We start from the raw sequence: 62,554 nt of genomic DNA on the forward strand, positions 1-62,554 counted from the left end.
GTAAAAGACTGCGTGGGAAGATATTGTAAGAGATATTTAACGCAAAACTGTAATCATTTAACTTGTTCTGAAACCTGCAGAATTCTGATCTTTGTTTTTTTTTTTTTGCTTTATAAGTGAAATATATATAAATTTTTTTGCCATATCGAAGTATAAAAAATGTCAACATGTCGGTTATCATCTGGTGATTTGAACGTTCACGGTTTGTAGATTCTTTAAAGTGACATGTTGTTGATCTTTCTTTGGTTCACCCTTTCTTTTTACCTTGCATTTGAATAATTTCTATGGGTTCATTATTTTCGTAAGAAAAAGTAAATGTGGGTTTACAAATACTTCCTACAAGCCAATAGAAAATACATATGTTGTTGAACATTAAAATTCGTGTTGAACATTAAGTCCGATGTTCACGAAATTGGGTAATCGTATCCAAGGAATAATATAGAATCAATACTTTTTCAAAGCTTAAAGGTACTTTTCTTTCTCAAACGTGAAATACAAATTCCGAAATAAGAACATCTAGGCCTAATCTATGATATTATCTTATGTTAATAGGTATCATTTTCCTCCTCGTTTACCTTCTTCGAAAATAAAGTTTTTCTTAACCAGATATCTTAGAAAAACCACTAAAGCTTGATCGGTAATACGCACAAAGAGGGACGAAAGATACCAAAGGGACAGTCAAACTCATAAATCTAAAACAAACTGACAACGCCATGGCTAAAAATGAAAAAGACAAACAAACAACAGCACACACGACACAACCTAGAAAACTAAAGAATAAACAACACGAACTCCATCAAAAAACTAGGGGTGATCCGGAAGGGTAAGCAGATCCTGCTCCACATGCGGCACCCGTCGAGTTGCTTATGTGATAACAAATCCGGTAAATAGTCTAATTCGGTAGGTCACATTCATGAAAGGGAAGGGGATTGTAGTTACGATGTAAGGAACATATCCGATATCATTTGTGAAACGGTTATTCCATAACGGTCAACCAACTCGTGATGGCGTCCGTAAAATTTACGAAGGAATGATTTCAACTTCACCATTTGGAACTCTTGGTTTAATAGCTTCCTTGTGAGCAGCAACCCTCTATCAAGAAATTCATGATAGGAAATGCAAGCATGGGAATATCGTATCAATTGGGAGATATATACCCCGTATGTAGGTGCTGCTGGAATGTTGCTACTTAGAAATGGAAAGTTCACAATTGGAAAGCTGAAATCATCTCTTTTGTCGTAAAGTTTTGTTTTCAACCGACCCTCATTGTCAATTTCTAGATGTAAGTCAAGATATGAGGCCGACTTAACTGTATCTGTAGTATCCTTTATCTCTAGCTTGATTGGATAGATGCGTTCCACATAGTCACCAAATTTTGAATTATTTAGTGAAAGGACATCATCTATATAGCAAAAAGTAGAGTTTAAGGATATTGCTAACTTCTTATCTTTCTTCCTAAGAAGTTCCTTCATGAAGTCAGCCCCATAATAATAAAGAAACAAGTCGGCAAGTAGAGGGGCACAGTTTGTTCCCATTGGAATGCCGACAGTTTGTTGAAAAACACGTCCTCCGAACGTAACAAATATGTTGTCAATCAAGAAATCAAGCTTCTTGATAATATCAGTTTCAGAGAATTTTTTGTTCGAATCAGAGTGATCCTTTACAAAGTAGGATTTATCCCTCCCTAAGACAAGATACTTGTATCTACGTTGGCAATTCCTTTTTACGAAGCAAAGCAATACCAACTCTTTCAATTTGTCTGTTAGTTTGGAATGTGGAATACTAGTGTGCAGAGTAGAAAAGTCAAATGTTTTAATACTGTTACAAGATGAAAGAGAGTTAGATTGTATGTACTCTAAAAGATCTTTGGAATTTTTAAGTATCCACATCTGATTCACGCCCCCTCTAGAATAGGCAGTTTCACAATAACTTTGAAGCCCGTCTTTGATTGCTGATAAAAAAGATGTTAATAATTTAGAAAGAGGTTTCGTGGAGCACTTGGCAGACCCAGCAATATATCGTTGTTTGTAAGGACACTTATGTAGTTTAGGTATCCAATACAGTGATGGCAGATCCAGTTCTTAATCTTTGGTTGAAATTCCAAAGGAACACAGAACAGACCTATGATTATCCAGGATTTCCTCTTTGGTAAGTGTCGTGAGGGTATATGTTGAGTTTCCAAGTGAATTGTCAATACCTAATTCGTTTATCAAGCAGTTAATGTAATGAGTTTTAAATACAAAAACGATGTTGTTTGGGGCTTTATCTGCGGGGACAATAACATATTTGTCATGGAGGTAGGACAGGTGTTTTGCAACATTTGGGTCTTTAAAGATTGACGTAGCATGGGCATTGATAGACCCATTCAGTTTCTTAATTCTGATTTGTATCAACGACCTCACTGCCTTAATCCATTCGGAAAGAGTGTCTACGTCTTCCTTCTCGCGCTTAGCCCATTGCCTTGCATAATCCTCAACTGAATCAATCAAAATTCTAAAGTTGTATTTCCAATTGATGGATTTAGCTCACGATATTTCGGACCTTTCGATAACACATTTCGTAGAGAAGTGTTATTAACAATGTTGAGGTCACCGGTAATAACGTGGCCATCAGGATTATATGTGAATTGGGAACTAGCCAAGTGCAATCAGGAGGTTTAGACTTGAAGTCGTCAATATCGAGATCCTGCAAAACGTGTTTGTAATTGAAAATTTAGTTGCAATAGGTTTGGTATAGGTATAAGAAATGATTGGTACAGACTGGTCTTTGAAATAAGGAGGTTCTTTCGATTGAACTAATTTATGATGAAGGATATTGCCTAAGTTGACGCCATCGATACCTTAACTTTCTGTTTAGACCTCTAAACAATTTTGAATTAAAAGAATTTGATAAAGTTTTATCAAGAAATATTCAACTTCAATGAGAGCGCCCCTTTCAGTCATGGCAATTTTACAACAATGCACAGGAAAACGAACGAAAAGATTTGCTATATCTTGTAATTCATTGTTCAATTATAACAATGTAATTTTAAGTTCTGCGCTTTATCAATCTGCTTCGTTTTTGCAGCCGAATACAATATCAAAAAGAAGAATTCAGATCTTAAATTAAGCTCACATTTGTTATTGTCTATAATTCTACAAAGTATCAATGGTATTGTGGGAGTGTCACTTTATCTTTATTTCAATCGTATTCGCATTAATATAAAATTGACAGAATGTCCTAATAACTTTCTTGTTCATTTCGACTATCCCTTTGAAATAAACAGAATAAGACTGATATATATCTGTCATTTATTTTTCCTTGTAATTTTGAACTGTAACGTTTTCCTAATCGATTGCAAACACTGGTTTTGTCTATGAACGCTGATTAATTCCTAGCTTCCTTCCTAACAGTGTGTTGATGTATTTTGATTTGTATAAACCGGAAAGACAGCTATTGACCATCCTTTATTTTATAGAATGGTTGCTATTAAACCCACACATTAAACAATCAAGGTAATGCTCTCATACATTTCATGATTATGACAGAAGACACTTTGGAATAGAATAGCTTAGACTCAGAAATAATGAATTTATATCAGATAACTGAAAGCTAAAAAGAACACAGAGCGCACAACTTTTCGTATAAGGTTTCAAATGTTTTAAGTCAATTCTTCACTGTAAGTTGACCTTATTACATTCAACCACTTATACAATGTATACTGTAAGTTCGTTTAGCAAGATGATATTCTCAGTGCATATACACTTGTTTTTCAAATATAGCCGGAGTTGCTCCGTTTATATTTTTTATTTTTCAGATGTGTTTTTTTTTCTCTCAGTTGTATTCATGTAAAACATTTTACTTTTGACTGCTGTACCCCTATTTTGACAATTTTACCTAGTATGTCTGTTAGCTTTATTCACGCATCGTTGTCAATATAATAGAATTTGATGCTACTGTCGTACAAGTGAGAAGTATAGCGCTATATAACTAGGTTCAATCCACCATTTTTTTTCTACATTTGAAAATGCCTGTACCAAGTCAGGAATATAACAGCTGTTGTCTATTCGTTTGATGTGATTTATCATTTGATTTTGGCATTTGATTAGGGACTTTCCGTTTTGAATTCTCCTCGAATTCAGTATTTTTGTGATTTTACTTTTTCCCGTTCATTGTCCTATTTTCCAATTTCGGTCAAAATCGAAAAATGTTTAAACAAAGAGTTTACTATTTCCAAATCAATTAAAAATTTCAACTTATGATACCAGCTTAGTTTGAATGAAGCTTGAACATTGAGTTATCATAAAAAGCATGTTTTGTGCTTTTTTAAAAGAGCTTTGCTTTATATATTTTCTTATCGATTTTTTAGTGTTCATTGTAAAAATAAACCGGTCCAAAGAATATATTTTGAAACGCCAAGTGTATATACAGTGAAAAGATCATGTGCAAAGTGCTTGCGGTATTTACTTGATTTATTTCACTTGACTGGGCTGAGTTTAACCTGTTTGCTCATCATAGACCACTCTATCTTTAAACAGGTGTTTTGGGATAAGCTCATCAATGAAGTGTCCAGTTATGGTCATTGATCCGCTTAGAATATGTAAACACTATACGTGTATTAATGAGACACAGCCGTTGATCTTCTTGTAAAGCAAAGTTTAAAAACACATAAAATTTGTCCAACTTTGGAATCTGTGGATAAGAAATATACAATATTAGGTTAATGAAATAAAAATATAAACTTTTTTGTATGAGTCTGAGAAACTGGGGAAGAGCGAGGTTCTACCGAGCCCTTAACAAGTTTTGCGCCAAGTACAAAGAAGATTATATTCTTATAACATTGACCTAATATTTTTTTTTATATACAAAATTTAGTCCTGGTATCTATGATGAGTTTATTTAAACTAAATTGATAACTTTTTAAATCGAAATAAAATGTCAAACTTATTTTCATCTCTTAACGAACCCCAGTTTGTGGAAATAAAGACAACAGTAGTATACCGCTATTCGAAATTCATAAATAGATAGAGAAAAAACCAAAGGGTTGAACCTGGTTTTGTGAAAAAGTGTGCCATGATGAAATTGACATCATACAAAATATAGCTATGTTACTATATTTAGGAAATAAACACGACTAGTTGCAGCATAAAGTAAAACTACGCGATATCAGTTGCACAATATGCATATGTCGTTATTCAATTAAGTTTTGAAATATTTTTTACCCCTTATAATCCGAATGCTTTTTTTTTGTGGGGCAGGGGTATACAGGAAAAGTTGCAAATAGAATTGATCATATTCAAGGATGGAAATATAGGGTCCAAACATTTAATTGTTATTGTTTATTTTATTATAAATTACATTTAAAGTAAATTTCACAATCAGAAAAGTTTCAAGCAGAATAATACAATAGCAGATACTTTAAAATATTATACTTTAGCACATAAAAATGCTCTAAATCTTAAAGTGTTTTATTCGTCCTATATCGTACACTCAGTTCTTATGTATATCTGTTTGGTGACACTAATAGGTGATTGGAAATTAGTAATAATAATTATAACGACAATCATCCTTATCACACACATCTTCGAATAGACTGTCCATATGCAAATTGAAACGTAAGCTCCGCCCAATCAGTTGAAATAACATAAGTAATATAAGTGGTTGAATGGTCGTGTCAAAAGGTATAAAGAGAACCTCTTGTTTTTAACGTTCTTTTTTACACTATTTGATTTACGTTTTTAGAACTTGTTGTCTCATGAATTTTGTATAAGTTTGCTTGATTAATACTATATGTATTGGATAGGATTGCTTAAATGTATCAAATTTAACAGTATAATTCGATAAATTGTAGAGACAAATACTATGTAACATGAAAGCAAAACATCCAAAATATACATAAAATCCTCAGATGAAATCATTGAAAATTTAACAGGGTCTGTAACAGTTAGATTTAAAAGTCGGTAATTTAATAATCTTTATAATATGAATAATCGGACATTTTCGAGATGCTAATTTTACATAGGATTTGGTTTCATTGTGTCATGTAAAGATAAATGACTATTTCCAAAAACATTTATTTCGTTCTTTATAATGTTCCACAAAACTTAAATTTATGGAAAAATATATATGTTTTTTGTTTAAAAAAAACGAAAGATTTTTAAATATCAGATAAAGTTTGTGAAGCAAGATGATATTAATATCCAAGGACAAAAGTTTGAGTTATAAGATCATTTCAATATCCAGGCCAAAGTTTTATGAAGCTGAATGCTATTAATAATATAGCAAAGAAAGAAGCCAAATCATTTCAATATCCAGGACAAAGGTTTGAGAAGCAAGATGCAATCGTTGAGCAATAAGGTAAAAATACCTAGGCAAACAACAAAAAAAAAAAACATGCATGGAAGCATGATAATTGCAGTATCCAGTCAAATGATACAAAATAACATCATTATCTACCCAAAAGGTATAAGAAAAAATATATCAATATCTTTTTGTGTCGAGTTGAGAGTCTCAGTATGAATTTTTCTTCCAAGTACGCTTTTTTCTCCCGAAACTTGTACCATTAACCTTATATTCTTGGAACTATACTTCGCGTCTCTATCAATATCAAAGATTAAAGGGTTGGGAAGCATAATATTGTTAATATTTAAGGTCAAAAGTTTGAGAAGCAGTTTACATCAATATCCAGGTCAAAATTTTGAGTAGCAAGAGGATATCAATAACTAGGCTAAAATATATGGAAGCAAGATGATATCAAATTCCAGCCCATGCAAAGGTTTGGGGAGCAAGATAACAATAACATCCAAGGTCAAAGGTATCGGATGCAAATGAATTATTACATCAATTGGCAAAGGTCAAGGAAGCTAGACGATGTTAATATCCTAGGTCAAAAATTTGAAACGCAAGCCGATATCTCTATCTAGGCCAAGGTTCGGGAAACAAGAAGATAAAAATATCTAAGGGCAAATGTTTGGGGAGCAAGATGATGATTAAATCCAAGGTCAAGGGTTTAGGAAGCAAGATGATGATTACATGCAAGGTCACAGGTTTGGAAAGCAAGAAGATGATAATATCCAAGGTCAAAGGTTTACGAAGCAAGCAGATATCAATATCCAAAGTCAAAGGTTTAGGAAGCAAGAAGATGATTACCGGTATATTAAAGGATAAAAGTATGAGAAGCAAGATGATAATAATATCTAAGGTCAACGAGTTTAGAAATCAAGAGATTAATTATATCCAAGGTCAAGGGTTAATAAAGCAAGATGATGATACATATTCAAGGTCAAACATTTACGAACCAAGCCGATATCAATATCGTAGGGAAGAGACTTAGGAAGCTAGAATATGATTATATCGATCGGCATAGGTTTAGGAAGCACGATGATGATAATATCCAAGGTCAAATGTTTAGAAACAAAATGATGATTATATCAATGGGCACATTTTTAGGAAGCAAGAGAATGTTTAAGTCCAAAGCAAAAAATAAGGAAGCTAGATGATAATAACATCTAAGGTCAACGGTTTAGAAAGCATGAGGATGATTTATCATATTCAAGGGCAACTGTTTGGGAAGCAAGAAGATGATTGTATAGAATGTCAAAGGTTTCGAAAGCAAGTGGATGACTATATCCAAAGGTCAAATGTTTTGGAAGCAATATAATGATATTATCTAGGGGAAAAGGTTTTGAAAGTTAGAATATATTAATATCTATGCCAGTTATATAAGAACAGACAACCAACATGCACTGGTCTGTTTATTTTATAACTGGTCAATATTCGGTCAATATTCTTGAAATTACTCCCATATTTTGAATGTTCACTTATCATCTGTGAATAGATAAAGACAGTAATATGCAGCTGTTCAAAAGTCATAAATCTATTGAGAGAACACAAATCCATGTCTCAAACCCAAACCGAGGCAAACACATCAATTATAAGAAGAAAACAACGTAACAACAGAAACACACAAGTGTAACAATAACTTATGCAATATTCCAAATACGACATTTTATTGCAATGTTAGAAAAACGTACTGTTGTATTGAGTTTGATGTGAACCAATTGATTGAATTCCCAAGAGAATTATTAGAGCTAATTATTGGAAAATCCAAGAGTATGGAGTTTAACATGAGTAACTATATAGTTAAAAAAGAAACCGTTTAAAATAGTCAAAAGTAAAATCACGAAAATACTGAACTCTGAGGAAAATTCATAAAGGAAAGTACCTAATCAAATTTCAAAATCTAAAGCTCAAACAAATCAAACAAATGGATAACAACTGTCATATTCCTAGCTTGCTACAGGCATTTTCTTATGTAGAAAATTGTGGATAAAACCTGGTTTAATAGTTAGCTTAACCTCTCACTTTTATGACAGTCGCATAAAATTCCATGATATTGTCAATTATGTGTTAACAAATCAAACAGACATATAAATGTATAAATGTCAAAATAGGTCAGCACAGTAAACATTGTATCATTATATTAATAACTATAAAAACAAACCAATACACAAACAAACATTTACCATGACACAATAACAGAATGACATGTATAAGTACAGAGCCACGTCATATGAAACAATGAAACACAAAAAGGCATGCAGACAAAGCATATTAGCAAAAATTAAAGATAAGACTACAAAAATTATCATAGAACAATAACACAATGACGGGATGTATCAGTATATTAGATTATATCAAAGTCAAATGGATACCACCAAATCAGACTAAATAGTTAAAGTAATGTCTCTTAAAGACAAATGAAAGAATACTATAACACATTATTAAGATGATAAACAACGTAAATACCGAAAAAGTTTGGAATTGCATATCCCATATGCAGGTGAAGTTGGTATTTTGCTACTAATGTGGGGGAAATTGATAATTTCAAAAATTAAAATCGTCTCTTTTGTCATAAATTCTGGTACTGAGATGACTTGATAGCCAAATTTGTCTTCGTAAGCTACGTATACTCACCTCCAGTTTTATAATTTAATGTCATCGGATCTGGAATAAAATGGGAAATAAACCCGGACATTATTTGAATCAGTGAAAACAACTGATTACTCAATGACACAGAGATTTTAAGATTTAAAATGTCAAAATTGAAAAATCAATGCCAACTTCATTTTTACTACGTCCCTAATACGGTTTCATAGAAACGACCCTGACTTGTTTTTGAATATTTTTTTTCTCATAGCAAAAGATTTTTTTTTATAACTAATATCCTCAAACGTAGTAGTGATTACATTTACTTTCATGTGTTTTTGTCCATCGATAATTTGCCTTAAGGTGATGTGGAATTATTGCAGTATGATAGACTTAAGTGATATCATTTACATGCAACATAAATATTTTGTTCAATAATATCTTACATAATTTAAATAATGTTGTATCTTATCTTTTTACTTCATCCTGTCAACTCACCTTCACTATAAAGGTAATAACTTAGTGATTTTTTTTTGGAAATATTTGCGTTTAATTTTTTTTTCTAATTAGGGATGGCTTGTAAATGTGTGGTTATTTACATCATTATTTCTTTTTTTACACGATAGTTTCTTTTAATATCTGCTAATGGTTTCGTTGTATCCAAATTAATAATATTAATTATCAAATTAGTGAAAATAAATGCTAAATGTAAAGCTATGAGTGTTAACTATCGAATGTGTGAACTAATTGTTATAATAGATATAGTGTTAATTTTCGAATCATTAAACAAATTGCTCAACATAAATGCAAAACATTAATAAAACCTAGAAAGTTTCATTTTAACTCTTTTGAATAGTTCATGGTCTCATTGACATACCATTATTTTATATTGGCAACTACATATGTTGTCTTATTATATAATCATGTGATACCGATTTAGTACAAAGTAAAATCACAAAAATACTGCACTCCGAGGAAAATTCAAAACGGAAAGTCCCTAATCAAGTGATAAATCACATCAAACGAATGCACAACTGTCATATTCATGACTTGGTACAGGCATTTTCAAATGTAGAAAATGGCGAATTGAATCAAGTTTTATAGCGCTTAACCTCTCACTTGTACGACAGCCGCATCAAATACAATTTTATTGGCATAGATGCGTGAACAAAGTGTCCCAAATAGGGGTACAACAACAACACGAACCCCACAAACAACTGGAGTTTATTTCAGGTTCTCCGGAAGTGTAAGCAGATCCTGCTCCACATGTAGAACACGTACATGATTTGGTACTATGATTATGCGATAACAATAAAGCCCCTGTTTTCTGTAATATGATAATTTGTTTCCGATTGAGAACATGTTTTTGGTATAATGTAAGTATTTTTTTCCGATTAAGCACATGTTTTTAAGGTCATATAATAATGTGATACCGATTGAGTACATGTTTTGCTTATATGATTAAGTGATAACGGGTTGTACATGTTTTGGTAATATAATTATGTATTACCGATTAAGAACATGTTTTAGTAGCATAATTGTTGGATACCAATTTAGTTTATGTTTTGGTAACATTTTCTGTTTCGATTTAGTACATGTTTTGGTATAATTTTATCTGATATCGAGTTAGTAAATGTTTTGGTATTATGTTATGTGATATTAAGTTAGTACATGTTTTGGTAATATATTATGTGATATCGATTAAGTACATGTTTTGGTATTATCTATCATGATATATCGATTAAGTAAATGTTTTGGTATGTTATCATGTTATACCGATTTAGTACATGTTTTGGTAATATGTTATGTGATATCGATTGAGTACATGATTTAGTATTTTTTATCATGTTATATCGATTAAGTAAATGTTTGGTATGTTATCATGTTATACCGATTCAGTACATGTTTTGGTAATATATTATGTGATATCGATTTAGTACATGTTTTTGGTATTATTGATCAAGTTATATCGATTACGTAAATGTTTTGGTATGTTATCATGTTATACTGATTTAGTACATGTTTTGGTAATATAACTATGTGATACCGATTTAGTATATGTTTTGGTATTATAATTATTTGATACATATTTAGTACATATCTTGGTGATATACTTGCTTGATACTTATTTAGTATCTAATTTTATGGTAAGTCATTTATAATATTTACAGTATGGTATCAAATTAAAACAAAGCAAAGACCTTAGCATAGCATACATAAATATACGATCGACTGTGCCTTCAATAATTGTTACTTTAGTTTGAGTTAAGTTCTATTTTAGTTAAGAATTTTTTCTACTAAAATTAGCACTTTTGTGAATATAAATAAATTTCCAAATCTTCCAAATACAGAGGAAATATCGAAAGAAAAATAGAAGCATTGCACAATGCAATAAATATTCATAGTGATTTCGATGCGAAATTAAATTAATAATTGAGCAGATATAAATATGATTTAAAAACTAGATCACTTAGTAATACTAAACTGTTGTTACCGTATCCCACAGCAGACTCCTCAATAAACTATGGAGTAAAAAGGAAATAGCAATGGGTAGCTGAAGTCTTGGATGTAAACTAGACAACACAGAGTACCCGTAGACGGGAACGAATCAGAATATATACATGTACAGTCTGGCATACCACAGGTCACTGTGGTTGGGCTACTAACGTTCCTTTTATAAATTAACGTCATTGGTATGGAGAACAAAATGACCACTTAGATATTTGCAAATATAAGCTTATTCTACGTAGCTGTTCCCCCTTGATTGCTATTCCAGAGGTTTTGTACTACGTCTAACAATTGAACGAATATCAATTACCCACACATTTGAAGGTGAGGCAACACCATTGAATAGTCAAAATCTATTATTAGCAAGAGCAATTATCATGGAGTGACTTCATCGAAAATATGACTCAAAAGGCGAACACAACATTGGTTTTATACGAAGAAATCTTGGTAAATGTGCAATTAGAATAAAACGTCAGATATATATACCGATAGTAATGACAATGGTAGAATATAACAGCAGTGACTGGGACCCCCATCTCAATTAAATTATACAGCAACTGGAAATGGTCCAAAATAAAGGCAAAAGTAGTATACTGCTGTTCGAAATTCATAAATCTATAGAGAAAAAAAAAACAAATCCGAGCTACAAACCAAAACCGAGTGAAACGCATCAAATACAAGAGAACCAAGACACAACAAAAACACAACATTTAAATGTAACACACACAGAAGCGAACTATAATATAACAATCCAAGTATGGCAACCCAATTTATATTACTTATTCTAAAAACACAGAAACAGTATCATGCATCGAAGCGGACGGGAAACAACCATCATTAAGGGGTGAGTCAGATGATTCCTTATGGATTATCAAAATATTTCCCTTATACAACCCATATAGAATAACTTTAATTTCGTTAATTTGAATGAAAATGAAACTTGAATGTGAATTGCTCTAGAAGTCTTTCACAGAAATTTAAAGGGGCACTAGCTACGAGATATAGAAAAAAATATGACATTTATGGAAGCGAAATAGTGAAATAAAAATTCGATTTTAGCAGGCTATTTGGTTGATTTTGACAAAATAAATTAAAAATCATTACTAATGATTTATTCACTTGCAAGTGAATAATTCGAACTTATTTAATACGTATTCATGTAAACTTCAATTGAACCTGTTAGCTAGAGATGAGTTATGCATGAACATACGTGTTTATCTAGTAAAAGGAAAATAATGTCAACATTGAAAGTGAAACAAGGATGAACCGTTTGATTGACTGAATCGATCTACAAAAAGTCATTCTTATACAGGTAAAAAAGATTATTAACATATTGTTTTGAACTATATGAAATCAAACGAATATAAAAAAAATCCAATTGCATGAGTTCGCTATATATTTATATATATGATCATCTGTGTTAATATTAACAACGGGTCATATAACCGTCGGCAGTTTTCGGAAGGTCAACTCGATGATTTATTAAATGGCGTCTAGACTAAAATAAACACAAAATGCGGATATATAATTCATGTCAAGTGTATGCATCATAAATCGTTTATTTAAGACTTTTATTATTTAGATATACCTTTTAGTATGTTATACATGTAAGTCAAATATGAGAATTTGAGTCAAATCGGTGACCATGATTTTGACAGCCAGTGTCCCTTTAATAAAGCTACCCCAATAATAAATAAATGCACATAAACAGACTTACATTGGTCCGTTACTCCAAATAATCTTGTAACAGAAAATAATTTTGTATGAATTAAGGTTATGTAGGGTAAGAGTAGATTTTATATAGCAACCGAGTACCACAAAAAAATCATTAATTTTGTATAATCTTAGATGCGAATGATATTTAAACAATTACAGATATAAATTTTCTGTCACGTATAATCATTTCCGACTTTTAAGCCTACAAAAAAGGGAAAACCGAACCAAAGATGCTTTAGATAAGATTTAATTGATACATGAAAAGCAATATAATCGAAACTATCATCTCCTAATAAGAAGAATTTCTCACTCATTAGTCTGATTAACCATATAACTAGCTACCACAGAACTAAAACAACCAATTAACGTATAGATTAGTGCAACTTAAGGAGATATTCTTTCCATTTATGTTTAGTGTTGTAATTTGAAAATTATCCACTTGAACGACTGGTTTATCCATTTGAATGCCTCAACATACATAGCCCGTTGACCCCCATTTTTTTTCATAGTATTATGAAAAGCTTGTAAATTTGAAACTGAGTAGCGAACTTCCTAAAGACATTGGAAGTACAACAAACCAAGCAGCTAACAGAATGAAAACAGATGTACATAAAATATCCGCTTACGAGTACCTGAGGATCGGAAAGTGAAAAGTAAAATCACAAAATTACCGAACTTCGAGGAAAATTCAATCCCATATCCTCGATTTTACTGCGTGAGATGTATCAATACTTTATCGGAAAGAAGACGTTAAATTTCGTTCAGTGCTTTAGATTAACTCTGATGTATCTGTAGCCTGTTGCAAGGAAATATTTACTATCAGAATGATCGACATATCCCAATTTTGAAGTGGCTATGTACCTTTTATATTCAGTTATGATTTGTTTTTCTTCCTTAAAAACACAGATATATGTGACACTGGCAGTTACGCAAACCACAATCTATCTTTATTCGATCATTTAAGCAAACATTACAAAATACATAATTTTGCTACGTTTATACTCATTACAATGTAAAAGATGGAGTTTTGAGTCGGATTTACTCCAGAAAGCATTACATAAATCATAAGTGTACACGTAGACAATAATACTACAAACGTCTCTGATACACAAAACAAACATTAAAGTATTGAATATTAGGGTATATATGTATGCACATCAGACAAAATTACATGTGTAATACACAATATGGAGATATTAGGTATACAATTGCTAACCATACAACTACAATAAAAACTTCATATGGTTAACGAAAGACAAAGCTCTATCTCATGTCGAGACAAATTGAGAATAGATTAAATTAAGACCACCACCAAGCTGCAACCAATACTAACTTATCTACAGGACATACTACTACGAAATAAAACCATACGCAAACATTGACGGTGGTTTATGACCAGTATGAACTGGTTTTAATTATATACCTTAATTTCTGAGGTTAATTGCGTATCATTTATTATCGAAAAATGTTTGGATGTTTTTTTTTAAGAAAGGTTGATTCATTTTGAATGTTTTTGTAAAAAGCTTGTGAATTTTATGAATTTTTGTTCTAGTTAATTTCGCAAAAAACAAAAGAGAAATTTCCTGTTGTTTTTTTACGATTTGCATATAAAGTTACTCATGCATATTTTTTATTTATAAACTGGGATAATGCAAATTTGCCGTCACTAGACCTTAAGGAAGTTCGCTTGTCATGTTTTGGAATATTAGTGAGATTTTCGGAATCCTCTGATTTTATACATTTGAATGCCTTAAAAGAAATTGCCCATTGACCTCCATTTTTCTTTTTATAATTCTTTTACATGTATAATGATAAGCTATCTGTTAAAGTCTTATAAATATTGAAAGGTATGATAAGTCAAGAAATATCATTTTCCCGCCAAAAAGTTCATTGGCTAATATCTCTTAAACGAGCACATTTAAAATAGATAAATGTCCTGTACAAAGTCAGGAATATCGCAGTTGTTATCTAATAGTTCGTTTCTATGTATTTTGCATTGTCGTTAGTTTTTTGTTGCACTTCAGTGTTCTGTTGTTTCGTTGTCTTATAGTCGATGTGTTTCCCTCGGTTTTAGTTTGTAGCTGGATTTGTTTTCTCTCAATCGATTTATGACTTTTGAACATCGGTATACTACTGTTGCGTGTATTTAACTCAGGACGATGAAGGTATAAGCGTCAATATATGAACAACCCAGTAAACATATTTATATAGCAAGTGAACAAAATATTTAAAATCTGTCTGGCAATGTTTAAAATGAGTAGAGAAATGTCTATGCACACCACATATTGCTGTAAACAGTCAAGTAAATTCGATCTGCAACCTATTTCTACTGCTGAATTCCATTACTGTTATGAGTCATTATGGTTGGTAGATAAATGGCCTGTTTCAATGTTGATACATCAATCATATTAGTTCATGTTCAGGCTGGTATTGATAGAAAAAAATATCAAATTGGTCGTTATATCAAGCACTCAAACTGAGATAATGGTGCAACAGTGCAACATAAGAACAAACATTTTGAAATAGCTAGACTCATCTAATCGGACAGAGGCACAAAAACTTATAACGCAAAGCAAATATTTCTTCCTATTTACAAATTCTGATAGAATGTTGAATAAGGATATTGGATATCAAATTTTTGAATATCGAGTTTTAGATTAATTAACAATTTTACTTTCTAGTTTTCTAGTTTATAAATATTATATTCATATCTCGAAGTCTTAATTCCGGATCTAAAATAATAATAACGGGCTATTGTATAAACGAAATAGATACCGACATTGTCTGTACTGAACCTAATTCGTAACATACAAATCTTAATAAATAAATACAGAAGTTGAAGTTTAGTCATTTTAAATCAACTTGTTTTATTAGATTACAAATTTCTATGTAACTATGCTGTTTTGGATTATGGATTTCAGAAATACTTTAGGGGTGCTTATGTTTGAATACATTCAACAGATGCATCTTGAAAATGAACAAAACTGTATCAATTTGATTTTACATTTTCTTCTTCAACGCCTACGGATTCCATCAGTTATCTTTTGTGGTTTTTAATAACATTTACTAAATTGAAAGATACGATAGGACAAAGGCAATGTAGCATGAAATAAGATTCCTATACTGAAGCATCAATGAAAAGGATAGTTTGCTACAGAAATAAATGCCTGAACATTATACGAAAACAGTCTAACATTTTGTACGGGTTTAAGTTAAGGCATTCCTCTCTTTTGTATACAATTAACGTTTTGTGATTGCTTACAGCTAGACACTCACGAAAATTTTGGATCCAAAAATATCATAATAATATTCAATATAGTAATATGACTTTTGACAACTTTCACAAAGATGATTGATTGATGCTACATTAACGCCCGGCTAATATTGCAATAATTCCATTTATCTTCGCGACAGAAAGACTATTTACAAGGACTGAAACAGGTAATTTCTCCAAAATGGGACGACAAGGACTAAAGACAAGAATGGTTTGTTTAGAAAAAACGGACATTTTGCCTTGCACCTAGCCATCTAAGTAAGTAAGTAAGTAAGTAAGTAAGTAAGTAAGTAAGTAAGTAAGTAATTTATTGGTTTAAAATCCAAAATTACAGGATTGATACCAAGACAATACAAATTTGTTATACACAAACATACAAACATATATATATCATACCAAATTCATAAACATTATATGAGGAGGTGGTACCACAAAGTTATTTAGTGCTTAATAAAGCATTTCTAGAAATGTACATGTCGCTTATAAATTTAACAATAATTCTAATTATATCAGTCTCAACACACGTATACAAGAATTTAAATCTTGCTTCATTAGTCATATTTAAAAAAGAGGGAACTATTTCACTAATTTTGGAAAACAGTTGGTCTCTAATTATATTTAGTTTTGTACATTTTAAAGTGAAATGAAATTCATCTTCTACTTCTAAGAGGCACAAAGGACAAATTCTTTCTTCTACAGGGGTTTTAGTGTGACGCCCTTGTTCAATTCTAAGAACACTATTACTAATACGAATTTTAGCAAAATGCCCTATTACTTTTCTGTCTATATTTAACAATAAATAGGTTTCCGATTTGTAATTTTCTTTTAGCTGTCTATATGTTCTCAGCTTATTACCATGTACTGATTTATTATCACAAAATATATTTTCTTTCCAATAATTAAGATATCTATCATTAAGTTTGGTATGAATTGCATATAATAAACACCTTTTTGAAATAATATCCTGATTTTTCCAAACATGTGAAAAATTTAATGTAGCAAGTAACTGTTCAATCTTTTTAGCAAATCCATTGGTTAATTGCAGGTTGGAACAATATACATCTTTTAGTAAACAATTGTTATCAGATTTGATCACATGCAACCAGAAGCCAATTGACAGTTTTAAAGCTTCTATAAAAACTGGATACATACCAAGTTCAGCTAGTACTGCTAAATTGACAGCTGATTTATTTACTCCAATTAAAGTTTTTGCAAATTTAATTTGGACTTTGATGGTAGCCAATGACCAATATTTTGACTCTAGATTTGTAATATCTTTTATCATATACAGAGACCAAACTTCACTACAGTAAAGAAGTATAGGTTTAACAGCCATCTATGACCATCAAATAGTTGTTGCAACGGTTCTTTAATATGGAAAGATCTTGGATCCAATTACGACCGCATGTGATAACGGTCAAACACAATAGTATTACTGCATGTCGAAAATAACTGCAACAAGTAGTTGTTCAAGTAAAACATGACGTGAGCATTGATATCGGTTAATTTCATTCTAATTTCTCAGTAGATTAATAAACGATTGGCACTAGGACTGAATCAAAATCAAAGTAATGTTCACTGAAAAAGCATTTGATGGTTTTTATATAAAAACTTAAAGATCCGAACGGAAATTTTAACAATTATTCAGAAATTTACTTTTTTACTCAGAATTACCAAAATTAAGCCTTTGACGTATACAAAACATTCATTCCACAGCTGGTTCTGTTAAAAGTTAGGTTATGGTAAATAAATAACATAAATTAAATTTCAAGGTATCTACCAAGTTCGACCTTGTGATATCAATTAAACACTGTGTCTATTTTTTTTTTAACTCGGACCATACACTATCTTGTCGTTGACAAATCAGATCAATCTCAAATTGATTCATTTAAAAAACATTGTATAGATTGTCTTGGTGATTATTCAATATAAAAAAACGGGACCCGAAAGAAATCAAGTTGTAAAACAATTTCATCAGATGGTCGTTTCCTTTGTTTTTGTTTAAAGGTGTCTAGAATTAGTTTCAAAACATTATCAGTCTGTTCTAAACGAATACAGATCATTAAAGACGAGATAATTAGCTCTTCAACAACATAATGACTAAACTGTATGATTCCTCTGTGATACTGTCGTCGCCATGTGTTTCTCTGTTATACACATAGACATTGAAGAACAATAAAGTACTCGTCTTTCATCAGTTTTAGACAATCCAATGAATAATCAATAGACTTCTGACATAATCTAATACATATATTTGAATTTATATTGTCTGACAAGATATGTTTGTTTTATACGTTAGCCACTTTAAATCTTCCGAGACATATAAATATATAAATCATTTGATGAAACAATAACGAACAATGACATAATTTCTATATAGCACGCCCCCTAGTGGCATATCCAACATGTGGTTCATCTAAAAGTACAAAGCACATCTATAAAATTGGGAATTGTGCAAACTGCATGAATGATGATTTTTGCTTGAAAAAAACTACATGGAATAATGCCAATATTATTATACTTTCGTTTACAGTTCCTTACCATGCAGCTGTATAAGATAAGCAAAAGATACAAATGGGGTATTCAAACTCACAAGTTAAAAAATCTTGCAATGCCATGGCAAAAAAAAAAGAGAAAAGAAAAAAAGCACCAATGCACAAAAAAAAAAAAAAACACAACATAGAAAACCGACGACAGAGCAACACAAACATCCCCAAAACGGAAGTGATCCTAGGTGCTTCAGAAGGGACAGCATATCGTACTTCACATATGCAACACCAATTGCATTAATCAATAAACTCATCATAGATACCAGGACTAAATTTAGTATATACGCCAGACGCGCGTTTCGTTTACAAATGACTCACCAGTGACGCTCGAATCCAAAAAAGTTAAAAGGCCAAATAAAGTACGAAGTTGAAGAGCATTGAGAACCTAAATTCCTAAAAGTTTTGTCAAATACAGCTACGGTAATCTATGCCTGAGCTAGAAAACCTTAGTATTTCGAAAAATTCATCAACACATTGATAAGTTGTATCAAATGATTAGGCACCACCCAATAGAGAATTATATCAAATTTAACTATTTTCTAACTGTAACCCATCACCAACATCGAAAAATCATCGGTCATGTAAATTTTCTAATTTTAAAACTTGATATCTTTACTTACAATCCATAAGGGCTGTCATCACATAATAGTATGAGGTCGGAATCATTAACCTTGGATGAGCATAACATTTTCGGATTGTACGATGTGCTCAATATTTTTGATACAACATTCGTTATGAGTCCATACCCATGAATGTTGTCTCATTGCCATAGAAATGTTTAATTCGAGTGATATCCTCAGGATTCTAATTTCTTATTCTCCTTTGAGGATTTTGTCATTACAGGTATTAAGCAGTCTGTGTAATTTTCGTAATATCTTACATTTACAGCTCATTGTGGGAGATGCAATTTACTAGCGGATAATATTTGATTTTTTTATCATTTGATAATACCATTGAAGTATTATATAGTTTCATTGTACTTCCATATTAATACAATCCTTTTATGTATGGACAACATGTAATATATCTTACTAATTAGCTTGAATTCACATCCCCCCTTATTGGCATTGATCAGGGGGAAGGGTTTAGATTTTAATTTAAAAGCATAATACAATCTTAGTTTAACCTGCATCGTCCACGTGGCCGTATCATGTCATTGTCTTAAAGCATTTTGTAATGTTTTGTCATTAGGTAAGTTAGTATAGAAGGAAGATCTTTGAAAATTGCTGGGCGAAATAGGGCTTGACATATTGTACAGACATTTGCCTGTTGTACAAGACCGAAGGCTGCAATCTAAATGCTTTTAAGGGATGTGTGTCCTTGGGTTGCTTTCTAATTGATTACACATTATTTAACTCGGCAAATTGAACAAGGTACCAAATATTAAAATTACTTAGCATATTCCTTCATTAAAACATTCAGAATTGTATACGGTAGTATGCATCTTCGTATCGTGGAGATGTATTATACGTAATCCATATACTAACGCGTGCATAGTCTATAGCTGAAGTTGACTTTGAAAGACTGTGCAAACATTTCTGTTTATACTGCATGAAATATTTACTTTGTTTTAGCACCAAAAAATCAATCCGTTATATCCTGTTCGTTATAGAATTCAAGTATTTTTCCTGTGATTTCGTTGAATCTAAGTTTGCTTGAAACTCATAAAAATTTAAGTCCAAATGATTTGCTATTTTGTTTGATACTGAACAAAACAACTTTAATATTTAGTTTGGTAAGTGTCACTATTTTTTTTTAACATGATATGTAAAAGAAATCGTGTCCTAACATAACATAGAAATAAGCCACTAACCAAAAAAGTTAGTAGATGAGAATAAAATTGTTACATGTACAAATCAGTTTGAAATGATGAAATAGCAGACATTGTTTGCATTAAAACAAAAACAGCAACACGAAAATAATTAAAATATAATCACACCATCTTCTCCCTTCACAATAACTTCAATTCGTCCCCTTATTTAGAACATAAGTAATTGATAGGATATATCATTTTGTTAAATTAATCAATAAATCAACCAAGTCAGGAAGATGACAGTTGTTATCCATTCGTTTGATGTGTTTGCTCTTTTGATTTTATCATTTTATTAAGGACTTTCCATTTTGAATTTCCCTTGCAGTTTGGTATTTTTGTTATTTTACTTTTTAAGAGCAGTCAGTCTTCATAACATAACCCCTGACCGAGTCTTCAGATAAAATATTACAGATCTCTAATGTTTTAAGTACAAACCAGCAGCTATCTACAGTAATTTCCTTTTCTAGCCACCTGCAACATCCTTGTACTGGGTAAACGTTTCTAGCCAATTGACACATTTGATGCTGTGAAAGCATTGTAATAACAACAAATCTGGCTTAATAGCTGGTAAAATATTTCTAAGCAATTGATTTGAATAAATATAATCAACGTGTGCGATAAAAAAAAAATTATACAATGCATCTTTTAAAGAATATCAAATATATAACTGTTTTGACAAAAATATAATAAAGCATCTTTCTTGGGATAAAGATATGTGATTATAGGGTTGGTGTATGATGTACATCCACCCCTAATCACGATTTCTGTTAGGAAGTAGTGTAGTAATTGATCATTGGTTACTATTAAATATATTGCATTCGATCTGATCAGTTTATTTTTATAGACACAAAGTCAAGCAATGAGAGCATTGTTATATTGGCACGTACAACAGTATCAATGCCCAAATTCAGCTTGATGAATAATTGATCATTATAACATCTATACAGTCGGAAACCAGGTTGAAATAGAACAAAAGAATCGAAGCTCTTTGTTAGAGAAGGAGATAAATGCTTACTGTAATGTTTACTATAGTGACAAAAAATATAAAAGTTAATAGAAACAAACAAAATTACAATTTTCTTCTCAATTACGAAGGGTTTTATTTCAAAAACACCATTTGCATAAGTTTTCAATTTATCTAGTACATAGTTAAGCAAAACAACTAGATATCAAGTCGACGACATGGGTATCTTTCAAGTTGAATGTAGAAAATGCATAACCTCCGATTTTTTTTTAAAATTACCACGGACGAAAAACATATCAATCTATTAGTTCAGTAATTTTCGTGTCTGCCCTTCCATTATATGACTCCAGGAAAAAATCCACAAAATGGGTAACAATTGTATCGAAAAAAGAGAATCGAGTGCATCTTTTTATGTTAGGGCGTGTTTGAGTTGAATATTTTGTCTTGATATCGTTAAAAGCAAGAATATTTCATACATCGTTTCGTTTCCGATTCTATCATTTTTATATATCAAAGCTACAGGTTGACTTTATAACATAAAAAAATCACAGTACTAAAAGTAGAAATATATGGGTCAAGTGAAATACCTATCTAATGAATCACAAAAACAGAGTAGGTGTGTTCGAATAGCTATGTTTTACTGAATGTACTTGACGACAGTCTTTGAAGTTGGATGATGAAAATGCATATCTTCGAAAAATTATTATTTTTTGTGTGTGATAACCAGGGTTTATAGTCTTCAACCACTAAAAAAATCTAGTCTGCCCTTCCACGAAATATTTAATTAGAATTTTTTTAAATGTTTATGAATTTTCAAAAATTCCACCTGACAACCGATCAGACAATAGTTTTAAGTTGAATCAATGCATACAAGATCATTAACTGATGCTCATTAGCTAGTTGATGCGTTTGTCTTTTAAAATACAACTGACATATAAGGATTGTAATGGTGCAATGTGGATAAATTTATCGGTTTCCGAGAGCAAAATTGGCAGCGCGTCATCCCTACAATGGTTTCCATTTCTACGATTGTGAAAATGAACTGGCGTAATGGGGAGATAATTTTGACGAAGTAGAATCCTGACTGTATAGTATATTATCATCTATTAATTATGTCTTTAATTTTCGATCTTATTCAGATTTTCTATCACATTAAAGAAATCATATTTTAAGTGTTAACGTATACACGGATGATTTCAATATCAACCATCAGTTTTGGGATTAACTTGACCACAAAGTTTTGAGATCCAACGTTTGTTCGTTGAATCCGATACCATATAACGAACCTTTGTAACGTGTTCCGTGGATTCTATGCATCTTCGTAATAGACTGGAAGTAACAGTTGTCCAGCAGTTATACCGATGCAATGGCATGCAGTCATGAAAATGCCGATTTCCAATTTCACGACATGTTTTTCCGAATAAGCTTTAATTAATTACACTTGAGTCCAAAAATTTGGAAAGCCAATTATATAAAACAGTTCAGGAAATATAAAAATTCATTTAATACTGCCTGGGGATTATTACCTTAGTTGCTGTAAAATGACAAAATTTGAAAATTGAAGAAAAAACACCTAGAGAATGTAACATCAGGCCGTTCCAAAACCAAAGCGCTGAAGTAACAAAAAAGATTGATCGTAAGTATACAGAACCTTATGTAAAGGGTACATACCTTGTGGTAGTCAACCTAAATGGATACAAACTGAATGGTTGTAATATATATATTTTTTTGTTAATATCACCCATGCCACTTCATAATATGCCTACACTATTTATAAAGATGTTTCTCTTCTCATCGTGTATACATGCTTGGAAAAGCATGTCAAAGGTGCATGCGATATTTTTTTAAACTAAACTAGAAATCATAATCATCCCTTTATAAAATTCCTACCCGGTCACACTAAATTTGTTTTAAATATCTTCATTATCGTAAAATAACTATCGATTCAAAGTCAATTTTTTCAGTTCATATTTTATCGTTTTTTTAATGTGATCTCGAATAAAATAGGAAGGTGAGATGATTCGCTGAATGGAAAGATTTTGACTTTGTAAATTCAATGTGATGTAGAAGTTCCTACTGAACCATTTCACTTACGTTTTTGTCATTTGTTGTTTCAATTACATATATAATTGCCGTGTAGTTTTATAGTTTAATTGTTTTTAGTCAGTTTAATTTTCATTGTTTTCAGTGTTTTATGAGGGTTAGATGGGTCCTTCCGATTTCCGTATTGTTATTTGTTTTAGGTAATTTTCTAATTTCTGTCAATTTTTGCTCAATATTGTTCGTTCTTCTATTTTTGCCCTATATTTCTCCTTTTTAAATTTATTATATCCATTTTCTGTAGATTTGACCCGTTATTCTTTATCTTATAAACCCGATTAAAACCCTAATTTATGTGACGTAATTGCCATTCCAATTTTAAACGTAGATATCGGTTCATATAAGAAAGATAATTGATAAGTTTATTTAATAGTTCTATGCAACGTGTTATTATTCTACATGCATGACAGTTTTAGAGTTTAGTTGTGTAAGCCAGTTAAGTTTTAAGGAGTTTTAATGATTTAGGAGGCGTAGTGATTTTTATTAGCGCATGTACATTTGATTTACATACTGACAACATTATACACGAAAAATAAACCAGTACATCCACAATTAAAAACTTAAAAAAAAAACCACTTACTTATATAATCGTAAAGCGTTATGCGTTTGTATAAGCAGATAAAGCAGCAAACAATTTGGTTGAACATACATTCTTAGAATGAACTCATAAATTTCAGTCATGGCTAAGTTAATCTTCAGGTAAAAAAAACCTTAGTATTTGGAAAATTTTAAAAAGTTTTTTAAACTGTTGATTTTTAGTTTTTACCATATCAATGATAATCTATGTCAACAAAGAAGTGCTGACTACTGAGCTGGCGGTACCCTCGGAGAGAAAAACTCCACCAGCAGTGTCATCCACTAAGTGGTTGTAAATAAACTCAACATATATACAAGGATTAAAATTGTGTAAGACAGACGGGCGTTTTGTCTATACTCATCAGTGACGTTCGAATAAAAACAAAGTTGAAAAGGACAATAAATAATACAAATAAATTGATTGATCCTTTGAATAAATTATTCTGAAAGATTATCAATTTAACATTGTAGTTTGAACTTTAAATTCTGTCGTCAACGGTTCTAATTGATTTGGTTTTTTTTACAAATTAAAACTAACTATATGAGTTTGTAATTTGTGGATATCCGAACGCACTTCCCGTAATTTAGTATCTGGAATTGGGTTCTTTCTAACTTTTAGTAACTGCGTTTACTCTTAAATACTAGTAGTTACCTTGTATTTTTTGTCTTTATTCAAGTTTTTTTTGCCTTTTTTTCTAAGTCACATTCTGATTTTACAGTTTGTTTGATATTGTGATGTAACAACACTGTTCCAGGTTAGCTAGTATGTTATGCGGACACATACCTTCATTCTGAATGATTTAAAGAAACATGTAATTCAGCGTTTATCGTATGTTTCTGTCAGTCGAGTATGTTTCGGTTAGTCTAGTATGTTTTTGTTTTTATTGTTTTAACCATGTCATTGTTTTTTCCATTTTGAAATAATTTATATTTTGTCATGTCTACTCATTTGTTTTCACTCATTGTTAAAGGCCGTGCTTTGGTGCAAAATAATCCTTTACAGAAATGGAGTTTTACTATTGATTTGAAGATAGCTGTATGCTTAGCATCAGTGACAAATATTTTTTTTTTATAAAGAAAGAAAATTCAACAAAACAAATCGTTAGAACCTTTACTCATTTTGAAGAATCATGTTTCAAATAAAATAAATTTATCATTTGCCGAATCAAGTGAAATAAGACGACATTTTACTGAGTTAAGGAAAAGTGCTTGTCGATAAGAACAACTAATTGCATGTTGTGTTGTTTTATTGTCGTTTATGAGTAATGGTTAAGAGTGCTATCAACAAAACAGCCGTCTCCTTTACACTACAATATGGCATTTATTGCGTAACTTCTTCTTAATCACTTAGGCTGACAATATAATAAGAGTACCAATTTTCCAAATGGCAACTGATATCGATTGCACTTTGGATACTCAAAGATATTACTTAAAAATAGTTTCGATAAAGCATTACCGTGGAATACATCAATTTAACAACGCCTGTTTTTACTTCAGAAAAAAATTCATATTACATATTTTACTACAGCAGTTGATACGACATGGACAAACATAGTATTATTATGGCGATTTCATTAACAGATACATACTCATAACTCAAACAAGGTTTTATGAGGAAGAAAGACAAATTTTCTAGCTAATAAAATTGAGAATGGAAATGGGGAATGTGCCAAAGAGACAACAACCCGACCATTGAAAAAAACAACAGCAGAAGGTCACCAACAGGTCTTCAATGTAGCGAGAAATTCCCGCACCCGGAGGCGTCCTTCAGCTGGCCCCTAAACAAATATATACTAGTTCAGTGATAATGAACGCCATACTAATTTCCAAATTGTACACAAGAAACTAAAATTAAAATAATACAAGACTAACAAAGGCCAGAGGCTCCTGACTTGGGACAGGCGCAATAATGCGGCGGGGTTAAACATGTTTGTGAGATGTCAACCCTCCCCCTATACCTCTAGCCAATGTAGAAAAGTAAACGCATAACAATACGCACATTAAAATTCAGTCCAAGAGAAGTCCGAGTCTGATGTCAGAAGATGTAACCAAAGAAAATAAACAAAATGACAATAATACATAAATAACAACAGACTACTAGCAGTTAACTGACATGCCAGCTACAGACTTCAATTAAACTGACTGAAAGATTATGATTTCATCATATGAACATCAGGCACAATCCTCCCCGTTAGGGGTTTAGTATCATACCATCATACCATATATGAGAAGAACATAACCCGTTATATATACGTTCTATTGTCTCCATTATGAATTGGTTGACAAATAACATTTGAAAAGTACCCACTGTAAAAGCAGATGGGTGGGGCTGAATTTCGAAAATAATTCACACCGATCATTGAATAATTATAATGATTATAAACTGATGACAATAAATTCTTACTCGAGTTTATTTCATGAAATAAATAACGAAAAGTATTTTCTACAGTAACGAAAATGAATGAAATTTGTGAGAAAAAAATACAAAAATGATTTATTTTTTCATATTAGAAAAATTTAATAATCAGGAGAGACTGATATAATGTTGCCTTATCTTTACTCGAATAATCACGATTTTAAAATAGTTATTTGTTTATCATGGGTAAATACAACCACAACGACTATCTTTCAAAAGGAACAAAAGTTGAAAGCTAGAGGATTATATACGATGGCGAGACAAGGAAAGAATGACGGGATATCTATAGCCGTGGTCATCAGTGACTCATATACCATAACGATAACAAAGTGACATCATAACAATCATCTATCAAAGAAATATGAAAGGAAATACAAACCCTAGGATATCGTATCAATCGGGATGTACATGCGTTGTTCAAATGATGCTGCATTATGTTGTAAATATTAGTTTTCGCATCCCTGTTGAATTATAAGGGTAACTGAAGCTAAAGCATTGAGAAGACTTAGCACTATCAGTTATGACCTTTATATAGAAATAAGATGTGGTTAGAGTGCCAATAAGAAAACGTTTAATTAGCTATAAAGAATAAACAATTATAGTTCAAAGTATAGCCTTCAACACGGAGCTTTGGTTCACACCAAAGAGCAAGCTATAAAGGGCCCCAAAATGATAAGTGTAAAATAATTCAAACAGGAGAACGGTCCATTCCATTTAAAAACGAAAAATGAGAAATACTTATGAACCACATCATCAATTGACAACCACTTAACACCCGGTTCCTCACTTAGGACAGGTGCAAACAAAGCGTTGTAGTTCGTATAATCAATGTGATAGACGCGAGAAACAGATTCGTAAAATATTTACTTCAGTCAATGCAAGTGAACATCAATTATAAATCGAAACTGGAAGTTAAAAGATGATTCTAGCTTCTCTTCATTTTTCTAGAGAAGCCCACGCACGAGAAATGTCTCATACGAATAATAAACAAGTCGGTGGACATAAATCAAGCTTATTAAAGTGAAGCCATTTTCATTAAATATTATGCCAGAAATGGTACCTATGATGAGCTTTTTTACAAATATGATGCGTTCTTTTCTTAAAAACATTTTTAACACAAACGTTGGATATTGAATTTGAAATGAAATGATCATTATGATCATATTATAGCATTCGATTTTTTCTAATGTATATTTGCAATTAAGTTTGCTCACGTTGTTTGACAGTATCTTTGCTAAGTTAAAGATAGATCTAATATATTTGCATGGTCATTCTGTAGTTAAAGATTGATCTAACTAGATTTGCATGCTCATTCTGTAGTTAAAGATTGATCTAACTAGATTTTTTTCGACTTTTCAGTCAGAATTGAAATAATTATGCAGCCGTCAATTTACTACCCGCCGAGGTAACACATTTATTGCACTCAGTGATCTTTAGACAAATACTGAAATTTTAACAGTACTTTTAACACCTTAGTAAAAGTGCTTTATACCAATTAGAAAATAGGTTGTTATGCTATACGACCTTGTGATGATGATGTTAATGGTGACATAGGAATTCAGAGTATTACAGAGATTTATTGAAATGCGTCATATTCTTGAACAAAGGACGACGATAAATAAATGAAGTAAAAGTGCACATTTATATTAGTTTGATAATTTTAATTAATTTCATTTGGAATGTAATTTTGGTAAGAATATTTCTAATAATTTAATATCTAGCTATTACGAATGCAGGATTTAAGTTATTTTGATTGAAATAAAAGGATGAGCATCGTTAAAGCTTTATGTAAACAAGTAATGAAACATAACTAATTTTATGTGACAGATGTAAATGTACTTTTACTGAAAACAAATTCAACTCAATATACCAAAGAAAATATCAGAAACAGGTAACATTATGTGCAGTATACATAGCACAATTTCAAGACATTTAAGATAGAAAAATATCAGTGAAAGCAAAAGAAAACAATAAGACTAAACTGATGGCCTCAATGATGTAATTTTTTCAGTTTAGATTGAGCATAGAACCCGTTGGGTTTGATACCCGCCAACATTTTACGATTATTTTCTGTTTCTATTGTAAATGAGACAAGGGAACAATCAAATTCATAAGCTGAAGGTCATAGATGACACTTATTTCTTATTATTTGTTATTGACAATGTTTAAATTCCTTTCAAGATGTAATTTCATTCAAGTGAATATAACAATCAAGTTAATGTCATCAAATACAACTGATCGTCAAAACTTGCAAGAACATTTTCCCTGGTATTGTAAATTTCAACTTTTTAATATTTAAGAAAACCATTTCTTGTCTGCATTTTCAACTGCATTATCAATAATTTTTTTAAAGTTTAGAAATAGTAGGTGTTATTCGTGACATAATTAAATATAATTACCAATTTTTCATTACTAGTTATGTATTGTTGTGGCAAAAATAGACTAAAATTACAGTTTTATACATCCTGTTTAATGAAAAGTTTTGTGTCTTAATTATTCTTTTAGTGCACTTATCAATGTATATGTTGTTTATACCGCCTTAAATACCGAACTATTGATTTGTCTCAGTGTGCAGGAGAATTATCGGAATGAAAAAAAAAATGATAAAGATAATAAAAAAGGGAGAGATGCAACAGAAGTTACTACCAAAACCATAATTCTAATAAAACATGCAACTTAGCCAAAAGGAAATATTACATGTAAGAATTACATTAAGTATATATCACACTACTACTTTTTGCATATATTAGGCGTTATATATGTATACCTGTAAATTAAGGACATTTTATTATATAACCGACCCTTATCGTTTTAATCTTATTTATGTCAACATCTGGTGTTTGCCTTTGCTTTTTTTTTTGTTAAACTGTTCAGTTGTTTGTTTAATAAGGCGTTATTTCCATATTGAAATTTGTATATCTTTACATCAATGGTAGCTTTTTTCCAATTTTGACTAGGCCAATTAAAAAATTGTCTGGTACCGGACGATGTCGTCTGCATCATTACACATTTTTAATGTCTCCTCTCGATTGGGAGCTTGCAATATGACAAGAACGTATATCACTGAGAACCTCGTGTTGTCCGGAAGATGTCCTTTTTAAAGATTAATCGTGTCTAACTAACATGCTTTTAGTTATTTTTAGTTACGAGACAAAACATGCCATAAGCCAACAACTGAGAAAAGCTACCTATACTTGCATCATATACACGAAAATTTATCAAAGGCTGATTAATCTCAGTATAAATTAACTATGATATTTTCATTGTTTGATATTGTCTTCGATTATAATATGTAATGAAGAGGAATCCATTCAATATATTAATAAACCACGCCGTGATTGATTTATTTTATGCAATGAGCAATGAACTTTGGTAAAGACGACAGCTGCTGTAACATGGACCGAACCATTTCCAGGTTCCACACGTGGTAATATTCTACTTTCATAACAGGAATTATTGATCAACAAATTATAGACTGTTTAAGATGACCTTAACATGTTTTAATTCAGATATAGCCTTATGAAGAAGTAGCTCAACAAAAATGTACGTATGAATGGATTTGACTTCGGCTATTGTCAATGATTAAAGTGATATTGACTAGTAGTAGAAAGATGTTATTGTACTTACTTACTTATTGATCTATGAATATAGACGTGATTATTTTGTTACGGACATTCTTGCTTAGGTAAGTGTTTTATTGCCGTCTAATAATGTCAAATACGGTTCTAACCATCGTTAAGTGCTTAGTGCTTACTTTTTGCCATCAACTTTTGTTATACAGATAAAATCGTTTTAATGTTTTCAGTAATATTAAACCATCTGTTCAAAATGTTAAATTTTAAAGCCAGTACTATGACGTAAGGAAGGCGTATGTTGCATGGTTATTTAATAGTGATTAATGATATAACTTATACTAAATGGTATATGTAAATACATTTTAAATAGACCTGGGTATATATGTATGATATATAAAATTGATGGATCTTATCTTAAAATTGTTTCATCTATAGCTTTAGAAATTCTCCGTAAATGTAAAATTTCCCACAAACGTTCAAAATGAAAGAGGATTATAGTTGAAATTTTAAGCATTGACCATATCATTTGAACGTAAGTATCAGTATTCTAGTTTAACATGTTTAAGTTCCTTGCTGTTTAAAACATTATCTTGATTCATTCAAATCTTTACTGTAGTAACACAGTCATGTTTTTATTGGTGCTGTGTTCTTTTAATGGAAATGGTAAATTTATGTGGGTCTTGACATTAAGAGTTGTGTATATTTAAAATAATTTTATTTCTTAGGTATTATTGGGGACTTTCCGTTTTGAATTTTCTCCCGAGTTCAGTACTTTTGTGATTTTACTTTTTAAAGTATACAACAGTATTTGAGTTCGAGGATTCAACCCAACCCTATTTTATGAACAAAGTCAATCAAATTTTGTTAATGTAAGAACGTTTTGAAAATTACTATTTATTTTTCACTTTCACCAATGTAAAAAAAAAAATGGAACCCCTCACGGTTTTTCCGTCCTCACAAACCCCCGGAAACATCTTCCAAAACGTTTCTTTTTTCATTCTGTTTTGAACAATATATTAATATTTATGTCCGTAGATCAATTTGTATGACCTGAATCGTGACTTTATTTGGAGTTTCTGGAATGACTTTAAACTTGCATTTATATTTTTAATATTTTTGCATTGTGTTTATACATGATTAACGGAAACTAGACCATAAACACAAAACATGTGATAAAATTTCATAATATATTGAACGAGTGACATCACTTATTCATAATTATAAACCTCGATTTCGACACAACTTATTGTCTCCAGACGTTATTTACCAAAGTAAACATTGGGCTTTCTTTTCACATACCCAGTCAGATTTACAATTAATACACCCAATGTCTACCTATTCGCATGACTTTGATTTGTATAAATAAAACGTATGGTTTGTATTGAAATTATAGATTATAAAATAACATACGAACAAAAGATTTAATGGGTAAATTTATCCTTACGTAAGACGATTTTGTTGCTGGTTTCTCTACATATCAGCTGTTTTAAAATTAATCATTCAATTACTATTACATCTCACCTGTTGTACAGCTTCTTTCAATGAAAATCAATCTTTCACTAAAATTAAGTTTTCTCTACATATGTTTTAGCAGCAATCTATAACATTAAATTAGAAAACTTTGACACGGAAGTATATATAGAGATATTCGTGACTAAGATAGATTCCGATATCTTACTCCGATCAAATCACTCTTACATTCTCAGTACAAGGTTACTGTACATGTCTCTCTAGGATAAGAGAGATCAATGCTAAATCACAAACTAAAGTCGTGTCTGATTGATGGAATCAGAATAAAGACTGATTGCCACAAACACAGAATGCTAATCAGAATCCGATTCTAAATGAAATTTTCAACGCATAAGCTTGTCAATTTGGGGACTTTTATTCATTAACATAGACTCTCCTTGGAATCCTTATCAAACTTATCAATGCTTAGCAAACGACTACAATAATTTTCTTCGGATGCCAAAAGTGTGAGCTGGCATTGTTTTCCGAAAGAGACCGGTGACTAAACCCTAACTTTCATACGCAATGATGCTAGGATATAATACTTTCCCTACTCGTCATCAAACACAGCTGAACTCACTCCAGTGATTTGTCTTGTAAGATTGAAAATATATGAAGATGTTGAACCTCTTGTATTACTTTTCTATTTTTTTTTTCAATTAATTTTATCACAGTTACATTAGCAATCGTATTGTACGATAACGCATGTCTTGTGCATTGATTTACACATAACATATAAAAACAAAGAAGATGTGGTATGATTGCCAATGAGACAACTCTCCACAAGAGACCAAGATGACACAGACATTAACAACTAAAACAATGAGCAAAGCCCATACCGCATATTCAGCTATAAAAGGCCCGATATCACAATGTAAAACAATTCAAACGAGAAAACTAGCAGCCTTATTTTATATAAAAAAAATGTTTAGCACATAACATCTGCTACTGATAGTTTTTAAGTCATATTAAAGGACGTAACTATTTCAAAATCACTATTCTTGAGGTGAGAAAATGGGAAAATACGCTACTGAATGTTATAACCAAGGTTTAGTATAACTATATCTCTTAGTGTTCTCTTCGACTGTCTACATCTATAAACTCATAAGATTACACTCAGTTTCTGTGCAATACATATGGTTCGAAATTCCCTTAATTCAATATTTTCATGGTTCTTCCCATCCTTATCAATAATATAAAAAGGATAAACTGCATTTCTAGTATTGGTAAAGTGGTAAATGATGTCTATTATGTCCTAAGGGAATATTTCATGGGCTAGAACATATTTATCTTAGATAATTACTAGTATGGTGAAAACTGTCATGAACTGACTTATAAGTAAAATCTATTTAGATCATCTGGCATTTTACATATTATTTGAGAACTAAGTATTATAATGCTGTTGGGGTTTTCACTAAACAACTGTAATTGTTAATTATACACTTGCAGTAGCAAAACATGGATGTATAGTGATCATTGTATCTGTTAATTAATCCGTCCATTCCTTCGTTTGTCCGTTCGAACTAAATCTATAAATGTTTTTTCTTAAATCTTCAAAAAGAATCCATACTTAATCAAGTAAAATTTTGGGTTTGATGTATTTCCCAAAGACAAAAACCTTTACCTAACCGTATCTCTAGGTTAGCATTTTGTTTCCGCAATATCCTCTCCACTTTATGCCAATGTAATTGTAATATCAGAAGAATCTATATTTCATTTTAGTTTTGGTTTGATTTAATCATGGGGTTTTCAATTGCCTGAACTTAAATATATTAGGCATAAATATATTGCTTAAGGTGGCTCGGGGCCTATTAAGAGTTTCTATCAGAAGTGCCGTATTTTTTTATATTTTATTCTTTACCGAAATTAAATCAAATTAGTCGAAAAAAAATAGGGGGTCACGGACCATTTAAGCTCAAAATTTTACTTTTAAACAGGTATGTAAAAGGGACAATTTTTCAATGAAATGATAGGGAAAATAGAGGTGTTGACATAATTTTATCGGATTATCAAAAAAACGTTCTATGACCCTTGGTCCAAAACTGTAAAATAAAAAGCTGAAATATAGCTTCAAAGAATGAGCAAATAAAAAAAAATAGGTCACCGATAAGGAAAAAAATATATTTTGCCTTAAAACCCAAATTTTGGCGGGAAAATGGTAAAAATGGGTGAAATGTCATTTTGACCCTTTAACAAATACGGATTATAACGAAAATATTCTATTATTCACATAACTACAATAATTTAGCATTTCTAATCAATCAAAATATTTAAAAAAATTATATCGAATTTACGACAAATACTTTTGTAATTCATGCGTGAAATTATGCGCAGTCGAATAGTCCCGAGCCACCTTAATGTCCTGTTATCAATCATTTTATGCATACTCAGATAGTCTTGTACACAGGGCAGATATAGGATTTGGGGCAAGAATTTGTGAGCTCTGCTTAAATATTTACCAGTTCAAGTTAAAAATACATATTTTAGATCTTCAAAAAAAAAAAAAAAAAAAAAAAAGAGAGAGAAAAGGATATTTTTCACAATGAAGATTACAAAAACGGTGATCCTAACTTCAGCATATAATCTTGCTTCAATATAACCAAGGAACTGAACATTGAGAATATTGCGTCATATTCATGTGTTTTCTTGATCCGCTTGTGGAGTCTTCCGATCTTTGTGATGTTTTTTTTTTCTGGATTTTCTATCTGTCTATCTATTATATGCTCCCGTCCCTACGCGTTTGTTACTTCATACATGCCGTTCATCGGCCTACCAATTTACATCCGGCATAGTCCTGTATTAACTGGTGTGTTCAAATATTGGAATCAACTCTATTTAGTTATCCATATTGACTAAAATGGTCTTACTCCAAGTGTTGGTTTCGTGCTATGTCCGATGATTTCAGATTGTGTAAATCATTAGTAAATTGATTTTTTGGTCTCGAATCAATTTTGATACGCTGCATTTCACATTTAAGTGCACCGTTAGCATTATGAAACGATATTTACAAAGCACTTAAACCCCATATAATAATGTTTTAAACTAGAATTATCTCTCACTAGACTCATTTTGAAAAGATATTAACTAATGAAAAAGTAATTTCAAAGTAATAAAAAAAAATGGGGTATAAATGCCAATCAAACAACTATCCACTAGAGTTCAAATGACGTGGTTACATGCAATTATAGGTCAACGTACGACCTTTAACAGTGAGAAAAACCCATACCATACAGTCAGCAAATAACAAATTAAGTATCTCTTGATTTTCCTTTTCGTATGTGATAATCGCATTCACCTGGATATTTATAAATAAGTGGTTGATCTGATTCGCGTTTTATCCATTTCTCCAATTACTGTTTGAATTTGTCTCTAAACAACTAATTATGGAAAAAAGGGGACCATAAAACAAACATGTGAATGAGTAAACCCTTAGCCTCATTAGAAAGCGTCTATCAAAGGCAGGGATGAGACATAAGGGGTTGTAATGTTGCGATAAAAAAAACATATATCAAAATGATATTATCAAAAATTTGCATTTCACAAGTTATAATTATATGACGAAAAGAAGACATCAGTTATGTCTGTTTTCAATTTTTGTTAAGACTTTTATTACGGTGAATATTTAATAGGGGTTTATCTATTACAATGTAAGTTTGTAAAATATTCCTTCCTTCTTACATTGAATTTTACTGCATCAGATGAGCTTTTTGACAATTAATGTCTTTTCAGTGATGCTCAATATTTACAAAAAATCAATTATTGAATAGCATTAAAATGGAACTTTTTCATAACGAAGTCAATATACTAGTGTGTATGGTAACTAGGTGTTTGATAAACTCAAACCTATTGAAGCAAAAAGAGCAGATTATTTATTCAGGAATGTGACAATTGTTATCCGTTCGTTTGGTGTGTTTAAGATTTATTTTGCCTTTTGTTTAGGAATTTTCCATTTAGAATTTTCGGTATTTTTTCTTACTTTTTGTATTACTATACCCATTCTTACAAGGGTCTTTGGTTTTTTACCTGCCCCATTATTTTAGATTTCATTTAGAACTTCGACCAAAGATGAAGAACTTGAACTTCAATCACTGTATTGTACCTAAACTACATAAGTATCCTTACAAACTACGGTATATTGTTGGGTTTTCCAAGCGTTCGACGAAAACTCTTCATTATTAACATCATTTTCATCAACAATCTTAGCCGGGCTTCAAAGTTATTGTGAAACTACCTATTCTAGGTGGCGTGAATCAGATGTGGATAATAAAAAAAAAATCAAAAGATCTTTGAGAATGCATACAGTATAAGTCTCTTCCATCTTGCAATAGTATTAACACTTTTGACTTTTCTATATTTCACACACGTATTCCCCATTTAAACTACAAGACAAATTGAAAGAGTTGGTCCTGCTTTGTTTCATAAAAAGAATGACCAACGTAGATACCAGTATTTTGTCATTTGGAGGGTAAAATCCCATTTTTTGAAATATCACTATGACTTTAACAACAAATGTTTTAAACTGACATCATCAAGATGCATGATTTCTTCATTGACAACATGTTTGAAACATTTGGAGGACGTGGTTTTCAACAAATAATTGGCATTTCCATGGGAACAAACTGTACCCCTCTTCTTGTCGACTTGTTCCTTTATTCGTATGGAGCTTACTTCATACAGAAACTTCTTATGACAAAAAAGAAGTTAGCAGTATCCTTTTACTTCACTTTCCGCTATATAGATTATGTTCTCTGACTAAATAATTCAAAATTTGGTGACAATATTGAACGAACCTATCCCACCAGAACTGAGATAAAGGATACAACAGATACAGCAGATACAGTTAAGTCTGCATCATATCTAGAAATTGACAACAAGGGTCAGTTGAAAAAAAAAACTTTGCGAGTAAAAAGATGACATCAGCTTCTTTATTGTGAACTTTTCATTTCTATGCAGCAACATTCTGGCAGCTCCTGCATACGAATTATATATCTCCCAGTTGCTACGTTATTACAAATCTTGTATTTCCTATTTTGAATTCCTTGATCGAAAGTTGCTGCTTACAAGGAAGCTATTAAACCAAGAGTTCCAAGTGGTGGAGTTGGAGATGTCCCTTTGTAAGTTTTACGGACGTCATTTCGAATCGGTTTATGTTTATGCAATTTCCATTTCACAGAAGATAACGGATATGTTCCTTATGTTCCTATCTATCAATCCGTACGCTTTCCCTGAATGTGACCTACCGACTTAGACTTATTGCAGGGTTATTATAACATGAGCAAGACGACGATCTGCTTACTCATCCGGAGCACCTCAGATCATATCTAGTTTTGGCGGGGTTTGTTTTGCTCAGTTTTTTGTTTCTCTGTTGTGTCGTGTGTACTATTGTTCGTCTGTTTGCCTTTTTTCATTTTTAGCCATGACGTTGTATGTTTAGTCTTGACATATAAGTTTGAATGACCCTCTGGTATCTTTTGTCCCTCTTTTTAAGAAAATTATCATAGATACCAGGCTCGTAGATTTATCTGCCAGACGCACGTTTTGTCTACAAAAGAATCATTCCGAGTCATTTGTTCAAAATGAAACCAAGTACTTTTTTTCATATATATATTAAATTTATTTTAAAAGCGCAACCTGTGAACATAGACGTATAAATACACCGGAAACAAAAAACTAACCAAAAATGAAAAAAAAATGTGAAAGGAAAAAATAGTTATGTTATGCCCTGCATATGATCTTTTCTTTGGAGATAAAGTGTTATTGTGGGTTGGTACATTGGTTTTTATCAAAGCTATTACAACTAGAAAGCAAATATGATTGCGACAGTACTTTTAGATAAGTTAAAACAAAATTATCAAAGATACCAGGCTTATAATAAAGTACGCCAGTCAATGATATTTCATGTCGGAACTACCGAGCTGATGATACCATCGGGATCGGCAGTGGCATGGCCCTACGAATCAACTAATCAAAGATACGCGTCTTATATACAATTAAGAACGTCAGACTGTAGGTTAGAAAATGGCCCTATCCAATTTAGTTAATACATTCTCTACATTAAAAACATTGGAAAACCAACGGGCTATCTGAAGTCATCAATTGATCTTATGTGTATTTCTTTTAGTTAAAAGATGGCTTGTTAACAGTCTTACAGTAACTTAATGGAGTACTATGTGAAAGCTTTGATCAAACTAAATTTTAAAAGTGCTGTTTCTGTGTTCAAAATTGATAAAAGAAGTAATTGCTAATAATCAACCTGCAAAAAGGTAAACTACTCGCAAATAAACTGCTCACAATTACCACTTGCTTTGTGAGGACAATTACCTCAGTATTTTAAGACCATATCTCCCTATGGCCAGGCGAAATTAATTGATGACGATGTAGAGAATTGTTTTAGTTATACTTATCCTTATTTGATATACCAATGTGTATTCTAGACAAATAATGACATTGATTAATCAGCTTAATACCATACAGATAGACAACAATTTTTATAGGAACAACATTTTATTATTACTTATTTCTGTGTCATGCTTCATCAAGAACACATTTTTTTAAAAATCTTTTTAAAGAGAAATTTTTGTGCCATTAATTGTAATATTTTTTCTGTCTATGAAGAAATAACATAAAAAAGGTGGTGCATACCGAATAATCCGCGTAGCGTGTTCTTTTACAGTATGCACCACATTTTTAATGTTATTTCGAATAGACAGAAAAATTATTACAGTCATTCCTTATAATTTAATTTCAATTCCATTTAAACCGGAGTAAATCACAGAAAAAACGTTGATGACGTCACGACCACATGACAAAATTATGTCTATGAGCTGATAACAAACCAGTGTCATCCAATCAGAAGACGCGTTACATCCAAATTTAAATTATTACCAAATACTGATGTGAATGATTACAGTTGAAACAAAATAAGAAAATAGATCTAGCATAATGTTGCTGTAAAAAAAATCACGAATAGTTTATTTGCATTAGAATATCTATCAGAAGTAATGTTATGCTGGCTAATGTTGGTAGTAAATATGTTTTTTTACATAATTTGAATTAATGTACTAAATCAGAATTTGCAAAAGTAAAAATTTCATTTTTGTTTCATATTCAACTAAAATGTCATTCAGAATGTACATCCAAAGCATAAAAAAACTACACTACCAATTGTTTTCGCCAATGCCAGTATGTTCATACATGTTTGGTAATTTTATATCTACGAACTTCTAAAAACATCTGACACCAAAGCTCTCAAACAGCACTGTATGATATTTCGATTTTTACATAATTCCTCACGAAATGACCCCGTCGTGTCAGTAACAATAAAAACCAATCTAATGGTATCTCATTTTGCTTTGTGATAATTTATGTACAATATCAAAGAAATTGTAATGCTATGTTTTAACTAATTGTTTCAATATATTAACCGATAAGATACAAACTTTCATTACTGTTACTTATTTGAGTATTTAAGGTCAACGTAGCGGTAATTTAAGTAAAGTAATAAGGTATGACTGTAATCAACAAAATCTATTATCGTATTGATAATGTCTTGTTGTTGCATATTTTTCCTAACGTCGATTTTATTGACTAAAACATATCAATGATTATAGTCATGGTCTTTGTGTGATACAAATTTAAAGTTTTCTTTAAGATAATATGTTGAATTTGGAAGTCAATAAAATAACAGACATGTCGTATTAATGCATATTTCATGTCGGCGAACTGAGCATATTTTGGAACTATAACTCCATTGAAATAAAATATATTTGTAGTCTCTTTTTATTACCAATAAAAGTTTTTGTTGTTTTTAACGATCATTAAACTTCTTGAGTATTCTTAGACTTAGTTGTAGATGTCACACATAGTATTGAAAAACAAATTAATTCTAAAATAGCAGCACCATATGTTCAAGATGAACCATGAATTGAAAAGAAGAAAAAAATTACTAAAACAAAATTTTGTTCTTACAAATATTGTTGTCTCTCCGTATGGTAATACTCTGTTTAATCAGTTTCATAATTCATCTAGAATACACATTAACAAATCCAACAGGGATAAGAAAATTATGATAAATTCTCTAGAGCGTCACCAAGATTCTGTCTAGCCTAAAGAGATATAATCTTAAACTATGAAGCAGTGTCAATACGAAACAAAATGTTTGAATAAAAAAGAGCGAAGTGGACTAAGATATTGTTTTAACAAAAAAAGACAATCAAAAACCAATTGTTTAAAGAACAATTGAAAGACTCCACCTCAATTTTTGTCTCTCCGTATGGTAATACTCTGTTTAATCAGTTTCATAATTCGTCTAGAATACACATTAACAAATCCAACAGGGATAAGAAAATTATGATAAATTCTCTAGAGCGTCACCAAGATTCTGTCTAGCCTAAAGAGATATAATCTTAAACTATGAAGCAGTGTCAATACGAAACAAAATGTTTGAATAAAAAAGAGCGAAGTGGACTAAGATATTGTTTTAACAAAAAAAGACAATCAAAAACCAATTGTTTAAAGAACAATTGAAAGACTCCACCTCAATTTTTGATAAAAAAAAAAGAAGTTTTTAGAAGATTTCATTTTGGGGTTTATATGATTGGTTACTACAAACTGATTCTAATAAAAATAAATTGTTTCTATTTACTTAATTCACTAAGAAATTGTGAAAGTAGCTACTTTTGGTTAAAATAATGTCACATCTGCTTGACCTTTTTGAAGGTTATGTCTACAAACCCAATGCAAAGAGATTTATAATGAACCAGCATTTTTAGCAAAGGTCAAAAATTGAAATCTGACATTAACCTAACTTCAAGATCATAGGTATGTGATCACGTATCTAAAGTCTTTTATTGTTGAAGAGTTTTGTTGATTTCTAATACATAATGGGAGAACACTCCTTTTAAGGGCCAACAAAACACTTCGACTAAAATGCGTTAAAGTTGTTTCACAATGCATATTATTAATAACTGTTACGATTTCTTTGGAAAAAGGGTAACATGCAAAGTTTGAAATTGATATCATGACCTTGAACTTTCACATCAAATTCAGTTTCCTTCAAATGGACCAAAGAATTCATGTCAAAATAATTAATGTTTCTGTGACTCAAAATGTACTGGTTAAAACTGTGAAAATTTAGATGTAAATTAATGAACGATTTTTTTTTAAAGTCTATCTTGTCTTGTGTAATAAAACTTGTTTTACTTTACAATTTTAGATATTTTGCAACGCACAATACCACCAGAGACTTATAACTTCATGATATAAGGGTATAAAAGTAAGGATCTGGTTACAGTCTTCAGCTATCTCATTCAGTTTTATCGGTTAATTGTGAAGTGCAAGGATATAAAATACTTGTGCATTGGAATCGTGCAATTATTTTTCTTCTCTTAATTATAGTTAAGATTTTTAAGATACCGATGATACCCATATATTGGAATTCTATTGGCTGTAAAGAAATATTATTTCAATTTCAGTTTAAATGGATGTTTCCTTGGTTTTTAATGACAATTAACAATACTGTTGATAACTATAAATGAAATATAAATATTTTTACAGCAATCTCGTCTAGTTTAATTATCTTTTTACTCTCCGATCTTTAACAAAAGTTTTATTGTGGTAATACGTAATGTTAGCAATCTCGTCTTGTTTAATCGTCTTTTTACTGTCCGATCTATGATACAATTTCGTAGTGGCAATACACAATATCACGATGACATCGGTCTTGAATAATTAAAAAACATTTTTTTGCGGAAAGGGACCGTCCGAAAGATATATATAATTGCTTGACCGTTATAACTCATTGTTCTTAATATAAGATAAACATTTAGCAGAAAATGCAACATTTCTTACAATATAATTATAATCAAAGTTATTAATGATACAGTAATTAAGTCTGTGTGTTTTAATTTAGATCTGAGCGTCACTGATGAGTCATATGAAGACGAAATGCGCGTCTGACGTATTAAATTATAATCCTGGTACCTTTGATAACTATTCACATCACTGAGTCGATGCCACTGCTGGGGGTACCGAGCGTATCACCAACCCAGTAGTCAGCACTTCGGTGTTTACATGAATATCAATTGTATGGTCATTTTAGTAAATTTCCTGTTGACAAAACTTTAAATGTTTCTTAAAACTAAAGATTTTCGTATCCCAGGAATAGATTACCGTAGCCGTATTTGGCACAACTTTTCGGAATTTGGGTCCTCAATGCTCTTCAACGTGTTGTTCTTATTTGGCTTAATAACAATTTAGATCTGAACAACACTGGTGAGTCTTATGAAGACGAAACGCGCGTCTGGAGTATTAATATAATCCTGGAACCTTTGATAACTATTAACTTTCCGATCAATGAATGCTGTTTTATTGGGACAATACACAACAGTATTCTACGTTCATTGAACCAAAGCATTCCAAGTATCATGATTTCGAGGGAATCTGTACGCCTTTTGGTTAAAAGTTTTTAATAAACAAATATTTAGGCTTCAACCGCCCAATGCTCCTAAAGGGAACCAAGCACAAATGTTTAAGACCTACATGTATTGCCAATTGGGATGACAATTTCCCATTGAATGTTTTGTCTTTCGAATTGTGCGTATTAATGATCAGTTGAATGTTTGTCCCAATACTTCCTTTCTATTACATAACCTGTAATAATCATGATTGTGATTGCATTGAGCACCTGCAATGATCACGATTGTGTTTTTTTTATTGAGCAAATGCAATATATCGCTGTTGTTAAATAATACATGTAGTTATTTAAGGTACCAGGATTATAATTTAATAAGCCCGACTCGCTTTTCGTCTACATAAGACTTATCAGTGACGCTCAGATCAAAATAATTAAAATGCCAAACAAGTACAAAGTTAAAGAGCATTGAGGACCCAAAATTCCAAAAAGTTGTGTCAATAATCACAGCTGCTAAGTAGTTATCTAATGTTTGAAATTTGAGCAAAGTTTAACTTATAGTTACAAAGCAGGTAAAAAAATTGAGAGGATCAATTTAAAAAAAACGATTACCAGCAGATGGAATCGTGTAGGAAATTAAGTAATTCTAAAAGTTCTTTGAATCATCAGGTTTTCTTAAATAACAAGGAGATGTTAATAATGGGGACTTAATCCTCCGAATAATCACAGCATAGAATGTGATATCACGCGTATGTAAGATTATCATGTGCAATTAATCTTTCAATTTGTTTCAAATTATACGAATGATTTTCTCTGTGACTGATCGTAGCATGATATTTGCGTCAGAGCGTCAAATCTGTATCACGTAAAGCAAACAATATTATTTACCTTTATAATTATGACATTAAATATAATAAATAAATAGGGATATTATAATAGATTGTTGGGAACCATGCACCAATTTTTTCATTATTCAGAGACATTTTATACTTTTTTTAACTAAATTATAATTATAATATTATATGTTGTACATGAAAAAACCTGTATTTTTACACGCAAGAGATTACAAAATATTTCGTTACAAAAAAAACTTTTTAAACATTTCATAACGTAAATGTATTTCAAAATAAGTGTTGACGTGATAATATTTAGGCTCGTTGAGCAAAATAAGCACCGATACGTACCAATTATCAGGTTGACTGCATGTTGATATTGTAAAATATCAGCTGCGAGTCACAATATGAAGGTTTTTGTCGAGTGAGCGCAGCGAACGAGATCAAAACGCCTTCATATTGTGTCGAGCAGCTGATATTTTACAATATCAATATGCAGATTACCTGATAATCGATTCATCGGGCTGTATTTGCGTCTTTTGAAAGTGTTTTCGTAGTTTAGCCAGCAACAGAAAGATGCCTTGATAACGTCGGGTCAAACATTATGATGTCGTTGATAAGTCCGGGTCAAAGTTATTAAGGCCGGGTCAACGTATTTGACGTCGCAAAGCCGTGATATGCAATTGTATTAAGAGATGAGCATAGTGATATAGACAGTGGGACGACCGATAAATAGAATATGTTTTGAACCGTTATTATCCTGTTCAGTTATCAAATTTAAGTATTTAAATATTTAGTTACAAAGGTTATCCCATTTTTTTTGGGCCATCACAACTCATCATTTACAAGTTTCAAAATGCATTCAGATAAGTGAAACAACGGAAGGGAAAATGAAACTTGACTCACTTTACAATCAGTCGAAAATTAAGGAGTCGAATTTGTTTCCCACAAAGTTGGTTATGAAGGGGATACTTTGATCATATGTTTCCTATTTGTGGCATAATAATGGTCAGTATACCATAATAATTATCATAGTATATAATAAAAAAAACTTACAAACAAACACTTATCGGAATATTTAAGGCCACTCAAAAAATGTGTTAACTTCTCCTCATACAATCCATAATAAAGGATAAAACTTAAAGAATAAAATCGATTAGCCTAATATCACGTTTATCACGGCTACAGCTACATCATCATTTCTGATATATTGTATTGAATTGAATTTTAAACCTGATACTTTTTGTTATCTATTAATCATGTTTTTCTGTGTCTAATATGTTCTCCTATTTATTTGTATTGTAGTCCTGTAATATTATGTTGTCATTTCAATGTTATATTTAACTTTGCCATTAAAGTGCGAGGTTTGGCATGCCTTAAAACCAGGTTCAACCCACCACTTTTATTCCCCTTTAAAAGTGTCCTGTACCAAGTCAGGAAGATGGTCATTGTTATATATTGTTCGTTTCTCTTTGTGTTGCATTTTAACGTTGAGTCGTTTGTGTTTTCTCTTATTTTTGAGATATTGAGATAAGACGTGGCACGGTACTTGTCTATCCCAAATTCATGTATTTGGTTTTCATGTTACATTTGTTATTCTCGTGGTGTTTTGTCTGATGATTGGTCTGTTTCTGTGTGTGTTGCGTTTCGATGTTGTGTCGTTGTTCTCCTCTTATATTTAATGCGTTTCGCTCGGTTTTGGTTTGTTACCCCGATTTTGTTTTTTGTCCATGGATTTATGAGTTTTGAACAGCGGTATACTACTGTTGCCTTTATTTATATATATCATTTCTAAATCTACTGAATTAATGTAAGCCTATTTTCAAAATAAAACAAAGAAAATTAAAACAAAAAGATCAGAAATGGAAACCGGCTTTTAATTCTCGTGTATCTATGGACAACTTATAAAATATTTGATGATAAATGCATATTTAGCTTTGATGTTTAATAACAGGTTACATCAGTTTACCTCAAAACTTGTAAATCCTTTTGGAAAATACCATCAAAGAGAGGATTAAAAAAAGGGAATTTAATAAACACCAAACTACGGGACTAGTTGCGTTTACAGGCCAAATAATTCATTTCAAATGAGGAAAAACAGGTTCAGATAGTGTTGACAGAGACAGGAATTTATTATATTCACAGTAAACAAATAGTGTTTGTAGTATGAATAAAAAGTGGTTTTGTGTTTTTGGGTTGTTAGTTTGATAATCAAGAAGATTATTCTATCTCGTGTTAAAAAGGTAAAACCACAAAAATACTGAACTCATAGGAAAATTCAAAACGGAAAGTCCCTAAATAAATGGCAAATCAAATAAAAAACAAAAATAAAAACCACATCAAACGAATGGACAACAACTGTCATGTTCCTGAATTGGTAGAGGCATTTTCAAATGTAGAAAATGGTAGATTGAACTGAAAAGGGGATCGTAGATATAATTAAGAAATGTCATTTCGTACATTGCTGTTAAAGAGGGATACAATGGTCGACCCCACCAAATTATCATTACTGTTTTAGTGAGCAATGATTTTTATTTTAAGTGAATGTATACATTTGTTATATAAATTGCACATTACTAACACACTTACAATTCGACTACCAAAAGGTGAACTTCAATGTTAGAATCTTAAATACTACCAACTTTTACATTTGTTGTAAGCGTTTTAGTTGATTCATTCAATATACCCTTTTTAGCTCACCTGGCCCGAAGGACCAAGTGAGCTTTTCCCATCACTTTGCGTCCGGCGTCCGTCGTCGTCGTCGTCGTCCGTCGTCGTTAACTTTTACAAAAATCTTCTCCTCTGAAACTACTGGGCCAAATTAAACCAAACTTGGCGACAATCATCATTGGGGTATCTAGATTAAAAAATGTGTGGCGTGACCCCGCCAACCAACCAAGATGGCCGCCATGGCTAAAAATAAAACATAGGGGTAAAATGCAGTTTTTGACTTATAACTCAAAAACCAAAGCATTTAGAGCAAATCTGACAGGGGTAAAATTGTTTATCAGGTCAAGATTTATCTGCCCTCAAATTTTCAGATGAATCTGACAACCCGTTGTTGGGTTGCTGCCCCTGAACTGGTAATTTTAGGGAATTTTTGCTGTTTTTGGTTATTATCTTGAATATTATTATAGATAGAGATAAACTGTAAACAGCAATAATGTTCAGCAAAGTAAGATTTACAAATAAGTCAACATGACCAAAATACCCCTTTATGAGTTATTGACCTTTAGGAAGTACACCACTAATTCATGGTCCCATTGCTTTCTATGTTAAATTCCTCCGTTTCAAGTAGGCACACCTCTTTTGTTTTAAGTTCAAATAAAGTGGCAATCATTGCATTTCAAAGCAACACTTTATGGTGTCTTGTACTGAAAAAATCAACATACCTTTAATTGCATATAAGAAAGAACTGGTTCCCGGAACTTTGGATGTACCAAAACAGGTACTTCAGATCTGACAAACAGACAAAATGTACCCTCTTTTTAAAATTTGGTGCATTTTTTTTAATATTTCAAATCAAAAGTCCAAAAGTGTTTTACAATGATCACCAGTCCTTCAGCTTTCATTTGATACCAAAAATACCTAAATATTCTACATATTTTGAAAGTTACACTCATGCGTAGGAACTATTTTGTGTTAAATATGTACTACTTTCTGGTATGTGCTTTCTGGCCGGGCCTGAATTAGTGGTGTTACACCTATAACAGAACCAAACTTGCTATATTGACTTGAGCATTACTTTATTTCATTCTATGATCTATTTCAAGCAATAAAAAACATATAAAGCTTTAGCTCAAATACTAGTTTACTTATTTTAAGCTCAAATTGGACTGGTAGTAACATATGGGTTATTCAAAGAAAACTGCATATGGGTATTACCAATGGACAATATACTTTTTTTATTCTCAATATCATTGTTTTATTTATTAATTTCTATTAGGAAAGCTATGTGCTTACCAATAGTCATATTTTAATCAGAGGTTCTTCATCAAATAAAAATATATAAGTCCAAACTTAAGACATAAATGAGAAAATTGTCCCCCCTTTTTTCTTTAAATTGGAAAAGGGCTTTTTTTTGTATAAACCATAATTCTGTGGTAAAACATAGATTATTAAGAGCAATTTATATATCTCTCAGCTAGATAACTTGCTAAACTGGTTCAAAATTGCATGTACAGTGAGCTTTTAGAATTCTTATATTAGTGTATACCATTTGCCTAGATTGTAAAAGGCTACCATATGAAACACAAAAAACTTGAAAAATCATAAGATTATTTTGACCAAGAGCTATTTTGTACCATATACAAGTCATAAAATACATGTTTTATTGATTTCAATCACAAAAAATGCAAAAAATAAGAACTTGGAGTCAAGTCTTAACTGCATGCATGTTATATGACCATAAAAGGCTAAAATACTTGTGTATGCCAATTCGAGAGCTTAAATTTCCCATAAACAGGATGTTTCACCAAAAAAAAGATGATTAAACATGATTACCAACATCAAATTTGACTTATTTTCATTGGAATAGGTACAACTTCTAAAAATTGGATTTCTGATGATTCTCTGTAATAGGAAGTACACCACTAATTCATGGTCCCATTGCTTTCTATGTTAAATTCCTCCGTTTCAAGTAGGCACACCTCTTTTGTTTTAAGTTCAAATAAAGTGGCAATCATTGCATTTCAAAGCAACACTTTATGGTGTCTTGTACTGAAAAAATCAACATACCTTTAATTGCATATAAGAAAGAACTGGTTCCCGGAACTTTGGATGTACCAAAACAGGTACTTCAGATCTGACAAACAGACAAAATGTACCCTCTTTTTAAAATTTGGTGCATTTTTTTTAATATTTCAAATCAAAAGTCCAAAAGTGTTTTACAATGATCACCAGTCCTTCAGCTTTCATTTGATACCAAAAATACCTAAATATTCTACATATTTTGAAAGTTACACTCATGCGTAGGAACTATTTTGTGTTAAATATGTACTACTTTCTGGTATGTGCTTTCTGGCCGGGCCTGAATTAGTGGTGTTACACCTTTATAGTCAATTTTTAACTATTTTTCGTAAATCTTAGTAATCTTTTACAAACATCTTCTCCTCTGAAACTACATGGCCAAATTAATCCAAACTTGGCCACAATCATCTTTGGGGTATCTAGTTTAAAAAATGTGTGGCGTGACCAGGCCAACCAACCAAGATGGCCGCCACGGCTAAAAATAGAACATAGGGGTAAAATTCAGTTTTTGGCTTATAACTCAAAAACCAAAGCATTTAAAGTAATCTAACATGAAGTAAAATTGTTTATCAGGTCAAGATCTATCTGCCCTAAAATTTTCAGATGAATCAGACAACCCGTTGTTGGGTTGCTGCCCCTGAATTGGTAATTTTAAGGAAATTTTGCTGTTTTTGGTTATTATCTTGAATATTATTATAGATAGAGATAAACTGTAAAAAGCAATAAATGTCGGCAAAGTAAGATCTACAAATAAGTCAACATGACCGAAATGGTCAGTTGATCCCTTTAGGAGTTATTGCCCTTTATAGTCAATTCTTAACCATTTTTCGTAAATCTCAGTTATTTTTTACAAAAATTTTCTCCTCTGAAACTACTGGGCCAAGTTCATTATAAATAGAGATAGTTGTAAGTAGCAAGAATGTTCAGTAAAGTAAGATGTACAAACACAAAAATATAGCGAAATCCTATATTAAAAAAAAATATTGATTTATACCCGCAAGCTCCCTTAAATAGCAGAAGTAATATTAACAAAGGATTCAATTTAACTTATTCTGCATGAGATTTAATAATTATATAAAATTGAGCTTTTTCCTAAGTTCTGATGGCTAATCTACAAATATCGATCCGCAAGCTTCCCAAAATGTCACCAGATAGTATACTATGAGCGCTCACTCTTCAAACGTTTGCTGGGTTGTGTTTATATTAAGCCACACTTTCATTGAGGTGGGAAAATGGAACAATTTGTTCCCAAGTTGAGATTTTTAATAATAGAGTTACACCTACCAGTGAAAATTGACATTTCTTAAATCAGAATATAATTCACATTAACTAGTTCTCATCGCAAACATCTAGGTGATCTAGAAATAAAGACATCCCTAGGATGTCCCATCACCCTACCTGTGTTATACACCACAATACAGGTAAGTATACAGGTATTCTCATCAGTTTTGATTTTTGTTATGTTCCTTCAATCTACACATATCTAGAAATTCATCTAGGGGATGGTGGTGGCCCCTTCACTGGTAGGTATAACTCTATTATAAAAAAATCTCAACTTGGGAACAAATTGTTCCATTTTTAGCTCACCTGGCCCAAAGGGCTATGTGAGCATTTTTCATCACTTTGCTTCCGTCGTCGTCGTCGTCCGTCGTTAACTTTTACAAAAATCTTTTCTGAAACTACTGGGCCAAATTAAACCAAACATGGCCACAATCATCATTGGGGTAACCAACCAAGATGGCCGCTATGGCTAAAAGTAGAACATAGGGTAAAATGTAGATTTTGGCTTATAACTCTGAAACCAAAGCATTTAGAGCAAATCTGATATATGGGGGTAAAATTGTTTATCAGGTCAAGATCTATCTGCCCTGAAATTTTCAGACGAATCTGACAACCGGTTGTTGGGTTGCTGCCCCTGAATTGGCAATTTTAAGGAAGTTATACCTTTTTTGGCCATTATCTTGAATATTATTATAGATAGAGATAAACTGTAAACAGCAATAATGTTCAGCAAAGTAAGATCCACAAATAAGTCAATATGACCAAAAAGGTCAGTTAATCCCTTAAGGAGTTATTGCACTTAATAGTCAATTTTTAATAATTTTGTAAATTTTGTAAATTTTGTAAATTTTTGTAAATTTTAACAAAATATTTTGCCTCTGTAACTTATGGACCAAGTTCATTATAAATTGAGATAATTGTAAGAAGCAAGAGTGTTCAGTAAAGTAAGATCTACAAACACATCACCATCACCAAAACACAATTTTGTCATGAATCCATCTGCGTCCTTTGTTTAATATGCACATAGACCAAGGTGAGCGACACAGGCTCTTAAGAGCCTCTAGTTTTACTCTAGAAGCATGTTTCATGTTTAACATAAATGAAAAATGTTGTAGGGAGGCATTCTTCCTTCAAGTTTAGAATTTTATATTCTAGAAAACACTGCAAAAATTTTATAAAAGGTGTTATAAGCATTACACATGGCATTTCATGTTAAACTTATTTGCTGGTGTATAGATGTAAGAAGATGTTGCATGAGTGCCAATGAGACAACTCTCCATCTAGGTCACAATTTGTAAAAAGTAAATATGTACGTTTCCATCAAAATGTCTTAGTCAGTCTTTGCATACTTATTGTGGACTATTAAAAACTTAAATAAAAGCTATTATTGGTCAGTGTTTATACAGCTGCACATGTACGAAATGTTCCTTTTATATTAGCAATGATACAAATATTTTTGATTAACTATTTGCATCTCCTATTGCGTTGAGGAAGTTAAAATATAGTTATCAAAGATATTGTTTAGCAATGGTTTCTATTAAAAAATGATGATTAATGTTACAATCTCAAATACAGACTGCAGTTGCATAATATTTTCATAAACAAAATGATGTGAGTCTTCAAGGTTAATGGGTCTATTGGGAATATAGTAATTCACTTATGACTAATATTAATACAATTGTCGGGTCGAGTTGTATACAATGTTGCATATTTATCAAACAATCGTTATGTAACAATAGATTATCAATAAACATAATTGGTCGGACTTTCTGGTGCTCTTTATAACTTACTGCTTCTGATCTGGTACCAGAACACGAGTTCAATGTATGGTCGATTTATTGTTCATGTCTGATTCTTTTACACGCAATATGTGGCATATCAAATACAGTAAATTTCAGAAGCGACTATATTGCAGTGACAATTAATGTATCAACAATAAAACTCCATGATAAAAGTAACTAGATGTTATGAATATTTTCATAAACGCATCGTAAAGACTTGTAGATATGTACGAATGCAATAAAATAACAGTCAACATTGAAAACTTAAGCTTTGACAATGCCAACAACCATAAAAACCAAATAGAATACTAGGTGCATTTGATATACCCAATGACCGAAGTCCATGATGACTTGAAAGAAAATCAATGTAGAAACATTTGAAATTGCTGTTTTCATAAGAATTTTTGATCATCCTAGAATTTATAGATTCAGGAATGTATTTATCATAGACTGCTCTTCAATTTCGTGTCTGATTTTCATACTTTCAGTCCCACTGATAAGTCTTTAAAGACAACACGTGCGTATGGGGTGATGAATTAATCCTATATCTCTCTGATGAGTTTTTAAGCCGAATGAAACATTTTATCAATTATATTGATAACTTATTTTATAAGTATCGATACTGAAATATTTGAAATCAATTGGCAGAGGTGTTTTTCAGTAAGGGAAAGTTGGTCCTAGCTAAATATGGTTATTTTTTTATTTATACAATTTGTTGCAAATAACTTTTGTGAACTAATATTTAATTTGGAGGCTTTGATTCTTAGAAGATGATTAATTCGAACACACCAAATACTTGTATATAAAGAATTTGTGCCACTCTTTGCATATTTTGTATCGTTTTTAAATTGAAAAGTATTAAATATTTATTACGTTATACTGACACAAAATCAAGCAGAGTTATGACTACGAAACACCGAAGTAGACACTAAAAATGTTTAACGGTCATCTGTACAAATTGGTTGACCGAAACGATATGTCTGTGTTTTAACGCTCAAGCGGCTAGTGTTTGCGGTCTTAGATCTTTAGAGACCCGAAAGAGGTTTAATTTTTGAATATATCAGTTGCCTCTTTTCTCTTTTTTATGAAATTTTGACTGAATAAGGATTCGTATGCAGATGATGCATACATAGCAGGAATAATTTACCCTGCCGAAGTACCCAGTCTCGCTTTCGTTTTTAGTTCGCACAAATATCAATTCCATGAATCTATTTTATATAATGATTTGTATACCGTAACATTGAACTGTATATCCAACACTCCTGTTGCATATACGTGTGTATTTTTGTTTTGTTTTAAATCATTTTAGTTGTGCATGTTGTCTTTGGCATATAAATGTAAATATTCTAGTTGTTTTTATTTTTAACGTTTCCACAATTCACAGTTTATAGCTTTATCATAAAAGATTAATAGTAGATTTTTCGCACTAAAGCATTATTTCTAGACGGTTTTGTAGTGGATTAAGTTTTAAATACATCATGTAGAGATGAAAACAGTCGGCCTTTAAGATATTGTTTTGTAAAGGTGATAATCTATTTTGTATACCGGGAGGTTATTTTTAAAATGATCATCTCGCCCCTTATTTTATTGATTTTGTAATTAAATTGTGTCATAGATCAAATTCATTAGTTCAGTGTATATATCATTTATCTGTGTTAAAATGTCCTTTGATTGAGTTGAGCCATTTCAATTGATATTTTAGAGTGTGTCTTTCTATGATGTGATGTTACACTATTGTTTCAGGTAAAGGTGAAGGTGGGTTCCTATTAAAACGTCGAAACCCGCTGTATTCGTTTGCACATGCCCTTAGTCAGGAACCTGTTGTTCAGTGGTTGTCGTTTGTTGAAGTGGTTCATTAGTGTTTCTCGTTTCTCTTCTTTTATATGGGTTAGATTGTTGGTTTCTATCTGAATAGGTTTACAAAAGTCATATTTTGGACCCTTTATAGCTAACTGTTCGGTGTGCGCCCAGGCACTGTGTTAAAGACCGTACTGTGACCTATAATAATAAACTTTTACAAATTGTGAATTGAATGAAGAGTTGTCTTATTGGCACTACACCATCTTCCTAAATCTATTGTAATAATGAAATTTTAAAGACGTGTGTATCTTCATGTCAAATCTATGTCACGAATGAAAACAATATTGTTTACCTTTATAATTATGGCATTTAATATGTCCTGTATCCAGAAATAGTGACGTAGTAAACAAATAAGGATACTTTAGTTGATTATAGGAAAATGCGTTTCCGATTCTCTAGAGGAATATGTACTCATTGTATTAATTTCCTTCATCAACCAAATTGGAATTATATGCGTCGTCATATTATGTTTACACAGAAAAAAATATATTTTCAAATTGAATGCTAGTTGTTCTAAAATATTGAGTGACAAAAATTTATAGCCACTCGGTTAGTGCAAAAATGAAGGTATATATATCTTAGAGAAGAGTTGATGAGTAATATGTGGTCATATTTATAAATTTCCTGTTTACAAAACTTTGAATTTTTCGAAAAATTAAGGATTTTCTTATCCCAGGCATAGATTACCATAGCCGTACTTGGCACAACTTTTTGGAATTTTGGATCCTCAATGCTCTTCAACTTTGTACTTGTTTGGCCTTATATCAATTTTGATATGAGTGTCACTGATGAGTCTTGTGTAGACGAAACGAGCGTCTGGCGTACTTAATTATAATCCTAATAATAATATAAAACTATTTACCTTAAACCATGATAGAGACCACCAGGTTTTAAAGAAACAAATAATTTAGGGAATTCTGGATTGAATGACTTTCTTATTATTTACAACTGTGCATCCATCAAATGTTGACAACCTTATATTTTGGAAGCGGACTCAAAATGTAAAACTTGTGCAATTCCACAGACATCTGTTTGTACGTCATGTCCTCATAAAAATAAAATATTTTACCACTATATTACTACACTCTATATACCATAAATGATAAGAGTACCACCAAAGATCGATGAAATTGTTTTATTTACCCTGTAAAATAATCAATGTTTACGGAATGTACGAACAATATACTAAACAATAAAAAAAATTAAAATAAAAATCTCTAACAAAATATTAATTTAGTTCATATTTATATGTTTAGGTACACCGATGTTGTTTTCAATTTTCTGTGAAATAATTCTGAATTTGTAGATCTCTCTTTTTGTGTAGAAAATTTATTATGTCTGATAGCATAAACATCAAGTTCACTTGAAAATGTAAAACTCATTGACATAGATTTTATTGATATAAACGACAGAAAACGTGAACCTAAGTCCATAGATTGAAAACGTAATTTTAAGTGTTCAATGAATTCTGTTAAGAAACATGCCCAGCGATGCTCCACTCCTTGCAGACGTGTTTCCTTGTAAGACCTACTGAAGATAAATAAATAGAAACTAGTTTTACTCTTTAACTTCACATTCAACATTTCACATAATTTCCACGGCGTGATTTAAATAGTGATGCTTGCATCTATCACATTGAATTTGAAATAAAGGATGCCACAAATGCAGATTAAACTGCTTCATAAACCGATTAACAGCTAGATATCAATAAAGAGGGACGGTAAAGACGTTTTTTTCGCTAAAAATGTGACTTCCAATTAAAGTGCAAATCGAATTTTCGAACAAAACAAACACAAACAATAAATAGGTTATAAAGGAGTTTAGTACTTGATGATGACAAATGTGTATTTATTTTTCAAAATAAGTGCAGTTTAAGGAATAAAACAAGTAATTAAAAGGTCTTACGTCTAAGGATCAATAATGTGACATGTAATCCTTGTTTAAACAACATCTTCTAGTGATTTGTGATTCACAAGTAACGTTTTAACATATGATAAGGGACTTTCCGATTTCTTTTTTCCTGAGAGTTCGGTATTTTTATAATTTTACTTTTTTACTGAATCGACAAATCAGTAAAATTATTCCTAATTATCCAACTTTTATACATTTTCTGTGATTTAAAATTGACATTCACAAATGGTTCTGAAGTAGTTCCAAGTTCTTAAGCGTTCATGCATATTAATAAAATTAACGGTACCAATTTTGTTGCACCAGATGCACATTTCGACAATACATGTCTCTTCAGTGATGCTCGTGGCCAAAATATTTGAAATCCAAAGCTTATATAAAAGATGAAGAGCTTTAATCCAAAAGGTCCAAAAAGTATATCCAAATCCGTGAAAGGAATCAGAGCTTTGCATGAGGGAGATACATTCCTTAATTTATAATAATTTCTATCATTTTGTAACAGCAAATTTTACTAAATAACACAAAAAATCCGTATTTTCATGCCAGTACCGAAGTACTGGCTACTGGGCTGGTGATACCATCGGGGACTAATAGTCCACCAGCAGAGGCATCGACCTAGTGGTAGTAATAAAATTAACGGTACCAATTTTGTTGCACCAGATGCGCATTTCGACAATACATGTCTCTTCAGTGATGCTCGTGGCCAAAATATTTGAAATCCAAAGCTTATATAGAAGATGAAGAGCTTTAATCCAAAAGGTCCAAAAAGTATAGCCGAATCCGTGAAAGGAATCAGAGCTTTGCATGAGGGAGATACATTCCTTAATTTATAATAATTTCTATCGTTTTGTAACAGCAAATTTTAATAACACAAAAAATCCTTTACCATACAGAACATGTAACTTGTTAACTGGCTTTATAAATTTTGTATATCTGTTGCTTATGTAGACAAAAATAGACAAAAAAGACCATAACCATCATATAGTTAAATCTAGGACCTTTTATAAAAAGTAAAATTGATATTGATATATTGATTATATGTAAATACTGTTTTGTCCTGACCATATCCATCAGGTCAGATAATAAAACTAATTGACATTGGAAGCATAAACACGTTACATAAAATTATGTAAGAAATAATATGAAGATCCAATATCAGCTATTGATTACAACATATAATATCTAAAATAAGCAGTATTTCAATCTGTTCGATGAATAACACATGAATATTCTGGTTTATAATATAAATTCTGATAGAGATATTAAGAATCGTCATAACTGTATCGATTATTCCTAGATTTGTCCAAAACCTGTCATACAGCATGTGTTTTATAATTACTGTATATTCCTTGTTATCCAACATAATAGAATGCTTTCGTACAATTACAATGGCTTTATCATTCTATGAATTTGCTGGTAATTGACTTCATCAGAGTCTACAAGCTTTTCAACTATAATGCTTCTTTTATTATTTCAGACACGATTCCAACTAGGACAGAATAGCATTAGTGATGATGGTTTAAATGGAACATAAATGTCGCTGAATACGTATTATTTTTAAGTAATGGCTTAATCGCAATAAGTTTATCCAAATCACTGTTACGTTCCCATCTTAATGATGAATATAATCAGTGATAATAAGACTAAGCTTTTAACTGTGGATACTTCTGATGATGAAGACGATTTAATTCACGATGGGAAAAGACGGGGATCTAATGTGTCTTTATCTCGATTTAGATCATGTCCACAATTACTTGATGAAGTCGAAAATCAACAAAGGAGTCAGAGGTTTGAACACACAACTGATGATAGTTGTACACATAAACTGAAACAGTTATCGCCGTTTTCGCCTATCGGGGATACAAAATTTTTTGAACCGAATGGTCGCGTTGGATCGGACACACCAACTCCTCCATCTTCTCCTAAAAGCAGGAAAAGTTTACTTTCTCTAAGAGAGTCACAATCTACGGGTGCTAATCAGTCGCCTACTTCAACACCACGATTATTACGGAGAAGCTACATACAAAGGTCATCGTTAAGTAGAGGATCGTCCGCTGATAGTCCCAGTGGCAGCCGAACAAACTCGATCAGTCTGACGGAAGAAAATATTCGCCACCATGAAGTAAATGCGGATTTATCTCAAATGATTATTGCTCATCCAGATAAAAAGCTCGACTCAAAAGCATCAATCAAACATAAACATATCCATGGACATTCGGACGATACTCAGATGAAATGTGAACAATGGCTACAAACTTTGAATGTTTCAAAACCGGAAAAAATTAAATCAAGAAGCCATATACAGCTGCCACCTATTTAGGAATATTTTTACGATTTAAAGTGGTTTATTTATTGTCTATGAAAGACCTATACTAATTATGTTCTCTTTCAAATGAGTATTCCCATTTTGTACAGAATAAGCAAAAAAATAATGGAGGCAAGTATTTTTAAAACAGTTCATTATATCATCTATTTATGTCAAGTTATTTTTCAGTGTAAGACTATTCATGAAAATATGATTTAGTATTTTGTTTCTCAAAGCTGTGCTATTACAAAGTGTGCCTTTAAATATGAAATGATCTTGTACTATTTCAAAGCAATTGTTTGCCACTGTCTGTTTTGGAGTCAAATATGAGCTAATTGTTGATCTTCACTTCACAAATTAGTCATCTTATTTGTCAATTTTGCGTTTTGTCTGAAAAAGCATGCACTGTATAAGTTCCACTAAATGTTAAAAATTAACCTGTTATAACCTGTTATAACCGGTTTCGTTAAAAAGGGCTTTGTTTTATCTAGTACCATGGATGAACATTTGAAATAAAAATCATGTTGATAGTAAATTGTACTTATAAGTTGTACTTTAACTGGGAAAGCAAATACCTTAGGCTACGTTGACCTCTGACGGTTTTGTCTGAATTGTTAATGCTCTCAAATATTATATATATTGCCTAATAATGCAAGTAATCCGGAAGGGTAAGCAGTTTGTGCTCCAAATATGTCAGTATTTAAAAAGATATGTTTATAATTGAATTCAAGTAACTGGTTTTATGTTTAATAAAAATAGTTTCACTTTAAAAACAACAAACACATTTCAATTATCTTTATTGAACACATAAAAATATTATAAAAACATTGAAAATGTAAAAACATAAAACTAAAAAACTGCAGTTATTATACAAGTTTCAATATTCAAGTCAAACTTATTTCAGTTGTGTTCTAGATAAGGGCGTTCAATCCTTCTAAATAAACGAAGACTAAATTTAGTATATACGACAGACGCGCGTTTCGTCTACAAAAGACTCATCAGTGACGCTCGAATCCAAAAAAGATTCTTACTTTAAAAAAAAACAGAGTTATATGTTAGGTGTATTTATTATCGTACTGCTCATGCTTCATCCTGATGAAGCTATTCTAGAAATGAGCTGCAGATGAACCTAATTTACAATCAAGTATCAATTAGAGTTTGCAATGGGTTTTGATTCTCTATAGATGATCAATTTAACTGCAGCTGTGTCTATTTTGGGACTAAGAAAAGACTTAACCTTTCGATTAAGCACAGCAAAAAACTAAACCAATCATGCAAAACACATACACAAATATATATATATATATATATATATATAAGAAAAAGTTAAGTAAAGTCCGTATGCTGGTAACATATAAGAAAATTATTAAAAGATAAAAACGGTTTCAATGCATCACTTTTTTACTAGTACTTTCACTGCTTCCGCAGATCTTCAGGTAATTTGACTTGTATATAAATAAAACAATTGATTGACGTTAACAATAGTATGACGTTAACAAATACAAGGGAGACTACTAATGTCATTTTAAGACTTTAAAATGTTACGTTAAAATTAGAATATCATTTATCATTTAATCCCGGGTTGAGAATGTTTATGAATAATTCTTCCTTCTTCCTTCTGCGGACTAGAATGACTTTACATAGACAGCAAACCAACCATGAAGATTTAACACTCATCAGGGCAAACGACCATTTCCATCGTTGTTCTAATGGACGATTTAAAATATTTCCATTGTATATGGTCAATCGTCAAAATGATTTTCTCCGGAGGAAAAAGGAAGAATTATTCATAAACATTCTCAACCCGGGATTAAATGATAAATGATATTCTAATTTTAACGTAACATTTTAAAGTCTTAAAATGACATTAGTAGTCTCCCTTGTATTTGTTAACGTCATACTATTGTTAACGTCAATCAATTGTTTTATTTATAGAAGCAGTGAAAGTACTAGTAAAAAAGTGATGCATTGAAACCGTTTTTATCTTTTAATAATTTTCTTATATATATATATATATATATATATATATATATATATATATATATATATATATATATATATATATATTAAACTAGCAGGGTAGCCGCTCTTTTTTCCGTCTGATACATTTTCTCAGAAATATCATCTAATGCTACAATATGTTTCAAATCATATTGATAAAACTGCAATATCTCTCAGTCTCGAATCCCTATAATTACAATTTGTGTATGTTAAAAGTGTGAATTGATCATCAAACTAAATGAAATGTATATAAACTGTAAAAATAAATGGAAAATAATCGAGTAATTACTTCACTTTTAAATGCTAGAGACTGAAAGTTTGAATAAACATATATCACTGTGCAGTCAAATTATATCCTTTTTTGTGAATTACAATTAACGAGATGAACACCAGATCAGTACTTTTATGTATCCTGGCATGAACATACGGATGTTGTTTGATTTAAATTTGATGTTCCTAGATTTCGGAATCATTTTTAATTAAGGAATGTATCTCCTTCATGCATAGCTCTGATTGCTTTTCCGGTGTGGATTTACTTTTGGTCCTTTTTGGTTTTATAAGATCTTCAATGTTTATACTAATTTTTGGACTTTCAACTTTATCAAGTATCACGGAAGCGACGTTTATTGTGGAAAATTGCATCAAGTGTAGTAAAAGTTGTGCTTTTAATGTTATCATAAAAGAACAATTAAGATTAAGTCACATTATCTACTAATGATTGATACAAGGTTTGCGCTCTTTCTGCCCTACAACATATAGCATACCACAATATGCAGTGTCTCTATAATCTCAAACTCTCTGCATTACGCAAAAACTGCTCCAACATGACTGAAATCGACACGAACTCTATAGTTTTACGGTACGATGTGTTGACATGTTGTCGTGGGCTTTAATCGTTACATATGGATAGTCTCAAAATATGTATAATAACTCCTTGTGTCCTATTCCCGATTATAAAATTGTAACTTCGTACTTTATTTGGCCTTTTAAACTTTTTTAGATTCGAGCGTCAATGATAAGTTTTTTGTAGACGAAAGGCGCGTCTGGCGTAAAATACCAAATTTAATCTATGATGAGTTTATTTAACTGAGTGTGGATTCGCATTATAAGGGATACATGCATAGCAGAAGACGTGTATACATTGTCCATGCATTTAGTCTTGGTCTATTTGGCATTCACTCATTTTTTGTGTTTACCTTGATTTGTATAGTTTGTATGAATAACATAAGTATACTACTGTTGCCTCTATGAAATCACAAATGCTAACGATGACGTTACAATTCAAAACTCTTCCGACATATCTTAGTGAAGTAAAAATATAAATTTAATGTGCTTAAAATTAAACGTTGAAGAGGCAATAAATATATGAAAATAATTTCTTTTTACGCTTTAAACAACAAATAGAATTTAAAATTGGATCGGTTCTAGTATTGCAGTTCAACTAAGATAAAAAGTTTCTACAATTTAGAGGGGGAAAATGTAAGAGAAGAATTTTGTGACAGTCGGTATACGTTATTGATCTTAATAACTTATTATCCTTCTTTGATCTACAAAAGCACTCCTTAATAGTTAATAATGTAACACGCTGCGACTTTTTTTTAAATATACATTTCAGAAAGTCCCTTAACAAATGGCAAAATAAAAGCTCAAACTCATCAAGTGAATACAAAACTTTTTTGAAACATTACTTTTGACATACCAAAATGAAATACACATAAAAAAATTAAATTTAACCCACATTTTGTGAAAAAGAAAATGGTACTTTGGTTTCATGAAATTGAGACAGACACATGGGATATACAAAATCTCATATTCATCCAGCGGGAAGTTTTTCCAGAGGGATAGTCAAACTTATAGATCGAAAACAAAATGGCAACGCCATGGCTAAATATAAAAAGACAAACAGACATAAGACACAACATAGAAAACTGAAGACTAAATAAAGGCAACAGTAAAGTACCGCTGTTCGAAACTCATAAATCGATTTAGAAAAAACAAAACAAATCCGGGTTACAAACTAAAACTGAGGGAAACGCATAAAATATAAGAGGAGAACAACGACACAACAGAAATTCAACATTTAAATGTAACACACACAGAAACGAACTCTAATATAACAATTACCATTTTCCTGACTTGGTACAGGACATTTTAAGAGAAAAAAAATGGTGGGTTGAACCTGGTTTTGTGGCATGCCAAACCTCCCTCTTTTATGGCAATGTTGTTGGTTTATTTTGAATGTTTCATATATTTTGAACATCGATAAACTAATGTTACCTCTTTATTTATTATCACGGTGGTTCTGTAATAACCGTGGGGTTTGCTTTAATATCTTCTTGCCGAGACGAGATAACAGTGATGGATTTAGGAAATATCGTACAACTTTTTGCATTAACCTGAATGATTTAGCAAAAAGGTCGAAATCAATTGAACCCTCACAATCCTCTTCTGCGTATAACACCGGAAAACACAACCTGCCCTTTACATAGTATATCACCATTACACTACCTGTGACGGTAGTGGTTCAACAGGAGTTTAAAATTTTATTTTTGATATTGAATTTCGAATATCTTTCTTCAATTTCAAGTCGTCATATTTTGCAGAATCTCAAATTGCAAACGATGAACATCGAAATTTGATTTCGGAATCGAATGATCATCATTGAGTCTTGTAGATACTATATAAATTTTAATCAGCAGATTGTATATGATATGTCATTCCTTACTAAAATACTAGATTCCTGCTGATTAGAAAATACATAATCTACTTAATCTATTTTTTTTTTATTAAAATACGTTACGCTTGTTTGTAGTGATCTCTAATACTTCTGTGAATTTTAAGTATTCAAAATAGGAATATTGGTATTCAAAGTAGCTGGAAACTTGGAAAAAAAACTTCATAAAAAAACAGGGATTTATAGATACATATGATTTCATTTTGGTGGTCTTGGGAGGTTTACTGCTCTTTAGGCGGTTTTTTGTTTCTTTTAGGCATTCCCAAATTCCATTCTCATCTTCTTTGGTTTGCAAGGAACAAATATTGACGAAGTTAAAAATGCACATTTCAATTTTCAATTATACTTTTAAAAAGCATTATATACAAGGTGGAAAATATTATCCACTATACACAGACAAAGACCACAAATCACTAAGATTAATAGACGTATTCATTATAAGTGTTACAAGGACGATTTCATTAGAAAAAAAAACCCATCATATTGATGAATAGAATTAGCTTGCCAAATATAACATCTGTAGAATCTTGGCGACAGTTTCCTTGCATATAGAGCAAGTTTTTATGGCCTTCATTAAAAAAGTATAATGGTTTTATTCAGTATAATATCGCCCTTAATTGTTTCTACAGAAGAAAACATTCCCTTTATGTACGAAATCTTATAAGAAAACATAACATAAAAGAGGGTGATAATGCAATTAAAGACAGAATTAATATTTGATAGCCATGATCAATATAAACATTGAAAATTAAAAATTTATACCTTTGTTTATCATAAACTGTAA

The 62,554-nt window shown here is 31.4% G+C and overlaps 1 protein-coding gene across 4 annotated transcripts; it reads left to right on the top strand.

The window, feature by feature from the left end:
• The first annotated feature begins 30,044 nt into the window (after positions 1-30,044).
• Positions 30,045-57,246, top strand: LOC143071474 (uncharacterized). 4 transcript variants are annotated; one of them, XM_076245785.1, is made up of 2 exons: positions 30,045-30,366; positions 56,208-57,246. In XM_076245785.1, the coding sequence occupies exon 2, from the start codon at positions 56,346-56,348 to the stop codon at positions 57,048-57,050; it is 705 nt and encodes a 234-aa protein (XP_076101900.1). In that variant the 5' UTR covers positions 30,045-30,366; positions 56,208-56,345; the 3' UTR covers positions 57,051-57,246. The 4 variants fall into 4 exon arrangements, with proteins under 4 accessions (XP_076101900.1, XP_076101902.1, XP_076101898.1 ...); XM_076245787.1 differs by having other exon boundaries at positions 30,045-30,250; XM_076245783.1 differs by lacking the exon at positions 30,045-30,366 and adding an exon at positions 30,373-30,508.
• Positions 57,247-62,554: the final 5,308 nt, after the last annotated feature.

Source organism: Mytilus galloprovincialis, chromosome 4 (assembly GCF_965363235.1).
Source record: "Mytilus galloprovincialis chromosome 4, xbMytGall1.hap1.1, whole genome shotgun sequence".
NCBI classification, from domain to species: domain Eukaryota; kingdom Metazoa; phylum Mollusca; class Bivalvia; order Mytilida; family Mytilidae; genus Mytilus; species Mytilus galloprovincialis.

What these genes read in the sequence shown, in the direction of transcription:
- LOC143071474 (XM_076245785.1), top strand. Translation starts at nt 56,346, where the DNA reads ATGATGAATATAATCAGTGATAATAAGACTAAGCTTTTAACTGTGGAT.